Source organism: Polypterus senegalus, chromosome 4 (assembly GCF_016835505.1).
Source record: "Polypterus senegalus isolate Bchr_013 chromosome 4, ASM1683550v1, whole genome shotgun sequence".
NCBI lineage: Eukaryota > Metazoa > Chordata > Cladistia > Polypteriformes > Polypteridae > Polypterus > Polypterus senegalus.
Window position 1 is genome coordinate 241793853 of NC_053157.1, and position 72089 is coordinate 241865941.

Below are 72089 nucleotides of genomic sequence, written 5' to 3' on the forward strand. Positions count from 1 at the left end.
GCTCCGCCCCCAAAGCTTCCATTATATATTACCGGGTCGTGGATCAGGTGTGGCGATTAGCAACTCCGCAATAATTACAGATGCGGACGACTCTCACCTGTGCGCTTAAGCGAGGACTGCCCGCATCACAAAGCTCCTGGAAACCGCCCGCCACTCTACCATAACCCCCTTTAAGCCGCTGAGTGCGGCAATTATCTGTTAAAACTGGCCTTTTCAATTTTGAGCTGTGGACCCGCTATACCACATCCCTCCAACCCACCACGGGAATCACAGACTCAAAGGCTGCAGTCCGTGCCGCACCCTCAAGCAGCATGTGTGCCGCCCGCCTTACCCCAGACAGGAGAGGAAGGAAGCGCTCCCATTGGGCTGCTGGGCAGAGGGCGGTGATGTGAAAAAGTCCTCCGCGCGCGTGAAGAGGGGGAGCGGTGAGAGGAGCAGCCCGGCCCCGCATTCCTCTGGCTTTATAGTAACGAACTCTGTGCTCGGGCGACGGCGCGCATGCCCACTAAGAGGGCTCTGAGTGCCCCCTTTGGCACGCGTGCCATAGGTTCGCCACCACTGATCTATACTGATTCTAGATATGCTTTTGAAATCTGCCATGATCATGTGGCATTATGGAAACTCAGGGGATTCAAGACCAGTACTGGCAAGCCCATTCAGCATCAAAAACTAAAAGAATCCCTCTTAGAGGCCATAACGAAACCATCAAAGCTAGCGATCGTTAAATGTCAAGCTCTCACAGTAAAACAGGATCCTGTCAGCAAAGGAAACGAATTAGCTGATCATTTTGCTAAACGGGCTGCGTATAATAACACACCAATCTTTTTATTCCAACAGAGAAATGACCAGGACACTGATAATCAAATTATTTCTTTACAGAATGCAGCCACGGACACAGAGAAGAGAAAATGGTCCAAAGAAGGGTCCCTCTCTGATGCAGTCTGGACCCATAAGCAAACTAACAAACCTTTCCTTCCAAAGCTTCTTTCCCAGGTATGGAAAAATCGCCATGGCCTAGACCATGCTGGAAAAGATGCCATGGTTCAAGATGTTGAAAAATATTGGGAAGCTGTAGGTTTCTCTACATATGCAGAGCAGTTCTGCAGGTGCTGTGCATTATGTCAAAAGTTTAATGTAGGAAAGGGCACCCAGGTAAGTCCCACCGTTACACCTAACATAATGGGTCCATTTGAACACCTTCAAATGGACTTCATTGAATTAACACCATCAAAGGGTACCGATACTGTTTAGTAATTGTTGATGTGTTCTCCGATGGGTGGAAGCTTTCCCTTCCAAACATGCAGATGCCAAACCTGTGGCAAAAGCTTTGATAAAGGAAATCATTCCTAGATGGGAATACCACAGAAATTACAAACTGATAATGGCACCCACTAAATTCCGTTATAAATGAATTAACCACCTGGCTCCAGATAAATGTGCATCATTATTGCAAATACCACCCCCAGAGTGGAGGTATTGTGGAACGATGCAATGGTACCTTGCAATCTAAATTGGCTAAAATCTGTGAGCAAACAAATTTAACTTGGCCTGATGCTCTGCCTCTGGCCTTGATGGGATTAAGGGAAGAACACATGGCAGTTAGGGCTGTCGCCATTCGAAATTCTGACGGATGGCCATGCCAGTCGGCATGGTCATAGGTAATGTTACACTGCATACTGTGGACAATGATCTTCTTTCCAGTCTTACAGGTCTCCGAGCTTCTCTGAAGGAAGTCCACGAGCAGGTGAATCAGGCCTGGAGAACTAGTCCTCCATCAAAGGACTCCCCGATTCCATTAGGAACCTGGATTCTGGCTAGAGATACTCGAAGGAAACATTGGCATCACCCTCGTGGAGAGGACTCAAGTTCTGCTGTAGACACCACATGCTGTTAAAGTTGAGGGACTGCCTGCTTGGATTCACATCTCACATTGCAAAAGATGGCACCCTTGATTGTGGTCCTACTATGTCTTTCCATCCCCTTGTCGACTGCTCTGGTCACCTTGACTTTTCCTTTCGGAATCACCACATCAGTTCAGGTGGATTTCTGTTCTATTATTGACTGTGGGACTGATCGACAAATCCAGTGGAACTGGTCTGACAAATATGTGTGTGTAACTGTTACAAACTCTGGATTCGAAGTAACTGTGACATGTGGGACTGGGTTTTGGCTAATACTGGAACTGATGACTGGGGTTTATCAACCCTATAAGGCCCAGAAGTATGGTCTGAAATATCGTTTTCTATTATAAAAGGACATGCCCCTCATGAATGTGCCGAATACCATTGTAACCTTTGATCATTACTCTGAAGAACCCTTCTTTACATGATTCAGGAACCTATATTTTAGGGGCATGTTATCTGGAATAGATCCTCTAGGGAGATTTCAAATTAAGGTTGAGAACCCTGTTACTAACACCTCCCATTTCCCCACACACACACTCTCTCTCCTACCCCTGGTCCAAACCCGCCGCCCCCTGTCAAGGTCATGAATATTTCCACCTCTTCTTCCACTTTTTCTATTGAAATTGGGTATGGGGATCAGAACCGTTGGCTGCAATGGGTATTATATTCGCTAGACAAGTGAATCAATCTGATTGCTATGCATGTGCTACAGCTAGGCCACATTTGGCCACTGTCCCTTTTCCTCTTTCTAACATATCTGATCCTACTGGCCTTCCTTGCCTACTTGCCCTTTTTATCTCTTCCTCTATTCCAATCGACTCTAATTACATTACACTTTCCTTCTTTTTCCCCTACTCTTCCCATGACTCCCCCGATATTCCAGCCTGATGAAGGTATTTATACCTTTTTTTTAGAAACCTCACTTCCTCTCGTGGCACAAATGTTGGTAATATCCCATCCTCTTTTTGTTTCCAAACTTTTCCGATTAATTCTTCCAAATTATCAATTTTTCTGATTACTCAGAATACTGATATTTGGTGGATGTGCCATAGGTCTAAATTGCTTGACATCCTTCCACCTGACTGGACTGGCACTTCTGCTTTAATACAATTTGTTATGCCTTTCCGACTTTTCCCTTTAACTGCCTTCCATGTGTCGACCATGTTTGGCCGACATCGTCAACCCCATTCTGTGGACCCTTCCCAGTTTTCCCTACATGGCCCTGGGGTGTATTTTGATTCCATTGAAGTCCCTCGTGGAGTCCCTGATAAGTTCAAGGCAAGGGACCAAGTTGCTGCGAATTTGAGTCTATTTTTCCTCAGGTTACTATAAACAAAAATGTAGATTGGATTAATTATCTCTATTACAATCAACAAAGATTCTTAAATTTTACTAAAGAAGCTGTTGAAGGTATCCATGAGCAACTTGATAAAACATCCCTCATGACCTGGCAAAATCGATTGGCTTTAGATATGCTCTTGGCTGAGAAAGGAGGCGTTTGTGCTATGTTTGGTGATGCATGCTGTACCTATATCCCTAATAATACAGCTCCTGATGGATCAATCACCCGTGCTTTAGCTGATTTGACATGAACTAGCTACTAATTCTGGCATTTCTAATCCTTGGGACAAATGGTTTATGTCCACTTTTGGGTCCTGGGGCCAATGGCTTAAATCAGTTTTCATCTCTCTTACGGTTGCTTTAATTGTTCTCCTGCTTGTAGCTTGCTGTATTGTTCCCTTGATAAGATACATTGTATCCAAGTATTTTACTGCCTCGATGGCAAAGGCTTACTTTTTACACAAAGAAAAAATGCTTCAGATCAGCACAGCCACCCCACACTCCTCCACCCACTCCACTCCATCCTCCTCTCCTACCCTTTCCTACTCAACTCTCCCTGATCAAATATTTTTGTTTGCTAAAAAAGGGGGGAATGTGGAAGACGAATGTTCTCTTCGTTCCCTTGTACTAATTCATGTCTGAGAAGTAAGCTTTACAAAACCATGTAATAGCATGCTTTGTTTTAGCAAACAGAAAAATGTTTGTGCAAAGGACTCAAGGTCTGAGCATTCCACACATGAGTCTGCCTTATCACGTTTTCCCTTAGCTTACATCTGAACGCCATAACAAAAGGAGCCAAGAAATCAAGTTGCATAAGGGACATTGAAGGGGCTCAAGGATTGTGTATAATAAAGTGTTGACTGTTACATTTTATAATGATATTAAATCACGCATTCTAGGGGTATAAAACTGGACCCCACCCAACAGACGGGGTTCAGAAGAGCCCTGAAGCTGTCATGTATATTTGATTGTCTGCTTTTCTGAAACTCTTCTCACCGTGACTCTGAAAATAAAGCTGCTTTATAACCGCACCTGCTGTCGGGTCTGAGTTTTCGTCTACAATAAACAAAAAAGCACAACCTCGAGTGAGTTTATAGCATGTGTAAGAGAACTTTATTTTGTGAATGAAGTACAATTGTAAAAGAGAACGTGAGTATGAGAATATGTGAAGATATTTGAAAGAATGAAGCAATTGCCAAATACTGTATATTGAAATGACTGAAGCGAGTGAAGGCTGCTTGTTTGTAAACAGTTGCTTTCGCCAGTGTGCTGAATGTTGTTTAACGAATTTCTGCTTTAGCCAAGTAATTTTGCTTGGGCATGAAGTGGGATTTAGAATCTAGCAAAGAAACATAAAAGAAGATGAATTATTTTTATTCGGAGTCTGGGGTAACAGAGGCTTGTTTATGTCATTTGTAAGTCTGTCTTTCTATGTTCGTCAGCTGACTAATTAAGAATGTTAAATAAAAACTCTAGAAAATGGGAGACATCCCATATAATAATATAATAACATAAGAACTATAATTGTTATAGTAATAGTGGATCATATCCAAATTTAATTGTATTAGATATACATGTGAATATCTGCAAGTAAAGTCAAAAGTGATCATGACTGGTGATTGACAATACACACTGTGCTTAGTTTAGTGAAGCCTGCAAACAGATGTAGAGTTTAAATAAAGACATGACTTATTGACCTAGGTGAATCTTAGAATAGTCTGTAGCATGGTCAGTCAAAGAGTTAAGAATTTAAAAATCTGAATAAAGTATTATAAGCAGAGATAAAGAATATGAAACTTCATATCTATAGATGTTCTTTTTCTCTAGATTCAGCAAATCCGGGGACCAACGGATGAAAAAGCACAAACTATTTTTCTATACAAAGCTACATGAAATAGCTTATCAATCATAAATTAATGAATAGCAGCTATTGGAATTATGATCTTGCATGCTGATTAGTGCCAGCGTAAGGGTATAATATCCTGTGTAATAAAAATGTTTAAATGAAAATACAAAGGTTAAATGTTCCTGTCATTAACCTAGAATGATTTCTTTCTCTAGTCGTCATATAAAAAATACAGCATAGAGGGTTTACATATATTGATGTATGTCAAATGATTATTATTATCACTTCAGTAATTACAAAATGTATTAGAATTGAAATCTATGTATGCATTGGTATTTGTTAAGTGATTCATTTTATGAAGATTTGTTATTACATCAATGTATTACGGCTAATGCTCAGTAATAATGCACATAGCTAAATGGACGATTCAGTTATACATTAGAACCATCCATCCATCCACTTTCTAACCCGCTGAATCCAAACACAGGGTCACGGGGGTCTGCTGGAGCCAATCCCAGCCAACACAGGGCACAAGGCAGGAACCAATCCCGGGCAGGGTGCCAACCCACCGCAGGACACACACAAACACACCCTAGGGCCAATTTAGAATCGCCAATCCAACTAACCTGCATGTCTTTGGGAGGAAACCCACGCAGACACGGGGAGAACATGCAAACTCCACGCAGGGAGGACCCAGGAAGCGAACCCGGGTCCCCTAACTGCGAGGCAGCAGCACTACCACTGCGCCACCGTGCCACCCCACATTAGAACCATTAGTCTATATAAACTGTTGTAATATCTTAAAGAAATTTAAAAGATTTGCCTCTTAATAAGGTGAGCTACAGGTTGTTATATGGTATAGATGTTATAAGATTTTATTGTTTTAGACAAAAAACAAAAAAATGAAAACACTCAAATTCAAATATGTAACATCTTGTTATACTTTAAGACACTTGGATAACTGAGGCAATGTGTTAATTTTGTTTAATGTATTATCCTACTGCAGAAACATTTTCACTAGCCTGGTTAAAACGTAATTTCTAACTGTTATTTTATGAGACTAGGATGGTCATTAATAATGCTGTATTGTATTATACATATGATTGGGACGAAATTGTTTTATGTTATGTATTTGCTCTACCCTGCACCCTTCTTTAATTAGCATAGCAAGTATTTTAGTTTGGCCACTCAATTTAGTGGTTAAAGCCTCTCCATTCAGTGGTAAAGTTTTATCAATGCAAAAAAGGTGGTGTACTACAAATGAAGATTTAAAGAGACTGTACTACACTAATGACTTTTAATCTGCTGCACATACCTGAGAATAGCTGGTGAAGAAATGACTTGCTTTTCCAGAGTGGAAGGAGTGCAGAACCAAAGAAAGATTGTAAGTCCAGCTACTCAAATTTGAAGCCATGATAAGGGCATACATTGGCAGGGACAGGCTGTGAGCATGCCACTGAGGTGATGTGACAGTTGTTGAAGGCTCCCATGAATCACTACTGAATACAGTGCAAGCCTAGAGGCAGTGGAGTGGTGGCTCTGAGGCTAGGGATCTGCAATGGCAATCGGAAGGTTACCGGTTTGAATCCCACAATTGCCAATAGGGACTCTGCTCTGTTGGGCCCTTGAGCAAGGCCCTTAACCTGCAGTTACTGAGTGCTTTAAATAGAGATAAAAGCGCTAAATAAATGCAAAGAATTATTATTATGATTATTATTATTATTATTAGTGTGCCTCTGCTAAAAAGGGACAGTCACCATGTGTACATCTCATGAACTCCCTAATGGCAAAAGGACTGTTTACTTTTCTGTTCCAGTAATAACAAAAAAATGTATTATCCTGAAGCAGTCACACTTTGTTCAGAAGAATCTGCAAAGCCACCAAGTAAAAGACTTTATTAACATACCACTGGGTTGGACAAGGCATGTATATAGAAAGCCTAGAAATATACTTGAGACTGTGATGTTTAAATTGTAAATTGAAAGGGAACAGAACATCCGATAGTGAAGTATATAAATAATGTACAATTATGCAATAATGGTAAATGGTAAATGGCCTGTATTTAATATAGCGCCTAACTAGAGTTCAAGAACCCCCCTAGGCGCTTTACAACACAACAGTCATTCACCCATTCACACACACATTCATACGCTGGTGATGATAAGCTACTATGTAGCCACAGCTGCCCTGGGGCACACTGACAGAAGTGAGGCTGCCGAACACTGGCGCCACCAATAATACCAGTTAAAAACAATCAATAATCATAGCAATAGATTTAGAATAGCATCTGAGTTTTGTTACAACTCATAAAGGGATCAGACACCAAACGGTGGGGCACATATAGCAACATACTGAAGCTAGAAATGTTAGGAGTGCCAAAGAATAGTGAAATCCATCAAGATGCTATATAGAATTATAATATAATCTGATGCCATGACACCCACTGCATGAATTCAGTAATATGTAGATACAACACTGACTATGTAGGACATAACAGGGAAAAAATCTCCACTAACACCACTGATGAGATACAATGATCATTACTTGGTAACACCATGTTAAATGTAACTGTTTGTCCAAATGTACTGTGACTTGTCATTGTTAATATTTACGCTGGTATTAGATGAATGGTACAGAAGCTATAGTGACACTACACTTCACATTTCCAGAAATGTTACTGAAATGTCTACACTGTGAAGGGGGATTGAGTACCTTTTGCTTTGTAGATAAGACCCTCAGGATTGTTTTGTCACAGATCCAGTGACAAAGGGTGGTTTATTATAATACATTTAATTAATGTCACTGTCTCTATGCACACTTTTATCGATTCATTCATACAGGCAGACCAAGTACACTACACAGGGACTAGGCTGCATTTAGAAAATATTAGCATAGCAGTTTGGAGAATGAGACAAACTGCAGTGTGAGCATTGTACTATTCCTGAGATGAAAACTGAATCCTTTACTGTCCTTGTTTGGGGACCAGAGAGGGCCCTGCAGGTGGAGAAGACAGTATAAATACATGGAACAAGCAGCCAAACCCTTTGAAGCTGCCGGGCAGAAGATTATGTCATCCGTCCGGAAAACCCTTTCAGCGTGGTGACGAAAGATGGCAGACTGCGTAGATCAAGACTCCCACACCTTGAGAGAGTCTGTCATAAGCTTCCCATCTGTAACCGCGTAAAACCGTCAGTAAAGTAAGCTAAAGTATATCTGTTTCTCTCATGTGATTTTTGTACCGCCGTAATCACGATGGGAGGGATATCGCCTTTTCTGTCACATTTCTATATTTTTTGGTTACTTAACATGCCGCAATTTCAAAAGAACACATTTCTGGAGAGCTAATGCCTTCTAAGGAAACAAATACATTACCTAAAAACAGAATGTAAAGGTAAACCCGTATACTGTATAGTACTGTACTGTACGTGCTGTCAGAGCTGTTGGCACCTTTGCAAAGATCAACAGAGTTCATGTCATTCTGGATGTGCTGATTTGGCTTCAGTAAATCTCTAATGAGTACAGAAAGTGTCTCCATGAGTAAGAAGCAGAAGGTCTGATCATTGATGGACCAGCAGACAGTGAGTGGGACATCATGTGGTGTTGGGAGCAGACGGTCCTTTCTTTTTATTTTCAGCACCAATCTTCTGTTAATCAGAATACCATTTTAGTTGTAGTGAATTTAGACAGGAATATAAACTAAATACATATAAATGTAAATATATGTTTAAAGTGAAATTTTAAATACGCTTTAATACACTTTTAGTATTGGTAAAAGTAAATCTTTGTTTTTTTTAAAGTGAGCGAAGAGTTTGACACACTTGAGCTCCACCTGTTGGAGTTCGTGGACAGACAGCATCACTGAGGCATTTAAACTTGGGATTCCATCTCAACGCCTCCTCTGATAAACGTGTCACTGGCTTTATTTGTCTTTGGCCTTTTTTTTATTTCTGAGTATTTGACTGTGCATAATAGAGTTGCGTATATTTAATTTAACTATTGATGTAAATAATAAAGGACACTTTGTTGATTAAGTTCTGTATATTTGAAATTCTCTGTGTATCTATTTTAGCCATTTCATGCCATTTGCATTTTTTTATTTAATTTTTATAACTGCATTGTACAGTTTTATTACTTTTTTGAACATTACAAGCAAACATGTCTATCCCCATTCCATATTATTTATAAATAATATATAGAAGTGGGTATGCTTCAGTATATTCCCTTATCAGTCTGTTTGTTAGAATGCACAAAGAAGATTAATTTTTCTTTCAGTTCAACTGACCCATCATTATTGTTACTATTTCTTGAAATGGTTGTACAATTTATACTGAATAATTATTAATAAAATGTTGTTTTTGGTAGTGACAATACTGAGTGTTTTAATTTGTGCTGACCAATCACCTTGTGTATTAACATAACTAGAATTGTTAGATTTGAGCAGAGCCTCCTCGTGTATCAACACCGTCTACAAATGGCACTCACTTTACTGGACTCGCCGGTAATCCTACAGCTTGGAAACTGAGCATCCTGATCAAGACTTTGCTGTTCACTTACAAACAGAGTCTACAACAATAAGGGTCTTACTTATCTTTATTTAGAAGTCACATTTTCAATAAAACTTGCATTGTCTTTAACTGAAAATGCAGCTTGAATTTATAGGAACAAAATTAAAGGAAAAGGATTGAATACTCCTGATAAATGGAGAGTCAAAACTTGTGAAGCTCAGTATTCAAAAACCATAACTCACAGCTAGAACCTTGTTATACGAAGGTCTTGACATGAAGTGTGTGTCTGTGTTAACTCATATGGTGATGTGTGAAGAACGAAAGGATGGAAATGAAAATGATCAACCGACAGATGGAGGGCTGAACTCAAAGACACCCTGAAAATCAAAGAGAAAAAATGATGTGGCAGGCAGGTGAGTCCATTTTGCCAAAATTTCATTGCAGCAACTCCAAATCGTACTTCGTAGTTTGTATGTCCCCTGCCCCACGCCTGACAATGTCCTAATGAGACAACGGATGGTTCTCCTCCTGAAGAAGGGCATCACTGAGGTCCTGGACAGTATGAGGTGCAACCTGGTGGCGTCAGATGGACCGAAACATAATGTCCCACACAGAGGTGGTCTATTGGATTGAGGTCAAGCGAGTGAGCGTGGGGGGGGTACAGTCAATGGTATCGATTCCTTCATCCTCTCGCCACATGAGGCCGGGCATTGTCGTGCACCAGGAGGAACCAGCATAGGGTCTGACAATAGATCCAAGGATTTCATCCCGATACTTGATGGCAGTCAAGGTGTCGTTGTCTAGCCTGTAGAGGTCTGTGTGTTCCTCCATGGATATTCCTCCCCAGATATACCATCACTGACCCCCCACCAAACCAGTCATGCTGAACGAAGTCACAGGCAGCATAACGTTCTCCACAGCTTCACAAGATTCTTTCACGTCTGTCACATGTGCTCAGGGTGAACCTGCTCCCATCATTGAAAAGCACAGGGAACCAGGGACCTGTCAATTCTGGTACTCTATGGCAAATGCCAATCAAGCTCCACGGTGCCCACTAGAGGACATTGGGCCCACAGGCCACCCTCATGAATTCTGTTTCTGATTGTTTGGTCAAAGAAATTCACCCAAGTGGCCTGCATGATGGAGGTCATTTTGTGGGCTCTACCATTTCTCATCCTGGTCCTCCTTGCCCAAAGGAGCAGATACCGGTAGATTCTGCTGATGGGTTAAGAACTTTCTACGAGGAACCCTGTCCAACTCTCCTAGAGTAACTGCCTGTCTGTCTCCTGGAACCTCCTCCATGATCTTGAGACTGTGCTGGAAGACACGGCAAACTTACTGGCATTGACACGTGGTATCGATGTGCCATCCTGTAGGAGCTGGACTACCTATGCCAGCTCTGGTCCAGGTATGACCACATGCTACCAGTAATGAAGCTGACCGTAGCCAAAAGCAAAATGAGTAACAAAACAGATGAGGAGGGAAAAATGTCAGTGGCCTCCCTACACCTGTTAAACCTTTCATTCTTGTTTTGGGGGGACATCTTACTGTTGCCCTTCTAGTGAACCAAAGCAGCTGAAACTGATGAACAAGCCCCTCTGCTACTTAACTGAGCAGATCAACAGCCCACAAGTGTCACTGACTTGATACTGTACTCTCATTAAAAAGGGTTACTTTAATTTTTTTGAGCAGTATATATACAGTGCATCCAGAAAATATTCAAATCACATCACTTTTTCCACATTTTGTTATGTTACAGCCTTATTCCAAAATGGATTCAATTCATTTTGTTCCTCAGAATTCTACACACATCACCCCATAATGACAATGTGAAAAAAAGTTTACTTGAGGTTTTTGCAAATTTATTAAAAATAAAAAACTGAGAAATCACATGTACATAAATATTCACAGCCTTTGCTCAATACTTTGTCGATGCACCTTTGGCAGCAATTACAGCCTCACGTCTTTTTGAATATGATGCCACAAGCTTGGCACACCTATCCTTGGCCAGTTTCGCCCATTCCTCTTTGCAGCACCTCTCAAGCTCCATCATGTTGGATGGGAAGCGTCGGTGCAGAGCCATTTGAAGATCTCTCCAGAGATGTTCAATCAGATTCAAGTCTGGGCTCTGGCTGGGCCACTCAAGGACATTCACAGAGTTGTCCTGAAGCCACTCCTTTGATATCTTGGCTGTGTGCTTAGGGTCATTGTCCTGCTGAAAGAAGGACCATCGCCCCAGTCTGAGGTCAAGAGCGCTCTGGAGCAGGTTTTCATCCAGGATGTCTCTGTACATTGCTAAAGTCATCTTTCCCTTTATCCTGACTAGTCTCCCAGTTCCTGCCGCTGAAAAACATCCCACAGCATGATGCTGCCACCACCATACTTTACTGTAGGGATGTTATTGGCCTGGTGATGAGAGGTGCCTGGTTTCCTCCAAACGTGACGCCTGACATTCACACCAAAAAGTTCAATCTTTGTCTCATCAGACCGGAGAATTTTGTTTCTCATGGTCTGATAGTCCTTCAGGTGCCTTTTGGCAAACTCCAGGTGGGCTGCCATGTGCCTTTTACTAAGTAGTGGCTTCTGTCTGGCCACTCTACCATACAGGCCTGATTGGTGGATTGCTGCAGAGGACCACAGAGGACCTCTGGAGCTCTGACAGAGTGACCATCGGGTTCTTGGTCACCTCCTGACTAAGGCCCTTCTCCCCCGATTGCTCAGTTTAGATGGCCGGCAATCTCTAGGAAGAGTGCTGGTGGTTTCGAACTTGTTCCACTTACGGATGATGGAGGCCATTGTACTCATTGGGACCTTCAAAGCAGCAGAAATTTTTCTGTAACCTTTCCCAGATTTGTGCCTCAAGACAATCCTGTCTCGTGGTCTGCAGACAATTCCTTTGACTTCATGCTTGGTTTGTGCTCTGACATGAACTGTCAACTGTGGGACCTTCTATAGACAGGTGTGTGCCTTTCAAATCATGTCCAATCAACTGAATTTACCACAAGTGGACTCCAATTAAGCTGCAGAAACATCTCAAGGATGATTAGGGGAAACAGGATGCACCTGAGCTCAATTGTGAGCTTCATGGCAAAGGCTGTGAATACTTATGTACATGTGCTTTCTCAATTTTTATTTTAATAAATTTGCAAAAATCTCAAGTAAACTTTTTCACGTTGTCATTATGGGGTGTTGTGTGTAGAATTCTGATGAAAAAAATGAATTTAATCCATTTTTGAATAAGGCTGTAACATAACAAAATGTGGAAAAAGTGATGCTCTGTGAATACTTTAAGGATGCACTGTATATACTGTATATATAAATATAGAGAGACTTGAGAGACTCAGTGCAGTGTGTGCTAACATGACAGTAAAGTGGAGTCGTTTACAGCTGTACAGGTTGTTATGTCAGAGCCATACTGGAGTATACAGACTCGGTGGGCTCTTGATATGCTGTTTGCTTGGGTGGTCATATAGGACGATGCCCAGCTGAACTATCTGCCATCTCTATCATGTTACCAGTCATGATGCTGATGCCCAGCTGTGCCTGTTGTATTGTTAGACTCCTGGCCTCCTCCTCCAGTCTCAGACACTAAATACAGGCTGATGTGTTCAGCACACCACTAGGAACTGATTGAGTCAAATGGAGGCTCAATGAGATATAAACTACAAACAAACATCTCTCTAGTTTCAATCTCTAAATGTAGCTTGTGCATAAGTAATATGTGTTATAGTAAACATATATTTGATGATCTTAAAGAGGAATTAAAAATCCTAAAGGTAATAAATTTCCAATTAAGTCAAATAATTGAATACCCTGATTAACAGGTGCACAGTCATAAAAACTGCAAAATTATTACTCTTTTAAAGGCATAATATTTGCTCTTCACAGATCGTTTAAAATAGTAAACTTCATTATAAAAATAATAATTGAAATGTGACTATTAGCACTATGATAACTGCGTGTCTTACATTTAATATTGATAATATGTAGAGACAGCCAATTGATTCTTTAAAGTCACATTTTTATTGCCAGCTTTCTTAACGTTGTCTATTCCCTGATACTTGAACGTGAGAGTGCCAAGTATGTGATTTGTAATAATCTGCAATCATCCATCCATCCATCCATTATCCAACCCGCTATATCCTAACTACAGGGTCACAGGGGTCTGCTGGAGCCAATCCCAGCCAACACAGGGTGCAAGGCAGGAAGCAAACCCCAGGCAGGGTGCCATCCCACCGCAGGACACACACACACACACACACCAGGGACAATTTAGAATCGCCAATGCACCTCACCTTCATTTCTTTTGACTGTGGGTGGAAACTAATGCAGACACGGGGAGAACACGCAAACTCCATGCAGGTAGGACCCAGGAAGTGAACCCGAGTCACTTAACTGCGAGTTAGCAGCACTGCCCACTGCACCACCGTGCCGCCCATCTGTAATCATAATACAGCTAATAAAACAAACTTGATTATGAGATCCGCAGGCAAGAATCTCACTAGAGCTGCTGGTACGTTGAGAACAGACATGAAGAGCGCAGAATATTTGACAGACATCAGCAAACAAAGAACTGAGGCTGATCTGTGGGCAGAAGGGGGGACAATGGAATATTAGGAATAATGTACTTTAATAATAATAATAATAATACATTTTATTTATATAGCACCTTTCCCATGCTCAAGGCACTTACAGAATATAAGAAAAAATGGCAAGGTATACAGTATATAGCATTGTACAAACCAAATAAATAAATAAAAAAGATTAGGACAGTGAATTCAGAGAAAGAAGCCTAACCGACAACATATCTGATGGTCTCGCACACACACAAACACAGGTTACATGAGCATCTTGACAGAGAGATAAACTGAGAGATGGGTAATAAAGTCAAATAGAGCTAAAAGCCTTCCAGAACAGATGAGTTTTGAGTTGTTTTTTATAAGAATTCATGGAGTCAGCTGACCTGATTAATTTCGGTAGGTCATTCCAGAGTCTGGGCACTCGCTATACAGCTGAAGGTCCTGCTGTCACCCATGGAGTGTAGATTAGTGGGGGGCACAACAAGATTACCAGAATCAGAGGACCTTAGTGATGGAGAAGGTCACTGATGTAGTTTGGCGCGAGGTCGTTTAGGGCTTTGTAGGTTATTAGTAGGATTTTATATTCGACTAGCCAACCTGCGGCGTAGCATACGCCGCATAATCAGGCCGCTTTTTAAATGATTTTTAAGCACAGAGGAAAAATAAACATTTGAAAATCCGTAATTTAATAAACCACCAAGAAAAGTAACATTGCAACAATGCACGCCACGAACCAACATACAATTGTCCGTGACTGAAAACCGAGGAGCGCGTCAGCGCTTCTCCTTCCAAAGCGGGATGGGTTGAACGGCGCCGTTCAGTACGCACTGCCCGCTTATGTGCCCGCCCCAACTCCCTACCTGAGTCGCTTTCGTCTGTGTACAGTCCACACGCACCTGTGAGTCACGTTGACTGTTAATTTTCCAACCACCGCCTCAGTCGGGTTCCACGTTGACTTTTCATTGTTCTTTGCGGTTCCGGCTACTTTTTAATATATAATCCACCAAGTCACACGAACATGGGGGGGTGGGGGTTTACAAAGGGTTGGGACGTAATCAGTGCGAGAGTATGACCCGCACGTACTGGGAATTTCTCGTTCGTGGGGAACAATTGCAAGCCACGGTCTCCATCACGAATGGGGTTCAATGGCTTACCTACGCCTCCCCGCACGGGTAGACACACGTTGATCCATTCAGTGTAGCGCGCGTGCAGTACCGGACATACAAGTGCATCACAGACCTGTTAATGCTCAATCTCACATGGCTGAAAGCCACTTGTCCCTCTAAGAATTTGGACGCCGACCGCTGTTGGGTCGTGTAACTATTTGGCAGGTGGGAGTCTCGTTCGTTTTTGGAAATAACCAGCCAAATCGCTCCACCAACTAAGAACTGCCATGCACCACCACCCACAGAATCGAGAAAGAGCAATCAATCTGTCAATCCTCTTTGTGTCCGGGCCGGGTGAGGTTTCCTGTGTTGAGTCAAATGAAGCGAAAGGCTTCACACCTGGTGGTGCCCTTCCGTCAATTCCTTTAAGTTTCAGCTTTGTAACCATACTCCCCCCTGAACCCAAAGACTTTGGTTACCCGGTTGGCTGCCCTGTTGCAGGGCCTGCATTGGTGAAGCAGGTGAGACGGTAATGAAACAGAGGCAAAGGGCTTATTGGTTTTTAAAGACTGCTTCCTTCATTGGGTTTTAACCAATGCATGGAACGAACCAACAAACAATCGTCCATGTGGTGCTCAGGGTGGAACAGGAGGAGAGGAGAAGGACGTCCACTCCGCTCCCTCCGTCATGCTAGTCTGCTGATTTCTCGTTCAGTATGCACTGCCTGCTCATGTGGCCACCTCCAACTCGTCACTCGAGTCATTTTCGTCTTTGTACAGTCCAGATGCACCTGTGACTCACGTAGACTTTTCATTGCTCTGTGCGGTTTTCTATATACTGCCTTTCTATATACAGTATAATCCACCAAGACACCCGACCACGGTAGTAGCGAGGTGGGAGGGGGGTGTGTACAAAGTGCAGGAGCATCTAAGAAGACGCATGTTTGTCGCGGATGCGAATTGCTGTATGTAGCGTGTAAAACAGTTTGCTATGGTCACGCTGTCAAGGTCATAAACGAAAACTCGTTTTTTAAAGACTGCTTACTTCATTGTGTTCTAACCTCAGTTGTAAAGGAATGTTTTAAGGATCCCATGGGATACCCCTTGCAAACCGTTTTACACGCTGCATATGGTGATTCACCTCCGCGAGAAATATGCCTCTATGAACAGTCAGCGTGGGTCGGAGCTGCATGTGACCTCTACGACAGACAAATATAAATGATGCCATTTTTTCTGTGTCGTCGCGTCTGAGTTGGTGGGCGTGGCTCTGCTAGTTGTCTTCATATCCAATAGTCTTGGAGTTGGTGGGCGTGGCTCCTTCCTGCGTGCGCCATAGGTGTCTCACTTGTCTGTGGCTTAGTGAATCCACGCCTCTTCCGGCGTGTTTTCCATGGTTGTTTTGCCTTAGTGAATTATATATATAGATAGATTCTGTAAGACACAGGGAGCCAGTGAAGATGGAGCAGGATGGGTGTGACGTGCTCGCTGCTGCTGGTTCGAGTCAGGACTCTTGCAGCCGAGTTTTGAATAAGCTGGAGCTGTGATATAAGATCTGAAGGGGCACCTGCCAGCAGCGAGTTACAATAATCGATGTGGGATGTGATAAAAGCAATGAAAAGCTTCTCAGAGTTAGAAAAGGAGAGTAAGGAGCGAACACGTGATATGTTATGGAGGTGAAAGTAAGAAAGTTTCTTAATGTGATTTATGTGGGCGGAATAAGAAAGGGAGGAATCAAAAATGACACCAAGATTATTTGCAGTAGAGGCAGGCCTGATGAGATCACCGCCAAGATGGACTGGGAAGGAGCTCATTTTATGAAGTTGCATTTTAGTCCCAATTTGCAGGAGTTCAGTTTTGTTGCAATTTAATTTGAAATAAATAAACGCTGATAAATAGTAATGACAGTAATTAAACACATTTCAGGGTTGTGTATTATAGAGGTAAAGATTTAAAATTGTAATACGTTTATAGTCCGTGTTTAAGGTGACCTGTTAAATGTAGGTGACTATTTCATTTGGACTGTAAACAACAGTCAGACATTTGTTTTAATCTGACTGACTCAATTAAGTACAAGACTACACTTAAGTCCACGTCAATCGATTAAAATTAGGCGGACACAAATTTGTATTGTTATTTTCATTTACATTTTCTTCAGACGTTGTTTAGTAACGATAAATATCTCATATCCAAACTTTTTATATCATTATTTTTTCAGAACAGCTATTCATAAATGACGGTGGTAAAAATACACTGCAGTCTTAATAATGCACTCGACAGTGTTAAAGTGTAAGATACTGGCACTAGTAGACTATCGTCACAGAGGGATTTTACGAATATACAGTCCTACTCTAACAAACACTTTATCTTGACCGTCCACCTTTAGAAATTATCTTAACTCACCCACCTTTAGAAATTACTCCCACCTTTCTTTTTACTTATCCATAAGGCAGTAGGCTAGAGTTGAGCACGAATGAGAAATAACACCGATTGGCGATTTGTTGGATAAAAAGGTGATTAACCGCGACGTTTAAATTTTCGATTGGCTGGTCAGTGCCTCACGTTCGGAAATTTAATATATGATTGGCTGAAGTCGAAAATGATATTCACGCCCATTTTACTCCGTCTGCAGCAATAACTACTTGACATCGGCGCTGACTACGCCAATATCAATGACGTCATGACGCTAGCGTGCCTCAAAATCAGGTGACTGGGATTTTCAAACCAAGGCAGCCTCAGAACAGCGTTTCGAAACCTCGCCTAGTCAGCATCGAGCAGCCCATCACTACTTTGCTCTTATGAGATCCTAGCGGTCCGACTTCTTCACGGCCATACGATCAAGCAAAGGTGTGGAAGGTGAGACAAAGTCGAACGTGGCGATCGCTTACGGATGGGAATGCCAGCAGGGAGGAAGATCGCGACATGCTGAGAGGTTTTAACGTTGAGGAGGTGCCTGAGGCCGCGTGGTTCGTTTTTAAATGTTGGGGATTGAGCGCTACGTGGAGGAGGAGGCACCGCAAATCGCACCTGCATGAGTTTACTGTGGAAGACAGGGGTCACGCACTTTTTAGCCGGTGCTACATTTATTTATTTTCCGGTCGGTGTCCCGTGAAATGTAATGCTACATCTGATGTGGAGGTACGTTAAGTCGGGATTGCTTTCTTCACGCCCGTGCACTTTTCCACGGTGCTTCGCCTTTTGGTTTGGCGCATGCTCTGAAATGTGCTTACCGTCGGGCACGCGCTTGTTCTGCCGCTCGCTCCCGTCGTTCGTTTCTGATTTTTCTCGAGCTCTGCGTGTTCTTTGTGTTTTTTCCTTTTCCCTCTAAAGCCGTCATCGGCAAACTTTGTTAAAGTGGCGTCGCACGATGTAACTTTATGGGGCGCGTTCAGGTTTCAATGCCAGCAGTTTGTCTCATACTAAGTCCTATCGGGGCCGTACGCTGGGACAAGAGGGGGCAATGACCCCTTAAACAAACGTCCTGCCCCCTTAAATCAAACTTTTAGAAGTTGAGGAAGAAAATAGATTGCCCACAAACTGAATATGGACAAGATTTACTACAGTGGCTGAAAAATCCACTGGAAAAGGCACAAATGAGATGTTAGGTTTCACCTCTTGTTCGCTCTTTCCCTCCGTGCTTTGTTTGTCCGCAGCTCACACAGAACTCCGTAGAGATCCCCCACGCTAAACATCCAATCACTGTTAGTATGCAAATGACCCGGTGTCAGGTTTCAGTAGGCAGGGCTGCGCAAAATGAGTTGCGCAACAGCGGGAGGCTTTGAGGAGGCAGCAAATCTCTGTCGTCAACATCATAGCGACTCGTGATATAATTAACAACAACTAAAAAAATCATCTATATTTGTACAGTTAGTGGGGGACTAGTCCATTGTTCTCACGGTTTCAGTCTGGTAGAGAATTGTTTCTTTCTCGATCCCACAAACACCACTGCTGCTCCATAGAGCAAACTGGACGACCTGTGTCTGTCTGTCAGACCCAACACAAAGCCCCCCGCTCCAGCTTTCAACTCTGCACTCGACAGTTTTCTCATTTCATATACTGATGTAATCCCAGCAATTTAGTAAAGATTATTCACTTTCCACCCAGCTTCCAGCAGCTCACAAAGCAACCCGCTCAGCTACCCAGTGACTTAAATGGCAATACGCCATCCCAGCCAATACTGGGTAGTTACCCCAAACGTATTTGGTGGTACAACATTAACATCATTTAATCCTGCCTGGTACCGCACACGACCATGGCTGGAGTACTCTGTTGTGCGGGACGCATGCTTCTGTTTCCCCTGTCGGAAATATGGCAGCACTGTTAATGAGAGGGATGTAGTTTTTACCTTAACTGGTTTTAACAGCTGGAAAGCAGCACTTGATCGAGACAAGGGGCAACAGAGGCATGTGTCCAGCCACAACCATGTGCATGCTTCAACCATCTGGACTGAGCATGAAAGCAGAGAGGCCACAGGGGGGACTGTGGATTTAATGTTGGCTGGTAAAACACAACTTGAAAAAAACCATTACTATGTCAAGAGTATCGGTAGTGCTATAAGGTTTCTCTGTGTAAATGAGTTGGGGCTCCGTGGGACTGCAGAAACCTTGAGACATGATGCAGCGGGTAATGATGATGACATTGCTTCAGGTATTTTTCTAAAACTGATGGAATATACCTTAGAGAAGGATAAGAAGCTAGCAAGCATTGCAAAGGGTATCCCAAAAAATGCAAAATACACATCTAAGGATATCCAAAATGAAATTATCCAAATACTGGCTGACATGATGCTTGGAGAAGTCAGGAAAAAATATGAAAGTGCTGATTCTGCAGGGTTTTACCTCAAAAGTGATGGGACCAGGGATAGGTGCAATGTGGAAAATGTGTCTGTGATAATACGGTTTGTCAGAAATTCCATGCCAGAGGAGCATCTTATTGGGTTGCTTGACTTGCATCAACTTGATGAAGAGTACATCACCTCTGAGATGCTGTTACACCTTTGTGATGCTGGCTACAGTGCTGACAGGATACTGAGCCAGTGTTATGATGGAGTTAGAGGTGGTGTACAAGCTCTACTCCAAAAGAGGCTCGACAGATATGTCCCATATATCCACTGCTACAACCACCAACTGCACTTAGTATTTGTGCATGCCATGCAGAGTGAGCCGTGTGCAAAAAGATTTTTTAGCCTATCGAGTTCACTCTACAACTTTGTTCACCACCACTATGTGCTCAATAAACATGATGCACCTTGTCTAAAAAGGCTGCTTGAGATCAGATGGACAAGCCACTATGAGGTGAGGTGACAAGGTGCACTGTGGACAATCAAGAACACATCCTTAGTATCCTATCTGAGATGACAGAGGATGACGATGCTGGAGTTGACCTGTGCACCGAGGCATCAGGCCTGCTATGCCAAATTAAGAGGCATCACTTCTTTGAGATTGGAAAGTTCCCAGTGCGGGTGCTTGGTGTCTTGAAACCAGCAAATGATTTTCTACTGTCTCAGTCAGTTGATCTGTGCAGTACAGTAGTTATATGCATGGGGTTTATGTCACAATGATTTATGACCCTTAGGCCCCGCCCCTTTGGACTTTGGATCGGAAGTCCCGCCCTATGACGGATGACAGGAAGTTCCGTATGACGCAATACCGGAAGTCCCTCCCAGCTGATGCAACACCTGAAGTCCCGCCCCTGCTGACGTCACATCTCTCCCCCCTGTGACCTAGCCCCCTCCCTCTGGCACCTGATTGGTTCAGGAAACTGTCAAAGGCCTTTTGATGGATGTCTGTCCCCTCGTTGAACCCGCCCCCACGGCACCTGATTGGTTCAGGAAAATGTCAAGGGGAATTTGATGGATGTCTGACCCCTGTTTGATCCCACAGGTACTTAATTAAACAAACTGTCAAGAGAAGCCCCCCTCCTTGAACGGGCATGCCCGGGGCATGTCCTGACAAATCCAGGCCATTTACAGACCTGTTGGTGTCCCCACTTCTCTCGAAGGCACACAAGCGTTTCAAGGGGCAGAGCTGCCTGCCTCTACGGTTTGGGTAAGAACTCCTGTATCTATCTATTATTTAAAATAATCTACGACTTTAAAGATCTAAACCTTAGTTCAGCACTTGTAAACCATTTTTTTATTTTATTTTATCTAAGTCAAGCCCCCAGACATTCTCTGCACTGACAAGCTGTCCCTTCACTCTCTCTACACAGTTGATGCGTGAGAGCTGAGAGACACTTCCAATCCCCCACAAGTCCCTGCCAGTTCTGAAAGGCCTGTATGAAAAACGAAGCATTTTGTTCTATCTACGTTTTAAAGATGAACACGCAATTAAAACATCTCATCTTTTCTTCAAACTAAGTCAAGCTGCTTTTTTCCATCTCACAGACAAATTCTGCAGTAAAAAGCAGCCTTAGCGGTGATTCAAGTTCCCCACCTCACAGAAATCAAGCAGCCCGGCTTTTTAGCAGCCCCCGCTTTCTTAAACAAAATGACAGGCTCTGTGTAGACAGAGAGAGTCGGACAGCCCCCCTGCCATGCAGACTGTATGAGGCCAGAGCTCTGCTGACAAACACCCCCACCCCCTGCTGTGTTCTGCGAGCGCATGCTTGTCAACCCTCACCCTAACCAGGAACGGGAGCGCGCATCAAGCTCGCACGTTCGCACAGCTAATCAGTCCGGGAGAACAAGTTACGTGTGTAACTTTTAAAGTTAAAGGATTTAAAAATCACCCGCTCAGTTAAATAATAGGCCACAGGGACCTTTTAAAGAACGTTTGAGATGCTAGCCTCGGATGTATATTTTGTATATCTTTAAGAAAAAGCCCCGTTCCATCCATTACATGCCATTTAAAACAATCAGCTGCCCCTAAGGAAACAGATCGCGAAAGCACGGCGAATAGTTTTCTAAAAGTTAGAATTGTATTCAGATAATCCCAGAGTGAACGGAGCACAAATATTTACCAGAAGCGGAATTCGAAACCACGCTGGCTTTTGTCCCTTGAGTCTTAAAACCATAGCCTTAAACAGATCGGACCTCCGGGGATAAAGAAATACGCTTCACAGCCCAGAGACGGCAGGTGTTTGTGTGACCGGTTAGGGGGAAAGGATGGGGCGATTCAGAGCACCTAGGCAACAAAAATTACCTTACCTTGTGGAATTCAGCTTGTAAAACAAAGGATGTTTTTAGGAGACAATCCAAAGACGCGGTGCAACGAGCGTGGCGTGTGTCCGGTTCAAATGATTGGCAAACATAAAGCACTTCCAAAATAATGCTTTATAAAGAGAGATGCTTTAAAATGGTTCTAAAACCTTTTTCATCCCCATTTAAATATATTCCGGTTCAAATGATTGGTAAACATTAACATAAAGCACTTCCAAAAATACAGCTCTATAAAGAGAGATGCTTTAAAAGTGATCTAAAAACTTTTCCTTAATTACATTGTCCTCCTGGCTGAGTAACGAATCACGTCCTGTACATGTCGAGATGCCAGCCCAGGTCTGCCGTCCCTTACAAAATGAGTAACCTAAAAACGTTATATAGTGTAAGTATAATATAATGAAGTTATTTTTAAAGTAACACCACATCGCTCAAGAGAGTCTGATTCCACGTGTGTTTTTGGATTTGCTGTGGTCAGTGATTTTTTAATTTTTTGCTTAGCTCATTTCTATCACCTAGGAGCCTGTTGACAAAGAAAAACACTGTAAATGCACTTGTGTATTTAAACGGAGCTTTATAAGGAAGCACACGAGGCTCTACTGGAGTGTGCTGGTTTAACTAGAGGCCTTTACAACACCCTTTGGCAAGCCACGAAAACGTCGGTCATTTTTCAACTGTTTCCAAAGCACATAGCCCCCCCAGCGTCTATATGAACTTCTTAGAAAAATGATTTCTTTTATCTTTGTACAGGATGAAATGAAATATAACTGTTCTTCATGCAGACTATTCATGATTCTTATAAGCGTTAAATGAACTTATTTTTAAAAATGGAAGTTTGAATCCTTTTTTTTATATATATATATTTTTTTTAGTGGGTTATATCCCCGTTGAGTCTCCGATTTATTATACCGATTCAGGTAAGACCCTTTTTTTAAAAATGCTTTAGGCTTGCAAGGTGCTTCAGAGCATTCGTGCGTGTGTGCTTGAGTTTGGGCATGCGCATTGTGCGTGTGTCACGAGCTAGGGCACGCGCTTGTGTCCAAAGTCCGGGCGACTTGTAAACGTCTCCAGTGTATTGTTCATGTGTAAATGAATAGGATTAAGAACTAGGGTGTCTGTTTTGATAAAGTTTTTATCTTGGTGTAGGGGTTGAGGTTTCAGGTAGTTACAAAATAACCTATTTAGTTCGAGATTCTGTTTAGCTAACGTAAAATAGAATTATTTATATGGTCAAACATCTAGCGGAATAGAGTCTGCAGGGTGATAACGCATGAGCTGTGGTTGCATGTGTGGATGGATTGATTTAAAGAGAGAGCACGCGTGTTTTTTAATGAGCCGAGGAAAACCTTGGAAGCTTAGGACTTCTTGTTTTTGTTTTTTAGAAGCTAGTCCTTTACACAGTGAAGACGTTTCTCAAGGGGATTCCTCAGGGTTGACCAATCGCAGTAGTTTTTGTCTCGGCGTTTGAAAATTCAAACAGGGGCCTCTCCTCTGAGAATATTCAGGAGTGGCTTTAAAGCGCAGGCCGGTGGTGCATTAACTCTGACATAATAAAAGGATTCTGAACGACCTGCAGAAGGGACCCGCTGGTGAAATGCCTACTGTTTCGAAACGGCCTCTCTCTGTACGGAGCCGCCTGTTTTTGAAGGCTGAGATAACGAAACATTTTTTCTTTATAAACTCTCATTTGAACAACCGGTTAGAGACAGACTCCAGGAGCTTACTGTAACGGTGTTTTCATTCATTTCATTAAGTGTAATTATTTTAATACAGAATAGTAGCCCAAATTCTGGGTGATTTTAGACGTGTGAGTAATATAATGAAGTTATTTTTAAAAGTAACCCCACACCGCACGAGAGAGACTGATTCCACGTGTGTTTTAGGATTTGCTGCAGGTCAGTGATTTTTTTAAATTTTTGTTTAGCTCGTTTCTATCACCTAGGAGCCTTTTGACAAAGGAAAACTCTGTAAGTACACTTGTGCATTTAAACGGAGATTTATAAGAAAGCAGGTTGCACACCTTATCCCAGTTTTGTACGTGCATTTAAAAGCACTCACTGTTACACTAGCACAAAATGTTGATATTTTCTGTCTACTCAAAACTAAAATTATTTCTATTAACACAGGGGATAATTAGAAATCATTTTACTATTTTTAATAGTATTATGATTTTTGTTTCTGGTGGGGTGGGTTGGTTCCCTGCCTTGAGCCCTGTGTTGGAGGGATTGGCTCCAGCAGACCCCAGCGACCCAGTGTTCGGTTTCAGCGGGGCGCTCTGTTGCACATCCGAAGTTCATTGAACTAATATGTCAGAGCTAATTATACTTTCTGCTTAAACTAATGATCAAATATTTACAGCATTAGTAAACAAAATACATTTTCAGTAGCCAAGTAAAATGACCAGTTGCTTTAACATGAAAATAAAGCATTATAAGAAAAATCCCTTTTTCCAACAGTTTTTCTTGACCGGTCTTTGGAATTATCAGTGCCTTTCTGATCACATCCACCCCAAACATAGCATAGAACTTAATTCCGTTTCCATTTTTTTAAAATGTTTCAGTTTCTTTAAAATTTTAACAGAAAAACAGTTATTTCAATAATTACACTTTTCAGAAGTTTTAAAATTTGGTTTCAAGGGGCCTTTTTACCGGGTTTGAATTTTAGGATTGGAAGCCCCTAACATTTGAACCCAGGAAAAAACGGTTAAAGGCCGCCAGACTTCAGCGGGCTTGACGCCCAGGCCATCAGGAATGTAAAAACATCACATTTTCCCAAAGAAATTTTTTAAAAAAAATAAAAAACCCTTTTTTCCAAATTTTTAAAAACTTTTTTCCACCCTAATTCTTTTTCGCTTTCGGTAAGTTAATTTGTTTTTTTTTATTTAATTTTAATTCGTTTTTAATTTTCCAAAGTTTGAACGTTTTGTTAAAACCCTTTCAGCATTTAGCCTAATTATCTTTTTTCCCTCCGTTCTTTTTTAAATTGTTTATTCTTTTTTTTAATTTTTTATCGAGTTAAAATTTTTCTTGGACATTTCATTTCACCGTTTAAAATCTTTCCCCGGCTCTAAACACGTTTCCTTTAATTCCGGCCTTCCTTCAATTATCCTAAATAAATTCTTATTACGTTTAAAATTAAAGCTCGTAAAGTTTTAAAAAAGGGGGGGAGGAAAATTTTGGAATAGCTTTTTTTTGGGTCATCCAAAAACCGACAAAATGTAGGGTTTTACGTTTTAGGTTTCGCACAAGGACCGTATTGAACATGCTTACGCTCCCGGAACGTTAGTGTTGAAAGTTAAGTTTATGTTGGGTGGAAATCCTTTAAACGGTTAACCGTTTTGGTGGGACAACGGGCAAGTTAACTTTTCCTTTGTAAAACCCCTGACCCCGGGCCTGCCCACAAAAAAAACAAATGATTCCTAAGAAGGGGAAAAAAACACCTTGACGAAACAAAGGACACCAGACAATACGACCATCTTTGAGCATATAACGTTACGATTGCGGCTTCCGTTTGAATTGAACTTTTGACTGCGATGGGGAAAATATGGCGCGTTGAGAACTTCCTGGCATTAATGGGTTCCCTTTCCTGATTCAGGAAGAACATTAAATATTGGAGTTTAGAATATGAACTAGACTGAGTAATGGTACATTTGTGCCAAAATAAATAAATAATGAGTAAATAACCACATGAAAAAGTGGTGTGATTACAATTTGAAAAACTGCCGTGATACATTTGAAATAAATAATAAGCTTTTTTTGACATGTGCAGTCTGGAATAGTCTGAATGTGTCTTAAAGAGTTCATTTTTAAATAAAACTTAAAAAGGCAAATTAAAAATATTAAATCTGAATAAAACACAGAAGTATCATTTAATGATATCAATTAGGGTTAAGTATTATCAAGCACCGGGATCTATTTATAAGGTTTATTTAATTTAGTTATAAACAAAATGATTGTGGCATTTTGCTTTGAAATGAACAATAGTTTGATAGAGATTTAAGAATCAGAACGCAAGGGCTGACAGTAGTGCCTGAGATCTCTGTTTTATTTTAACCTTTTGACAAGAACCCTGGTCAGGGTAATATACCACCTATATTGAAAATGAACGGTGCCGACATGCTAACTAAATAGATATAATCTAAGATATTTTAGAATATGACCTAAATAAATACTAAAGGGTCTGCACTTCAACTTCCAACTGCCTCGGGTGCTATGGATCTTGTAATGGAGACTGCAAAAGATTCTCTAATCTTTACTCTGTAATGGTCCATATGATGGAGATCTAGCACCTGTGTCCGCAGTGTTAACCGGTCATAGGACATGATGTTCAAAATTCACCTAGGTTTTTCAAATGAGATAGGACGAGTGCGGCGGTGTTCTGTATTCTCTTTTCTGTATTCACTATTCACAGTGACCATATCCCGAGACCTTAGGTGTTTTATGTCAAGTACCTTTCACTGACCGAATAAGAGACATCCATCAAAAGGCTCTTGACAGTTTCCTAACCAATCAGGCCGGTGGGTGGGAGTCTCTTTTCAAAGAGTATTCAAAAACGCAGCGTTTTGAACGGTTAACAATCTGCATCTCTCCAGCTATGTTCCTGATCAGCCACGACGGTCTATGGACCAGAAGACCCCCTACGATGGCCTGTTTTGACCTGAGGCTACCGTGCCTGACTCCGAGTACTCTGCGCCTAACAGCTAGCCTGCAGACCAGCCTTCTCGGCCGGACCATCTTATGCCTTCAACTGCCCAGATCTAGGGGCCTGAGCCTCAGGTATCTGCCTCTGGGTGATCTATATTGGTCGGATAGTTTCCTGGAGAACCGCCGAGTACCTGACATTTTGTACCTGCTCATGATGTTCCGGGATTCCTAGCAGGGTCTAGGAGATAGCCATTCAAGCAGTGCAACAAGAGGCTGTGGACGACCCGGTAGAGGCTCAGGCCGTTTCGAACATAACACCCAAGGATGGGATTATGCGGGGGATAGCCCTTGAACAAACAGATGGACCCTGGGTGAAACATTTCGATAGGCTCAGAAGCTGGGCAAGTGTTGGGTGTAGGCTCTGCCGGATAGAATAACGGATCGGTACCTAAAAAGTACCCCAAGCCTTTCATCACGGACGCCGACTCTTACTCAAAAATATCGTGAAAAAGCCGAGGCTTCTCTAGCGCCATTTTCTGGACCTGATAGGTTTGCTGGACCTTTAAGGGTTTTACGGGTATCCGACCTGGACACTCTGATGAAGCGTCTGAACTGAACGTCTCGGTGAGGTCACATGTTTTGTCGGCCTAAGGTCTCGGGGATATGGTCATTGTGAATAGTGAATAAAGAAAAGAGAATACAGAACACACGCCACACTCGTCCTATCTCTTTTGAAAAACCTAGGTGAATTTTGAACATCATGTCCTATGACCGGTTAACACTGCGGACACAGGTGCTAGATCTCCATCATATGGACCATTACAGAGTAAAGATTAGAGAATCTTTTTCAGTCTCCATTACAAGATCCATAGCACCCGCAGGAAGTTGGACAATAAAGTGCAGACCCTTTAGTATTTATTTAGGTCATATTCTAAAATATCTTAGATTATATCTATTTAGTTAGCATGTCGGCACCGTTCATTTTCAATATAGGTGGTATATTACCCTGACCAGGGGTTTTTTGTCAAAAGGTTAAAATAAAACAGAGATCTGAGATACTCTTCGTCAGCCCTTGCATTCTGATTCTTAAAGCTCTGTCAAACTATTGCTAATTTCAAAGCAAAATGCCACCAATCATTTTGTTTATAACTAAATTAAATAAACCTTATAAATAGATCCTGGTGCTTGATAATACTTAACCCTAATTGATATCATTAAATGATATTTCTGTGTTTTATTCAGATTTAATATTTTTAATTTGCCTTTTTAAGCTTTATTTAAAATGAACTCTTTAGACACATTCAGACTATTCCAGACTGCACATGTCAAAAAGCTTGTTATTTATTTCAAATGTATCACGGCAGTTTTTCAAATTGTAATCACATCCACTTTTTCATGTGGTTATTTACTTCATAAATAACTTTATTTATTTATTTTGCACAAAATGTCCTTACCATCATGACTACCAGTCTAGTTCATATTCTAAAATCCAATATTTAATGTTCTTCCTGAATCAGGAGGAACACAAGCCTCACTTTTACTGCCAGATAAGATTCTAACAGTAAGCGGCTCATGTTAATCAGCCTCATACTAGCCGATGTTAAATAATGTTTTTCCCCAACTCTTTGCAATCCCGTGGAACTGCCTACATAGATGACAGTTTAGCTGATAATATATCGCAGAACACGTAGGTTCTGTTGTAGTGTGTGGTGAGCTTGTTGATCCGGTCTTAAGATGTTTTTTAATCTCCTCTGTCACTTAGTATTTGTACATTTTAGTTTTTACTGTCTTATCTTTGTGATAGGGGCGAGTCAATGTTTCATTTTGGAATAATAATGTCTAGCTTAACTCTGCCCCTGACTATGATCCCTGCACAAACCCTGGTCCTTTGACTCGTTTGCAGACACTTGTTGACTCTTGGAATCCCAGTTTAAACTTACGTCCCCTTCACCCTGAATGCTACTAAAACCAAGGGTGCTTTTTCACAAACAGAGGGGAAAAGCAGTTTTCAATGACAGCTGTCCTATGTCACCTGGACTACCTAAAAGAAAGAATAAAACCTCACAGTTTTAGTCAAATTTTAATCCTTGTGCTAACACATATAATAGATATGATGTAACTATTCACTAAAACATTTTCCATCCTGATTGGCCTAACGTGTCCAAAGCCTAATCCTCATCAGCCCTGTAGTGTATTTGCTCCTATAACCTCCTATACCCGTTCTTATTTTCAGGGGTTCATAACTGATGTAAAACGGAAGGCTCTTACCAAGCGTTCACAGAATTTCTAAAACGTTGTATTATACAAAGCCCCCCTGAGTACCAAAGTGTTTATAACCTGTTGATGAAAATGCTGTTTTAAATTAAAGCCTGAACAAGATAACTGTTTTCTAATCATCATATAAAATGCTTAGTAAATAAAGAGACTAAATACAATTTATAATAAAATGGAACACCGATGGACGGCTGAATAAACAAGGGAATCTAACTTAGCTTGAAATGCCGCAGAGTGCTTTACAAAACAAAACCCTACACAGTGGTTCTCAAACTCGGGGCGGACCCCGCTAGGGGACTCGAAGATGTGAAAAAAAGAAAACAAGAATCGAAAATATGAAAAATACATCTATTGAGCCCAAAACAAATTAACTTAAACTACCTTCTGATACAGAAAAATGAATATAGAGATAGATAAATGTCGATAAAACTTAAGTAGGTATAATAAAAGTGTCATGAGGATAAAATCTGATTTTTTTTTTCATGATTAGCAGGCCAAAGATTTGGCCGTTTGAGAAAAATAATCGTACATTTGTGTTGTAAGCAGAATCTGAATGACCTGGGCTGGCAAGAAAAGATATATGATAGAAGATATGTGATGTCTCCAGTTCCTTTAGGGACTTTATACTAGCTATTATCATTTAAAATGAGTACAGAAATTAAGTTCTATGCTATGTTTGGGGTGGATGTGATCAGAAAGGCACTGATAATTCCAAAGACCGGTCAAGAAAACTGTTGGAAAAAGGGATTTTTCTTATAATGCTTTATTTTCATGTTAAAGCAACTGGTCATTTTACTTGGCTACTGAAAATGTATTTTGTTCACTAATGCTGTAAATATTTGATCATTAGTTTAAGCAGAAAGAATAATTAGCTCTGACATATTAGTTCAATGAACTTCGGATGTGCAACAGAGCGCCCCGCTGAAACCGAACACTGGGTCGCTGGGGTCTGCTGGAGCCAATCCCTCCAACACAGGGCTCAAGGCAGGGAACCAACCCACCGCAGAAACAAAAATCATAATACTATTAAAAATAGTAAAATGATTTCTAATTATCCCCTGTGTTAATAGAACTAATTTTAGTTTTGAGTAGATAGAACATATCAACATTTTGTGCTAGTGTAACAGTGAGTGCTTTTAAATGCACGTACAAAACTGGGATAAGGTGTGCAACCTGCTTTCTTATAAATCTCCGTTTAAATGCACAAGTGTACTTACAGAGTTTTCCTTTGTCAAAAGGCTCCTAGGTGATAGAAACGAGCTAAGCAAAAAATTTAAAAATCACTGACCTGCAGCAAATCCTAAAACACACGTGGAATCTGTCTCTCTTGTGCGGTGTGGGGTTACTTTTAAAAATAACTTCATTATATTACTCACACGTCTAAAATCACCCAGAATTTGGGCTACTATTCTGTACTAAAATAATTACACTTAATGAAATGAATGAAAACACCGTTACAGTAAGCTCCTGGAGTCTGTCTCTAACCGGTTGTTCAAATGAGAGTTTATAAAGCAAAAATGTTTCGTTATCTCAGCCTTCAAAAAACAGGCGGCTCCGTACAGAGAGAGGCCGTTTTGAAACAGTAGGCATTTCACCAGCGGGTCCCTTCTGCAGGTCGTTCAGAATCCTTTTATTAGGTCAGAGTTAATGCACCACCGGCCTGCGCTTTAAAGCCACTCCTGAATATTCTCAGAGGAGAGGCCCCTGTTTGAATTTTCAAACGCCGAGACAAAAACTGCTGCGATTGGTCAACCCTGAGGAAGCCCCTTGAGAAACGTCTTCACTGTGTAAAGGACTAGCTTCTAAAAAACAAAAACAAGAAGTCCTAAGCTTTCAAGGTTTGCCTCGGTTCATTAAAAAACACGCGTGCTCTCTCTTTAAATCAATCCATCCACACATGCAACCACAGCTCATGCGTTATCACCCTGCAGACTCTATTCCGCTAGATGTTTGACCATATAAATAATTCTATTTTACGTTAGCTAAACAGAATCTCGAACTAAATAGGTTATTTTGTAACTACCTGAAACCTCAACCCCTACACCAAGATAAAACTTTATTAAAACAGACACCCTAGTTCTTAATCCTATTCATTTACACATGAACAATACACTGGAGACGTTTACAAGTCGCCCGGACTTTGGACACAAGCGCGTGCCCTAGCTCGTGCACACACGCACAATGCGCATGCCCAAACTCGCGCACACACGCACGAATGCTCTGAAGCACCTTGCAAGCCTAAAGCATTTTTAAAAAAAGGGTCTTACCTGAATCCGTATAATAAATCGGAGACTCAACGGGGATATAACCCTCTAAAAAAAATATATATATATATATATATATATATAAAGGATTCAAACTTCCATTTTTAAAAATAAGTTCATTTAACGCTTATAAGAATCATGAATAGTCTGCATGAAGAACAGTTATATTTCATCCTGTACAAAGATAAAAGAAATCATTTTTCTAAGAAGTTCATATAGACGCGGGGGGGGCTATGTGCTTTGGAAACAGTTGAAAAATGACCGACGTTTTCGTGGCTTGCCAAAGGGTGTTGTAAAGGCCTCTAGTTAAACCAGCACACTCCAGTAGAGCCTCGTGTGCTTCCTTATAAAGCTCCGTTTAAATACACAAGTGCATTTACAGTGTTTTTCTTTGTCAACAGGCTCCTAGGTGATAGAAATGAGCTAAGCAAAAAATTAAAAAATCACTGACCACAGCAAATCCAAAAACACACGTGGATTCAGACTCTCTTGAGCGATGTGGTGTTACTTAAAAATAACTTCATTATATTATACTTACACTATATAACGTTTTTAGGTTACTCATTTTGTAAGGGACGGCAGACATGGGCTGGCATCTCGACATGTACAGGACGTGATTCGTTACTCAGCCAGGAGGACAATGTAATTAAGGAAATTAGGGTTTTGTTCTCTTTTAGTAACTGTCTTTTATCTGATTTTAGACAGACCCCAGAAAATAAACCCTAAAGTTAAACTCTGTATTTATGTGAACATTTTTGGTATCAGCCACCAATCAGCCCAGGCTAGATATTTTAGACGTCTCAAACATGATTTAAAAGGGAACTGCGGCATACGTCTGTGTGATTTTTACAAGGCTTATATATCAAAATATATTTAAATGGGGATGAAAAAGGTTTTAGAACCATTTTAAAGCATCTCTCTTTATAAAGTGGTATTTTGGAAGTGCTTTATGTTTGCCAATCATTTGAACCGGACACAAGCCATGCTCGTTGCACCGCGTCTTTGGATTGTCTCCTAAAAACATCCTTTGTTTTACAAGCTGCATTCCACAAGGTAAGGTAATTTTTGCTGCTAGGTGCTCTGAATAGCGCCCCATCCTTTCCCCCTAACCGGTCACACAAACACCTGCCGTCTCTGGGCTGTGAAGCGCATTTCTGTATCCCCGGAGGTCCGATCTGTTTAAGGCTATGGTTTTAAGACTCAAGGGACAAAAGCCAGCGTGGTTTCGAATCCCGCTTCTGGTAAATATTTGTGCTCCGTCCACTCTGGGATTATCTGAATACAATTCTAACTTTTAGAAAACTATTCGCCGTGCTTTCGCGATGTTTCCTTAGGGGCAGTTGATTATTTTAAATGGCATGTAATGGATGGAACGGGGCTTTTTCTTAAAGATATACAAAATATACATCCGAGGCTAGCGTCTCAAACGTTCTTTAAAAGGTCCCTGTGGCCTATTATTTAACTGTGCGAGTGATTTTTAAATCCTTTAACTTTAAAAGTTACACACGTAACTTGTTCTCCCGGACTGAGCAGCTGCGCGAACGTGCGAGCTTGATGCGCGCTCCCGTTCCTGGTTAGGGTGGGGGTTGACAAGCATGCGCTCGCAGAACACAGCAGGGGTGGGGTGTTTGTCAGCAGAGCTCTGGCCTCATACAGTCTGCATGGCAGGGGGCTGTCCGACTCTCTCTGTCTACACAGAGCCTGTCATTTTGTTTGAGAAAGCAGGGGCTGCTAAAAAGCCGGGCTGCTTGATTTCTGTGAGGTGGGGAACTTGAATCACCGCTAAGGCTGCTTTTTACTGCAGAATCTGTCTGTGAGATGGAAAAAAGCAGCTTGACTTAGTTTGAAGAAAAGATGAGATGTTTTAATTGCGTGTTCATCTTTAAAACGTAGATAGAACAAAATGCTTCGTTTTTCATACAGGCCTTTCAGAACTGGCAGGGACTTGTGGGGGACTGGGAAGTGTCTCTCAGCTCTCACGCATCAACTGTGTAGAGAGAGTGAAGGGACAGCTTGTCGGTGCAGAGAATGTCTGGGGGCTTGACTTAGATAAAATAAAATAAAAAAATGGTTTACAAGTGCTGAACTAAGGTTTAGATCTTTAAAGTCGTAGATTATTTTAAATAATAGATAGATACAGGAGTTCTTGCCCAAACCGTAGAGGCAGGCAGCTCTGCCCCTTGAAACGCTTGTGTGTCTTCGAGAGAAGTGGGGACACCAACAGGTCTGTAAATGGCCTGGATTTGTCAGGACATGCCCCGGGCATGCCCGTTCAAGGAGGAGGGCTTCTCTTGACAGTTTGTTTAATTAAGCACCTGTGGGATCAAACAGGGGTCAGACATCCATCAAATTCCCCTTGACATTTTCCTGAACCAATCGGGTGCCAGAGGGAGGGGGCTAGGTCACGTGGGGGGAGATATGACGTCAGCAGGGGGCGGGACTTCCGGTGTTACATCAGCTGGGAGGGACTTCCGGTATTGCATCATGCGGGACTTCCGGTCCAAGGTCCAAAGGGGCGGGGCTTAAGGGTCATAAATCATTGTGACATAAACCCCATGCATATAACTACTCAGTACTTCTGAGGTTGTTAGTGCAGCCCTGGACTCCTTAAAAAAACATCCATGAGGATGACTGTTGGGGAGTGTCATCTCCTTCTGAGGATGAGTTACATCCAACAAAGAGAAGGAGAACAATGAGCAAACACCTGGGTCAAAGTGCTGTGCTCTCAACTTTGGGCCATACAGACTTTGGTGACCCTACCATTTCCCCCCATCAGTCTCTGAAAAGATCCCTGCTCAACATCCTTGACAGGGCCATTTCAGAAATGGAAACTAGATTTTCACACAAGAAGATTGACCTGATGAGAGTCATATCTAGTCTTGCACCCAAATCTAGCGCATTTCTAGATCCCACCCTGTTTCACCCTCTGGCTGTGATGGCTGGCACTGTAGCAGATGTTGTAAGTCTGAAAAATGAAGTTCTTGTGGCAAAACAGATGCTGCTCAAAAACGTTCAAAAGAAACAGACCTGTCCACTGTGTGTGAACTCCTGCAGGAGTACAAGGAAGCCTTTCCTGAGTTGCATAAATTGTATGTAACAGTCCTGGTCATTGGTGTGTCTTCACCATCGTGTGAGAGTTCCTGCTCCACTTTGTCACGTGTCCTAACCCCCTATCATCGCACCACGTTACATAAAAGAAAGAGGAATTTGGTGATCTTGGCCCATGAGAAGTCCATAACAAATAACTTGGATATGGAGGAATTTGGAAGAGTTTTTGCAAAGGGAAACAGGAGACTGTTGTTGTAGAGTGGATTGTGGAGAAAGGAGAGTGGAGCTGTTCAGTTACAAACATAGAGTTCAGTTGCTTACAAAACAAACAAGCTGAAAACAAGATAAAAAAAGAAGAAAAAAGTTCAAATGTTCTGTTTTGAATCTGTTGTGTTCTACAAATTAGTTTGAGAATTGTAGGAAAAGACATGGTGAATTGTTTTTTTTTTTGTTTTTTTTTTTAAATTACTATGACAACCCTTTTTAGGTTTGTAAATATTGGCTATATTAAGAGGTCTTATTTTACTCTTACTTTATTTTGCAAATTTATTTGAGAATTAGGCCATCCAATTAAGATAAAATTTATATTGTTGGTTGTAAAGATCTGGATGGATATTTTATTCATTATTTATTTTTTATTCTATTTTTCAGTTTTATTTTTCAAGACTTTTTATATTTTTTTTTTTATACCTTGGCCTACCCTTTTTAAGTTTTGCTAATATTGGCAATAGGGAGTTGTGTTATTGTTGGGTTTGAATATATTTGACATAGGCCATCCAATTAAGGTAAATGTCATGTTTTTAGTTGTTATAATCTGATGAGGAATATTTTATTTTATTTTTTGTTTTATTTTTCAGTTTTAATCCTGAAGGATTGCCACCTTATCGTGGTCAGGGGGTTTGCGTGCCTCAGTGACCCTAAGAGCTACACCAGCAGAAGTTTAGCCTTCAGGTGGGACACCCAAGTTGGACAGGTCTTAGGGTAGAGGCCTGACAAATTGCAATCCAATGACATGACAAAAACAGTTATCCAGAGCACCCCCATCCCTTTCCCGCCTCCATCGCCACCATGTGCCCCCTTCACATTTCTGTCTGCCCCCTTAAATATGCCTGTCTAGAACTGGCCCAGAGTCCTATTAGAAATAATTTTAAATAATTTTGTTTTTTTAAGATGCTCGTGCGGTTTCACTGTAACAGGGAGATTTTCATTTGTTAAATGGGAAATAAAAATACAAACATTACACAAGCTAGTGCTGCTGGAGGGATACAGTAAAATCTACAGCTGGCATGGCATTATGAGTACTTCTAGTGATATTTGAAACGGTATTGTTTTATTTAATGTCTTTTATCGTTTACAACTACTTTCAGTATTTCTGTACACTTTTTTTTAATTTTTTTTTAATTTTTTTTTTTGCTTACTAGAGATGGCCGTGTTAAATGAAGAACAGGGGGGTATTTTCCTTACGTCGCTTATATCATCCGAGATCAGATGCCTCATCTTGAATGAGTTCATGCCGGTGAAACACATCCGGGATGAGTCGGTTTTTCAAACGCAGCGGTGCAGTAGATTAGTTTAGCTGAATCTAATCATCCGAGATGAATGCGCGCTGAGTGAAAAGCTCACATATATTGAGTCTAGAAAACATGATCAGCAAGTCTCTGATAGGCTGCAACAAAATGACGAAAGAACGGGCGCATTTTTTCACACAAGTGGACCAGGACCTTTTACTCGAAGGATATCAAGAATTTCAAGATTTAATATGCACAAGGGGTAACACTGCTAAATCAGCCCAAACCAGAAAAGACGGCTGTCAAAAAGTGGCCGACAAATTAAACGCTAAGTAGCGCGCATTGTACTTACTGAATGCAGCGTTTCATTTCCTATGTGTCAGATTAATTATTATTTAATATGTCATAATTCCAGATCAAACGTGAGCACAAGGAGAACATAGGAACAGGTTAAAGTGAAGTACAAGAAAAACTGGTAAATATTGCTATATAACTAAAGAATTGTTGACATAAAGAATCATATATAAATAAAAAAATAATAATAATTTTAAAGCTAATAAGAAGGCAGACAAGCAAAAAACAGGTGGAGGTCCACGCTGTCCAGACCTAACCCCTGCAGAAGAGTTGGCTTTCCAAGAAAATGCCCATCGCCCTGTTTCTGAGTACATTCCAGGGGAAAGTTTCTCCTCAGATGCAGTGGTCACTTCATTTTATGTAAAGGATGGTCATTGCATAGATTTGTCCTCAATGTGTGCCATAGGTATGTTCCATATAGCCCTCTTTTTTGGTTGGGTCAGTTTCAGGGAATGTCATATCCCAAGAACTTGTGTCTGACCAACGAGATATTGATGGAGGTGATGAAGATATTTGACGAAGACACTGTGTCTGATTATTGATCAGGATGAGAGGTACATTTTCCGAATAATGTTTGATCAAACTCCTCTCATCAGTCCCACACTGTAAAAAAATAATTTGTCCTTTCCAACTTAAAATTTTCTAGTGACCTGTTGCACTCAAAAATTTTAGTTCACCAAATTAAAGCTGTGTAAATTGATTATTTTTATTTGTGTTGACATTCTTACCATGTTGGCTCAAATAAAATATGTTGTGTCAGTTAAATGTTTGGTACTCATCAGATCAGCTTGTATTTTATGTTGTATTAGCTACTGTCATTTAATTTAGCTAACTACAAAGTCAGTATACAAATTTAAACACAACTGTACATTTTATGTTCTTCAAATTAATACCACATACAGCATTTAATGAATAATGCAAGACAAAAATTAAGTTCTTTAAATGTTTTATTAACAAATCACTTTATGCTATTATCAGCATTTATAACTGTGTAGCTGCAATATTTTGTGCATGTAACCTGGAAAGAATGCCCTATAAAAGAGCAGTAGAATGGTGACACTACACGTGAACAATATTTAAACTATAAATTATGTCAAAAACAGTTGAACAGAATTTACCAAACATATAACAGCAATAAAAATATTGGCAGTTATCTTGTAACTCAAGGTCATTCATTAGCAAATACGCAATAATGGGAATTCAAAATCTCGGAATCAAGAAAATTTAGAGAGTTGTTTAGAAAACAAATACATCAAATAAGTAATTAGACCATTTAACAGTCAACTCCATTTAACTTAACATTTGAAAACAGTGATCAAAGACTTTTTTTTCCTTCAAAAACAGATGCCCAAAACTGTCAAAATTGTCTGGAGGTGTCATGTATTCATTCGTATTACATTTGCAATAGTTTGGTTTTTAGAGATTGCACTCTAGCAGTGCAGTCATTTCCAAGGTGCAGCAACACTTTCTGGACCACCTCAAATGTGTATTTAAGGTCCTTGCGATAGTCCATGTTAAGAACATACAGTAGGCCAAACAGAATTGTAAAGTTGCCCAAGTTCTCCATAACCACCTCCTCTTCAAGGACAAGGAGAACATTTACTACATTGGAGAGCAATCTTGAAGGGACAGCATTCTCGTCCACCTCTAAAATCCCCATTGTGATGTTCCTTGCATGAGTCTCTAATCGTTCTGTATTCTACAAAAGACATAAAATAATATTAGACACTTAATAAAAATGACCCCTTGTCATGGACATCACATAAACTGTAACAAAATATCAAGTTATGTGTATATCATGCAAATTACGCCCCCATAAAAAGGCCAAACTGTTATACCATAAAATGAGGAAAGCAAATTACCAGGATAGTTTTGAAATTGAAGCCCGCTCTCTTAGATAGAAGGGAAGACCCCGAAGAACAGGGTCTCTCCTGTGTGCTGGGAAGTCTGTGGTCTGTGAAAGAACAGCAAAAGAAAAGAAAACCAACACAAGATAAGGTCAATGAATGGAGAAGAAAGAGACTGCTTAGCTTATGACACACAGATCAAATCTCAATGAAGCCAAAAAGAAAAATCTGTATTACTCTGTACTTGAAAATTTTGCATTACTTTAAGTATATTATCTACCTGTATATCCAGTTTCTCTAGTAGATTCTCCATTTCTTGTTCTCCTGATTGTCGTACTTTACCTCTGCACATCTTAAGCAAGTCCATAGTATAACTGTCCAATGATGTTAGAAGTGTTAACCTCAGATCAACACGGGTAATGCGTCGAAATTCTGCACATACGTATTTGTAAGAGACACAGTGAGAGAGGACTGAGTTAATGAACTGTAGAAACAGATCAAGTGTGTTTAAGATGTTAACGTGACATCTGAAGTTTAATAAACTATTTACCTGTTCTTCAACGAAAAGTCCTGCCCATCGCTGTTTAATTGTGGATACCATTGGCTGATCCTGTACAATTTCCTTTCTTCTGAAGGAAAATGTCAACTCCATCTTGGAGTTTAAGACACTCAGGTTAATGTCTCTCTTTTTCACCACTCCCTCCATTGATGCCCTTTCATTCTCAAGGGTTTCTTCATCTAAACCAACAGGATGGTCAGGGAGGCAGTTTAGTTCAGATCGCCGGGGCCTCTTTAGGGAATTTCTTGACAGATACTGCCTTGAATGACTATTTACTGTCATTTCGGTGCATCCAGCATAGCGGAGTTTCTGACGATAATTTGCAATTTTAAACTTTAAAATTAATTTTCCATCCTTCCCATCCAGTATCGGATGCTGGAGCTTTAAGACAGGGATGTTTTTCTACTAAGGCAGAAGCTACCTTCTCTAGTTCAGAGTCCTTGGGATATTCTTTGTATGAATATATTGTTTCTGCCAACTTATCAAAAAGATGCATTTTAATGTCTCTTGAGATATTTAGGGTTGTGAAATGTCTTTTAAAATTTTCATTGGCTTTCTGAAGCCTTAGCTCTACATCGAAGGAGAATGAAGGTATTGGAAACTTGCTTGGCCACTGATCCGACCTAGATGGAGAGGCAGAAGGTTGTTCTGAACCTGACAAGGCTGTTGAGGAAGACGATTTGGTTGATGACACGCTTGCAGTGTCCAGAGTAATGTCGGACAAGTCGGTATCCTCTAATACTGTGTTTAAAACAATTTCCCAATGAAGTTTTAAAGTAGCTTTGTCTGGTGGCAGCTCTGTGATGTCATGGAAGTTACAAAGCTGATTGTTGAAGTCAGGGTCTTCATACTGAATGACAAAGCCCTTCTCTATTTGTAGTTTCTCACAGTGAATGGTGTAAAGTTCATCCATGGTGGATAGGGTAGGAACAGACAGTTTCCTGATGTTGTCAGGAGATATAATAACCTGAAGCAACATAGCAAGCTGTGGGAGGGCAGCAGAAAGTGTTTAATATTCCAAAAAGATAAAATATTAACAAAGTAAAAATCTCTTAGCTGATAACATGAGCTTTTCACCAACTCTGTATGCAGCGAGTGGATAGAAATCATTGAGATCCTGTGGATTCACAATGGCTACGTCACTGTATGAACTTTTAATAATCTCATATGCTCTGAAGTGTTCAAAGTACCACGAGGTAAGTCTCTCCACTATGAAGGAGACCTCTGTACCCAGAATCACAATACTATGAATTTGACCAAACTCTGGAAACCCATTACAGTCGCCAACAGACCAAATCATTCCTCTTCTATATAAAGTCTCATGCAATGTTACATTGCATTAGAAGTCTGAAATCTTGGCCACTTTAAAAGCTTGTTGTCTTTGAAGTATTTTCCATCAAAACATGAACAATACTGACCTTGTATGCTCTCTCTGATTGGAAACATTTTCTCAAATATTTCAGGTCAATCCAAAAAAGTTAGCAGAGCCTTTAAATGAGGAATGTAAATAAAAGTGCATTTCTTTACCAAATACGTATTCAACAGGTTCAATTACACTGAAATTGTTCTTAAAATATACACTGTCAATGATATGCTGACAGGCACTTTTTGAAACATGCAACTGTGCTTACGTGTAAAAAACAAAGCTGCAAGCTTGTGTTCAAGCATCTCCTCCTCTACAGATTCTAAGCTTGAAGTCTGAGTTTCACTTTGCATTTCATCTGCTCCACTTAGCAGACTTTGTGATAACGATGCAGCAAATTCATCATCTATACTATTTCTACCATAAACAGATGTTTTAAAGTCATGGAACATGCAGTATTTGTGCTTCTTGGTCTTGTGAGCTCTGAATGTAGAGTGGTTGTCACTGCTACAATCACAATTTAAAAATGGACATTGAACCCTCTTCATGATTTTGAAGATGTCTTCCCAAATGACGAAAAAATGCTGCCTGGGAGCAAACATCCTTAAATTCACATATTTCACAGGAGAGTGTGGCATTTTCACTACACTTGTTTGATTTACGATCCATAGATGTGTTTTTAAAGCTCCTGTCGTCTTAAATGTACAAACATATTCTGGATGTAAACGGGGAAAACCATCTCTACTGGCTTGCCAATGATTAAGCCTGTAGTGTTTAAACAGGATGTCTTGCTGTTACGTGGAAAATTTACAATAGCGGCACTGCATTGACTTTTGTTGAGAATTAAACATCTGAAATTAAAAACAAAACCAACAAAGTGTTATGTATTTACAATATTATTAAATAGTATATGTAAAGCTTCAAAACTAAAAACGTAGTAGTACTTGCATTAATCTGATGACCGACAAAGAATGTTGTAAACTAAAGTGACCGTTCACTCAAGGCAGACATACCCGCTGTTAAAACTTGAACATGCATCCAACTGGAGAACTGCATAGATGTGTTACAATTTTCTGAGAACGCCACACACATTAAAAAATGTAATAGTCGTATTAAATTAATCTATTTACAGTTTTGCTTTTTTTTTTTTCTTTAACTTCGTGCAAAGCATTTTGAGCTACACGTTTTGTTTTAAAATAATGTTATTTCCGTGTGTTTTTGCGCTTTGGTGCTCGTGGGTTTATGTGTTTCGGTGTGTTATTCAGAATGTTGTGTTGAGCAATGTGACCTGTGCTTCGGTGTAATTGTTCTGTTACTACGATGGCATTCATGACGATTGCAATCCTGAGGATACGTCGAGGACAGAAGCAATATCGGGCACGTATGAACGTAAAGCAGCTTTCTTGTATTTTATGAAAGCGCGCTGTCTGCCAGAGGATAGTTATCTGTATAAGTAGCCAGCATAGGGTCACCACTTTTCCTCAAAATATGCATGTGATATGCAGGATACATAAAATGCTTGTTTCACGCGGAGACTCGGGGGTGGGGGAAGCAGCATTTCACATTTAAAAATGCACGGCACTCCTCCACGATGATATAATGGGCCTTGCAACATAACTCATTTTACTGGCGTGTAATGCATTCACTGCCGTATGCCAAAATAATGCAGGAAACCACTGCTGTGTTAACACACTCTTACGGTAAGCCGACTAAGTCCCGTAACGTACAGGTTAAAGAACTGTACAACCAATTCTGAAAAAAGCATGAGTTTAGACAAAGGATTTCAAATAACTTAATACGGCTTACTAGCAAATGTGGCTGAAAGCAGACAGTAGCTAATCGTGGAAGTGATAAATTATGGAATGCAGAGGTGTGTTAGAAAAGGATTTTAATTTAAAATATGTTCAGAGAAAAAAAAATGAATGTTACCTTGTAAGCAAGATTCAGTTTAGTTTTCTTTAAAAATTAATGTTCAAAGTATATTTTAAAAAGTTCAGGACAAAACGACTTAGAAAATGACTGATTGGCTGACTGAACAAAAGGAGTTTTCATTAGTAAAAAACAAATCTCACATAACGAAATGTACAACTTCACTTATACCCGATAATGTATGACAAATTCTTGCAAAGAAATTCACTCCACAAGAAGCGCATGCCCAGAAAATGAAAAGTACCAGTATTTTGCTCAGCAAACATTTTATTTTTTGTCAGACCTGAAAAGCTGACCAAGTATAGAAAAATTATTTCACTTAATAAAATATGTTTATGTTGAATGGCAAAAATGACATACTCATCCAGTCAACGCCTTTTTCTGTTTTAGGACAACATTTTTTTCTTAATAACCTCAAAATTTCCTCTCTTGGATTTTTTACAGTGCATGTTCCCCAATCACATTTGGAAATCCTGGGTAATGAGAATGTTAGGCTGATTGTGAGATTCTTTATGGAATTGTGGTTGTTTTTGTCTGTGTACCTGCAATGGCATGAAATGCCTCTTTTATTATTTGCACACGCAGGTGTCCAGAAAATGCTATGAAAACCCGAAGGAAATATTTCAGAGCCCAACAGACTGTACGAATTGCCTGGCAAACTGCACTTTTAGATAGATTTTCTACATTACCTACGGTATATAGAAAAAGTGCCACTTGCAAAAACCTCAAAGCAATGCATACTGTCTGTGTGGTTGTGAGAGCCTGACTTCGCCTAGTTTGACTTCGAATATAAGGTGCTAATAAATATTTGAGGTTCAATATTCCCCCTCGGCTAAAGCGGTATCTTTTGAAAATAATTTCCTCCAAGAGCAATAAAGGATCTTGCAAATTGCGCAAAACCCTCTCTATATGAAATTCTCTTCATATAATTTGCGCACCAATATCAATTGGTCGCTCATTCATGAACGGCGAAGCTATGACTGGATGAATTTCACGCACCGTCACTGATTACGTGTGTAAGCTAATCCTTGTTTACACAGAACAGACCTGCTCCGAACAGGTTTGAGGATTAGGATGTGTTGCTATGACAACACTTCCAGCCAGAGTTTTGAAAAACCAACAGACTCGTCGGGCCAAATCGTCAACAATTACATCCGGCTAAACGAGTAATCTACGTACGAAAAATAGTGGATAGTGGTGAGCCCATTAGGGCTGTTTGCATCCAACCAGATGAAGTCATAAAAATGTGAAAACTGCATAGCTCAGCAGAGCCGCGACTCGACTATTATGGGCTGGAGCTAAAGTGTCTGTCCTCATTGTTTAACACTAGAATTACCAGAGCCTACGAAAAAACTCGTAGGTCCGTCCCACCTTAAATCGCTTCTTAAAACCGTTCTCCCCTCTCCTCCATCGTCTTTTGTAATCTAAATGTGCTGATAAAAGAAAAGCTGCAAGTAGCCTTCTCCCAGTTCATGCCTTGATTGATTATCTGGTAGTGAAGTGGAGTTTTAGAGTGGAAATAATAGATCATTATTTCACGTGTGTTCCGTTTCTACAGTAATCTGTGTACACACATTGTTAAAACAGAAACGTTTTTTATATTGTAGTAGTAAATGACAAAATGTAGGCATAAACTATATAATGTATGAAGCCTGAAGTCCAAATAGCAAAGAAACACTTTCACAAAAGGTACAAATATAACTGTACAAGTGCGCTTTTATTCAAAAATATAACTGCAGAAAAAACGCCGCCTTAGCATGCCACATTGACACATACTTACTACAGCTAGCACGGTAGCGTAATGGTATCAGCCGCTGACTAGTAATCAAAAGTTTTTGAGAACTGCTGTTGTTCTTACTATTTTAGAATAAAAACATACATTTGATGTCGGTGTGTAATTAATGATACTTGTAAGGGTTAGTTTTTTTTTTTTATTATTCACTTTTCATTCCCTCAGTCGTGTTTTAGGATCCTTCCCTACCCCATACCGTACACTGCTGTTTTCACATAAAGACACACTGTAGCTCTGCAGCGTACTTGTGACTGCATTCTCGTACCAATGCTTGTGAACTGAAGTGCCTGCATGCAGTTTTCATGGCATTACACGTCTATTTTTTTTGAGCATGTCCGTGTTGCTCAAACACAGGAACATATGTTGGTGTACAAGTATAACAAAACAAGTGCACTTTTATTCTAGACTGTAAGTGAAGAAAAAATAAAGCAAGTTACAGTAGGCGGTTGATACGACAGCTTGCGTGGTGCAATGCTAAGAACTGCTGATTTCCGATCCGTGCTATATAAAATCATCACATTCAAATATTAACAATTCCCACACACCCTTCCTACATTCACGACATGTGTACTTGTTGCAGTGTACACAGCTCTCTGTGCTATGGTTCCTATTACACTGAATGAGCACCTGACACTGTACTTTCTTCCTATATATTAATAACATTCGAGTATAGCGCGTCTCCAAATAAATCACATTTGAGTTATACCGTGTCTTTATGTGAAAACAGCAGTGTCCGATGGGGGGGTGGGGTGGATCGTAAACACGACTGAGAGAATGGAACTGAATTTAAAAAAAAAAAAAAAAGCTAACCTTTACAATTATCATGCATTTACATTGCCTCTTACAGACTGACTGAAATAAAATGTATGTTTTTATTCTAAAATAGTTCAGTACATGCAATATTATTTGAAAACGAATGGCGTCAGATGAGGCGCATATTCAAACCCGATCTGACGCTGTTCGTTTTCAAATAAAAATGCATTAGTGCGATGATGTTTTTACATATATTGTCTCTTTCATTCATCTTGCGGTTTGTAATCAGTGACCACGTGTTTTTTTTCCCCGATCTTGCCAGCTCGCACATGTTTCTGTTTCTTTTGTACTCCAGGACATGCAGAGGACAGAATAGTACAGAGCAGTAAGTTCAGCGCTATATGCAATCAGACAGACAGATAGGCAGAGAAGGCACTAGATATATAAATAAACAGGGAAGACACTATGTAATAGATATATAAAAAAACAGCTAAGGGGATAGATATATAGATAGGTAGAAAGGAAGCTCCTATATAATAATAAAATTACTGTTATTACTATATAGATAGACAGGGAGTTCAGGCAGGCTGAATGGCAAAGGTTAAAAATAAATACATTTTCCCCCCAACGGGGATTTGAACTCGGATCTCTTGAGGTACAGCAAGTCTGCGGCGCTTTAAGTGACGAAATCTTACCAGCACCCCACGGAAGCTGATGGAAAACTCTTGAACCTTTTATGAAAGTGTTTATTTGATCTTTGGCCTTCAGGCTTCACACATTTTATAGTTTATGCCTACATTTTGTAACATTTATTAGTAAAATATGAAAAAGTTTCTGTTTTAACATTGTGTTTACACAGATTACTGTAGAAACGGAACACACATGAAATGTGTGTGCTCCAAATAACAATCTATTATTGCCACTCTAAAACTCCAGCACTTCACTCCCAGATAATCAAGGCATGAGCTCGGAGAAGTTTGTGCACGTTCTGAGTCGGTGGGGGGATGGAATAGCTGGCTGCTTGCAGTTTGTTTTTATTGGCACATTTACAGGACAAAGGAGGCTGGCGGAGAGGTGAGAACAGTTTTAAGAAGCGACTTAAGGTGGGACGGATCTACCACTTTTTTCGTAGACTCTAGTAATTCTAGTGTTTAACTGACAGTGCCGCCTCCGAGACCTTGGTGAGCAGATTCTGATGCCCATGTTTGTGAATCCCTGTTGAGCCCACTCATATCTTGCCCCTCAGACCCTCGTGCCACTAGGTGGTCTTTAGGTACGATTCCTGCTGAAGTCTCTTTTTAAAGGGCATATCCATCTTGAGGTTTCCCACCTTCTCAAATGCTCCTTTTTCTTTTCCAGCTGCTTATCTCTTCCTGTTTTGCCGACTTGGCTGATATCTCCATGATTTCCACACACAATTCCCATAGTTGCAGTTCATTAGTTTCTGGTTCAACTTGCAGATTATCCACACCTGATGTGTCAATAGACCCTTCTGTGTCAGCAGTGCTGTCAGGATCAGTAAACTCTAAGTTTTACCAATTTTGTTCTGCCAGCCCAATCTAATACTTCATCTGTATGCCACCATCACTGCCCACATTCCTCACAGTTTGCCCCTTTTTTAGACAAACACAATGACTCCGTCTTAACCTGTGAGTTTGCTCAACTTCAACATCTTCTACTGGGACTGAAGAGTTTAGAGTCTCCTTCTCATCTCCAGTGTCTTCATTATCGGATGTAGTGTTAGATAAATCTCTCTCTTCATCCCTCTCGCTGCTGGTGGTATGTCGATTGTCACCTTTACTGTTGACTTTACGTAGTCTAGAATGGTGGGCCCGTCCAAGAGCACCTCCACGTCTGACACATTTCACAACTCCATCCTGTCCAATGACATCTGCAGGTCCTTTCCATTCTGCACAGTCCACTCTTTTGTCGTCCACTTTGTCTCAGATTTATCATTTTCAGAATTAACCTGTCTCTGGAGTGCTCTCCGTATTTGGTCTGAAAACTCGGCTTCAGTAAATGCTCTTCTTGGAGTGTGCAGCGCTGGAATATGTGCTCCACTGACACACTACTAGTGGTACCTTCTAGGGCGGGTGGGCTGTCCACGAGAACACAAGGTCAGTGGATTACAGCCAAACACCGGCTGATGTGAGCTGTACTCAAACAGTGGCAGTTTTTGATATGGGTGACATGGGCCATTGACCAGTGTGGCATCATGGTGGGGACGGCATCTTGGGCATCTGCCAGAAAAAAAAAAATATATATATTTTATGTGCGCGCTCATGCTGCCCCGACATCATGCCAGCAAAATTTTTAGGATTTCATGGGCATTGATCGGTTTTCTATTGCCCATTTGCAGGGAGTAAGAGCGCCCTCCATTGGCGAGGTGCGCTTGCTGCTTGCCGCACAGGGAGGAGAGGGGTGGGGTGGTGGGGGATTCTCTGGCTGGCTGGTGCGGCATCTAATAACCAGCTCGCAAGATAAAAACAAACACAGAAGCACCAGACATTATTATATAGACTTATAATTTGCACCAATGTGTTTTCTCAATTCTATCACACTCATATATTTGGGAAGTGAGCACGAGGGCCCTCGGTGTGCCTGCTGCTGCTGTGTTGAAGTCTCACACACAACCTGTCGAAAGGGGAGGGGGGGAGCGGGGTGCTTCCAAATAAAGCACATTTTATTCATAATATTGTCAATCCAAGCCCATTATGTCACAATTAATTTTTCCTGGGTTGTGCGAAATCGCAAAAATCGTTAGATGGGCGCTCCTTGTGCGAGCACCATAGAGCAGAGTACAACAAACAGGAAGAATAAATCCGCCTGTGTGAAGCTGACGCCAGCTCAATGAGTGTGCTCTCTCTATTCTTTATCACAGGTTAGCAAATTCACCATAATTGGAGTGCACATTACAGGCTTTAAAATAGTAAAATATCGTCAATGAGATTTTGAACATGTTGATAAAATGATTTGAGTTAGTAAGAGTGTTTTTGTATGGATATATATGTTTGTGTGCAAACTTAATAATGCAATTGACTCGCGTAGTAGAGAGTGGTAGGCGGGGAAAGTTAACCAGAAATAATAAACGGACTGCAGCTCTGAGAGAAAAGGTTTATGTAGTTGTTAGTGACCTGGTGAACTGATGACTGGAGATGGTACTAAAGTGAAAACTCTTTACACTATAACGAAATATTCTGGTGCTGTATAAATGTAAAATTTGATTTTGTCTCTTTTTGACATTACATTTCCAATAGTTTGTTTTATTGCACTGATTTTGTTCAGTCTTTATTAGAACGCTGAGGGTAGGGGTGCTGGGGGAGCACTGGCATTTGGTTGGGGCGTCAGAGGGAGTGTTTGCCCAGGGCACCAAACAGGCTAGGACTGCCCCTGCCCATAAATATTGTGCATGGTATTCTTTACCATTAGTGCCCTGTGGCACTAATCTGGCACTAACCAGTCACATCCAGTATTCTTTATCACTTTCTGTATAATTTCTGTGAGTGTCTGATTGTGTATCTCGGGTAGTCCATTACCCCAGGGACTGTATGCAGTGGTGGTCTTTGTTTCAATGTTAATATTCTCTGCCATCTCTCTGATTCCCCACCATTATCATTAAGTAGTTTCTGTGGAGCTCCATGTACTCTTATCTGAGAACGAATGAATGAATTGTGTCATAATTTCTGATGGTCTCTTTGTCTTTACAACACTTCCTGCACTGAAACATGTGAAGGTGTCAATGATGTGAAGATCTTGTCCTCCTGTTTGACATTTATGTCACTCTGTAGCCAACAAAGCCCTAAATATGACCCTTTAATAGACCTGCCATTGCTGTGTCCAAACATGATGGTGCCGTGTAGATAAATTGTTGCATATCTGCACGGTGGGACTGAAACGTATGGCAATCCCCTTTAATGAAGGTCTGCAGGGCACTTTGATCACATCTGAATTGTTTGATTTGTAATTTTAAACTGTGAGACAGAGTAGGAAATCAAGAGAAAAGTGTCTTTGAACCAAACCTCATGGAGGGCACTGTGACCCTGAAGTGTGCTCATTATTTTTATTGACTTTATGAAATTAATTCTATACTTTTATTTTTCACAGGACTTTCCCATTTCACTTGTTCATACACTGAGGTGTCTAATGGCCTCCAGCTCAGGGCTGTCCATGTGAGAAGTGAATCTCCGAAGAGAAGGACAGACAATTAAAGAAAGTGAAGAGTTTCCCACAGAGCATGGCCTCTGCCAAAGAAGATGGCGTGGATGAAAGAACGGTGGACATTAAAGAAGAGGACTGTGAGCGGCTCACACCAGAGGATGTGTGTGTGAAGCTGGAGGATCACGAAGAAAGAATTTCAGTTTTTAAAGTGGAGGAGGAGTGCAAGGGGGTGACTGCTGCCATTAAAGCTGAGGATTTGAATGATTTCATTGTTGGTCTTGATATTCAAAAGCATGAAACTGAGGATATTTTCAAGCAAGGTGCCTGTGAAGAATCTCCATCCAGTTTACATCCCTCGTCCACTAATACAGGACGACTGTCTACACACGAGAATTTTGCAGAGCTGAAATTCGAGTTATTAGAATCTGAAGAGAAAATCACCGAGGGAAATGGGAGAGAAGGAGAAGAGTCACCTGGGAGTGTTGGAATAAGTGAGTAATGTGATTAAATATAAAAGAAAGAGAGTGTTTATAATTTCTAATGGTGGGCACTTTGATGATTCTAGGGGATTGAAATAAGAGTGGAAAACACGGTTCATTGAACTTGGATAAAGACCACCTGCTCAGGTGAATGATAACAAACAGTAGGTTACCTAAAAAATTATAAATTAGAAAATTTGGGTGAATAAGGAAAGATCTAAAGTGTTGAGCACATGACTTAAACATCATGAGGCTTTGACTGAAGCTGTGACGTATGTTAGGCCAGCAGTGCATGACGTTCAATGAGAATATCCAAAGTCATACTATGTCACACTATGCGACTCTTCAATTCCACCCGGGGGAGTAAATGCTAACATTAATTTTATTTTAATTTTTTTCATTTTTTTTCATTTTTATTACTATTTAATTTAATATTGTTTCTTTGTATCAGTATACTGCTGCTGGATTATGTGAATTTCCCCTTGGGATTAATAAAGTGTCTGTCTGTCTGTCTATCTATCGTTAAAGACATTTATATTTCTTAAATTGTGTGTCAATTAAGGTAGAAATGACCACAAAAAGAAAGAAATAAAAATCAAATCCTCATCCCTGTACACTAAATCAGAGTGAATTTGCTCAAGTCAGTGCCCACCTAATATGTGCCTCATCTTTCTAATGGTAATCTCGTGCACTTTGACGTTAAGGGTGACAAGAGCTACCTGTACGAGCCATGAGGACATTCTTTCAGCATCTTGTGTTCCGCTGTTAGCCTGAACTTGCTGGGGCAGCATGGCCTGGACAAGTTGGCAGTGGTTTGAAATCTTCATTTGGGGATGATCTTGGGCCCTTCGGTCTCCCACAGTCACATCGGGTCAATTTGGAGTCGCCACTCCACTTCACCTGCATGTTTTTGGGCATGAGGGGAAGAACCAGAATAACCAGAAATGCCATTCAGAGACCCTGTGTAGAACAACTATGGGCAGGATTTGACCCCAGGACACCTGAACAATAAAGCAGTTGTGCTAAACACTGTGCCCCCTAACACAAGCGGATATATTTGTATGTTTAGATTTTAGGTCAGATTATGTTCTAGAGGATGTAAATATCATCACATATATTACAATTAAGAAGAGAAAACCCAAATTCAAACACATTATTGGGTAGGAAGGCTCTGATCAGAGTTTTAAGAGCTGTTATTGATGACCCATTATATTAGGAACTGCTAATATTAATAATATCTTTTTTTTTCTATTCAGAATAATATACTTATTTTTAGCTATGGATAATCTTCACATTCCATAATAAAGTGCTACAGCATACACTAAGAATATTTACCCATAATTCACACATATCCATCCATCCTCTAATCATACTCCAAATTTCTAATCAAGTAAAATGTTCAATTAGATATTTGTAGCCGTAGACTCTAGCAAGAAGAAAACGAGACAGTCTTGGTGACCTCTTTAGGTTCTTATCTAAGATTATAAGCATCTCTGCATGATCTGAGGACAGTCTGGTCCTCCTGTCATCCACGACGTGTGCTGCTGTACTGAACAGGCCCTCGCTGTCTCCACTCATAAAAGGAGGGCACAAGTAGGACAACGAATTTAATTGGTCGTCCAGAAAGCCAGTGGCCCAGCATCTCTTGTAGTATAAGGTTCATAGAGGTAAGGATTCACCTCTTATGCTGCCGACCAAATATCATTTTTATCTTTATTGACAATTTCTTCATGCATTCTGCAGTTCTGTTGGCAGGGGAGTTTCTTTGGCTCTCTCGGCTGTCGGCTGTCACTATGAGTGCGTCTGTGTGGTCGAGACACCGGCATTAAGCAGTTTATGTGTTTGAGATTTGCAATCATCTGTGAAATACGTGTCCTTCTACCATTGTTTAATTTGGGGGGAAAAATTATTATGATAATAATATCTGTTACAGAATTTGTAGCAGTATAATGACTATTCACACTCAAAGCTTATTATGCGTCATTATTATTATTTTATTTAGGTCTAAAAACTAGGCTCGTACCATTCTACCCAACAATCCAATAAGAGGGGTGATTCAGTAAAACTCTGCATCCCTTTCCTCCCATCTACCTACACATTCACTGAAAGGCTAATAAAAGGGATTTTAGTCAAAATATCTAATGCCTCAATTAATTCATTATACAAATAAATCAGTCATCAAACACTCACTAGCTGTTGGAATCGTGGATCTAAATGATCTTGAAAGTGACATCTTCCAAGACTGAAAGTGGCTGGTTGTCCAGGCTTACGAATTCCACTGTTTTGATGTCACAGTAAGTCTTTGGTGTTCTTACTGTCAGTATTATAAGGTTGAGTTTTCTAAGTGCTGCCATTATTGGAGGCCAAGTGAGAGTATGTGACTGAGCTAGACTAAGCTTGCTGGTCACCTCAGCCTTTGAACAGCTTGTTATTCACACCAGTGTGTTGACTTCTCAGATGCTGAATAAGGTTTGTATTGTTGAAAGTGTTAGCAGAGAATCCTCCATGAGTGACTTCTTTCTGAAATATATATTACAAACCACAAATTTGTTATCTCATGTTGTAAGAAAATAAAACTGTTAGACCAGCGAGGAGTGTTTGTGTATTTTGGTAATGTTGGAGATTTGTCTTGCATGCTTTTTATCATTCAAAATCAGATATTAAGATCATCTAATTTGCTCATTATTGTTCAAGTCATTTGCAGTGAAAATTGACTGGTTTTATTTTGTGATCAATTGATCAGATCAGGTCTGTCTTTCACATGTAAGAGAAAGGTGGAGAAGTTGAACAGACAGCAGTAGAACATGTGAAGACCTCACACAGACAGGCCAGACCATAAATGGCACTTCAGTGTGAGGAAGAAACTCCAACCAGTGTGCCACCACTTTACTTGTACTGTTTCATTTATTTTTAAAGGCAGGTAGTGGGTTAGAAATTTGGATATCAAACCCTGAAATTGCAGGTTCAAATTCATCTACTGACACCATGTGATCATGAGCAAGTCATGTGACCTGCCTGTACTCCAGTTGGAAGATCAAGAGAAATGTACCCAATTGTGTCTCAAATGTTGTATGTCACCTTGGATAAACATATCTGGATAAAATATAGTTAAAATGTTTGTGTTATTTCAGATGTACAGAAGAATGGCAGCTTCTCTCCACCTTCATTTGGTCAGCCCTCTCTTCAGTACAATGAGAAAGGTATGAAGAAATCAGCAAGAGGATCAGAGAACCAGACAGCAGTCTTTTTGCAGTGCAGTTCTCTCCCTGCTACTGGAGCAACACAGACAGAAGCCATCAAAACTGATGAACAGCAGGTGGAGAAAGAAATTGAAATTCATACTGGAAAAAATTGTTGTTTGGAATGTGGCAAACAATTTAAACACAAACGTGGTCTTAATAGGCATATGAATATTCACACAGGAGAAAAACCTCATTACTGTTCAGAATGTGGTAAGTCATTCTTAAGGAAAAGCTATCTTCAGAAACACAGAAGGATCCACACAGGAGAAAAACCTCATTGCTGTTCAGAATGTGGGAAGTCATTCTCAATGAGAAGCAGTCTTCAGAGTCACAGAAGAATCCACACAGGAGAAAAACCTCATTGCTGTTCAGTATGTGGTAAGTCATTCTTAAGGAGAAGCAGTCTTCAGAGTCACAGAATAATCCACACAGGACAAAAAACTTATTTTTGTCCAGACTGTGATAAATCGTTCTCAATGAAGCGCAGTCTTGAGTCTCACAGAATCATCCACACAGGAGAAAAACCTCATTGGTGTTCAGAATGTGGTAAATCGTTCTCACGTATGGACAATCTTCAGAGGCACAGAAAAATCCACATAGGAGAAAAAACTCATTATTGTCCAGAATGAGCCTAACAATTTTCTGACAAATGCTGTTTTCAACGGCACACAGAAATTGATACTGGAGAAGCCATATTGCTGTTCTCAATGTGGAAAAATGTTTTAAACATTAGCTAATCTCAAGTAAACACACAAACTCCGACTCAAGCGAAAATACAGTATGTATGCTCTGAATGTGGCAAATGTTTTACAAGCCAGAAAGGTCTTTATCCAAATGCCCAAATCCATACTGATGAAAAATCTCATTGCTGTTCTGAATGTGAGAAACGATTCTCTTATTTAAGGACACTTCAGTGCCACATCAGAACTCATATAGGATATAAACCTTATTGCTGTCCTGAATGTGATAAGCATATCTCCCAACAAAGCACCATAAAGAGTCACATCAGATGTCACACTGGAGAGAAACCTCACCTTTGCTTGGAATGTTGCAAACAATTCTTACGTCTCAATACTCTGTATGAGCATACGACAAGTCATACTGGAGAGAAGCCTTACTTACAATTGTAGTGAATGTGGAATGTTATTCTCATATAATAATTATCTTCACAATCATAAAATAATTAATTCTGGTTAGAAACAAAGCTGTTCTCACTGTGGCAAGCTTTTCTCAGATAGCACGACTCCTAAAGATCACATGAGAATTCACTCTGGAGACAAATATTATTGCTGTCCATAGTGTGGCAAATGATTCTCACATCCAAACACATGTAGGTGCCACAGAAGGATCTACACTGGAGAGAAGCAATACACGTGTTCTGAATGTGGTAAAGTGTGCTCTTCCAGAAAAAGTTTTCAGAGACACACACAAAGTCGGATTGAAGTAAAGCCTGTCCCAGAAATGATAAATGATCTTTCCATTGGATCCTCGGGCAAAAAAGATAATGAAAAATCTTCTGAATATGGTAAAGGACTCCAGTTGAAAGTAGCTAATAAATACATGAGAGTAGTGGAGAAAACGCACAGTAGCAAACGGATCCTAGATGTAAGGTAACCTCAGAGCCACTTATGAATGCACACTAGAATACAACACATTTCACAAACGGCGAGAATCTTCTTCAACAACTTCTAGGTGCAAGAAAAAATCTCATTGTTGCCCTAAATGCGGTTAACTCTTTTCAGACAGCAGTGGCCTTCATATTCATAAACGATTGGCCTACTTGCGGTAAGCCCCTTAGCTGTTGTGAATGTTGAAGTTGTCCTCCTATATCAGCCGCCTTCAGCAACACTTAAGATTTCTGGAAGGACTCAGAAATGGTACTGCCAGGACGTCAGCCATACAGGGACTGATCATCTCTGCACCAGTGCTGTGACATAAGATGGTGAACAATACAAACACCAGACAACAGAATGAGGTAGCAACAGTACTGTGCGGTGATGATAACTTAAACTGCAGAGCACAACTAAAAATTAATAATAAAAAAAAAATGGAAAACTCAAATCAAGTCCACAGTGCAGTGCCAACTACCAGGATGTGCCACTGACAACGAGGGGAATATTTTTGTTTCGGAGCTTTGGAGATGGGGCCTTATCTGAGTAGCAATGAACTTGTACCATCTGAGAAAGAAAGAAAAAATCTTGTTACCTGTAATGATTATAAGTAGTTTCTTCACAATACCAAGGACTGTATTTTGAATTAATTATGCTGCAGAGAGTTATATGATTTATTATTTGTATGTGATTTGTTCTTCATTTAGGTAGAAATAGAATCAGACTTGTGCACAGAATAAGGGACTAACTTGCATTCTTTGACGAGAAAATGCTGACCTCTTCATACTAACAGAACACCCTGTGATATTATAAAGCAGTAGTGACCTGTTTCTGAATTCTTTCTTAAAACTATTTGAGCATATTTCTGAAAACTGTGAGTTCCCCGATAACCTCTTTATCTGAAAGAAGCAATGTACACATTCAATTCAGGAAGTCGTAAGCTATTATAATTTATGTATAACCTCAAAATGAACTGCAATATATATATATATTATTATTACACAAACTAGATATATTGAGGGAAACCCCACGTTTGCCTGCAGGCTATCTGATCTGACCAGTCAGTGCCACTGAGCTAGTGGGAGCTGCAGAATCTATGACTCACCAAGAATAAAGAAATTGTTTTTTTTTTACTTAAAATTGGTGTTTGTCTTCCATTATGTCTGACTCTTGGTATCCTGTACGGGGACAGAGACGGCCAAGCGACTCCCTGAGTGGGATCGTCCAGAGGACCAGCAAAAGGACTGATTCCGGCCAGATCGGGAGGATCAGCTCCAGAAGAAGTTTGGACTGGCCTGCCTCATGCAAAATTTAATGTAGGAAAAGGCTTGCAGGTAAGTCCGACTGTAACACCAAATGCCGGAGGACCCTTTCAACATCTGCAGATACATTTTTTAACTAACCCTGTCTCATGGGTATAAATATTGCTTAGTAATCATCTACGTTTAGTCACGCTGGGTGGAGGCTTTCCCATTCTGGCACGCAGATGCCAAGTCTGTGTCCAAAGTGCTAGTTAAAGAGAAAAAAAATCATCCCACATTTGGGGTTTGCCACAGTAAAACTGCCTCACGTTGTTCACTCCATCTTAGTTCAGGCCAAAACCTCACACCTCACTACTGCCAGGGCAATACACTATTAAAATGTACTCTGTACCCTGTCAAATGTCACTATTGAAAGATGCTCCACTTTGAATCGGGCTACCTTACTTCTCACTGAGGGAGAGGGGGAACCACACGACTGCCATGATGAGAAAACAAAGGTCCTGAAACCCAGGCCGGACCTCCAGGAAACTCCACTAGAAACAGAAGTACTTTATGTGGATGGCTGTTTCTTGTGATTAGACAACGGGACATTCTCCACCAGTTATTCAGTGGTCAAAGGAGACAACTTACTTGAAGTAAATCGAATCACTTCTAGATTAAGCACACAAGCTGTTGAGCTAATAGCTCTCACCCGAGCCTCCCAGTTGTCCAAAGGGAAGGTCATAACCATTTACACAGATTACAGATATGCCTTTGGAGTCTGTCATGATCATGGGGCATTATGGAAATTAAGGGGATTCAAAACCAGTACTGGAAAGCCCACACAACATCAGAAATTAGTGGAATCCCTTCTCAAAGCTATAACAAAACCATCAAAACTGGCAATAGTTAAATGCTAAGCCCATATTGGGAAACAAGACCCAGTCAGCCAAGGAAATGAACTGGCTGATCACTTTGCTAACCAGGCCGCCTATAATAACACACCAGTCACTTTATTCTAACAGAAGGATGACAAAGACACTGATAATCAAATTATTTCTTTACAGAGCGCCGCCACTGACCAAGAAAGGATAAGGTGGTCCCGAGAAGGATCCCTCTCTGATGGAGTCTAGACCCATAAGCAAACTAACAAACCATTCCTCTCAAAGGCTTCTTTTCCAGGAATGGCAAAAATTGCACACGGCCTGGATCACACAGGAAAAGACGCTATGACTCAGGATGTCAAGCCACATTGGGAAACCACAGGGTTCTAAGCATATGCTGAACAATTCTACATACTGTGTGCCCTATGTCAAAGGTACAATATAGGCAAAGGAACTCGGGTAAGTCCTGCTGTTACCCCGAAACCAGTGGGTCCATTTGAGCATCTTCAAATGGACTTCATTGAACGAACATCGTCCAAAGGATATCAATACTGCCGTTTGATTGTCGATGTGTTCTTTCGGTGGATTGAGGCTTTTTCTTCTAATGCAAAGGCAGTGGCTAAAGCTTTAATAAAAGAAATTATTCCAAGATGGGGAATACTAAAGAAACTGCAGACCGATAATGATACCCATTTTGTGAAGTTCTGTAATAAATGAACTGACTACTTGGTTCAGGATAAATGTACATCATTACCGGAAATACCATCCTCAAAGTGGAGGTATTGTAGAAGGGTGCAGTGGTATCCTAAAATCAAAATTGGCAAATATCTGTGAGCAGACAAACATAACCTGGCCAGATGCTCTACCCCTGGCCTTGATGGGGTTGAGAGGAAGGACACATCGGCAGTTGGGACTGTCGCAATTTGAAATTTTAACTGGATGCCCCATGATCGTTGGCATGGTTATCAGCAATGTCACTCTGCATACTGTGGACAATCATCTTCTCTTCAGTCTCCCTGAAGGAAGTCCACAAATAGGTTTATCAGGCTTGGCGGACCAATCCCCCACCGACAGAGTTCCAGATGCCCCTTGGAACTGGATACTGGTCAGGGACACCCGATGGAAACATTGACATCAACCTCGCTGGAGGGGACCATTCCAGGTGCTGCTATCTGCACCCCACATGCTGTGAAGGTTGAAGGACTATTTTCTTGAATGCACGTCTATCACTGTAAAAAGTCGACTGAATCATTAAGATGTTATTTTTTTGGACTTTCTGTTTTGGGACTCTGTCAAGGGATCATTCCCTTTTTCTTAGAGGATAATCTGCGATATAAGTGGTTCAAGGTTACTGTTACACAATTAAGAACAGATTCTTGTTATGTATGTGCACTGCTAAACCTTTTTTTATTGTGATATTTTTATGGATCCACATAACCTTCCTGGTTGTCCTTTCAAGTGTATCTTAATATCAGGAAGTAAATGCTAAAAATGCTCCTAACTGAAAAGTGAGGATTGTGTGTGTTGTGTTCAACAACAGTTGCTGTACCTTTATTCCTAATAACACTGCCCCTGACAGTTCCTTTACCCGTGCTTTAGTTAGCCTCACCTCCCTATCTATCGAATTAGCAGAAAACTCAGGAACACCTGACTCTTTCAATGATCTCTTCCAAAGATTGGTTCGGTTCTTGGGCTGGTTGGATTAAAACTATTCTCGTAACTGTCCTTATTTCTCTGACATTTTTCATGCTCTTGAGGTGCTGTCTTATCCCGTGCATCCAAGCCCTTCTACAAAGGTTTATTAACGCCTCCATTACTAAGGCTTATATCCTCAGCGCTGACCCTGACTCCCAATACACACCTTTTCTTCCATCCCCTGACCCTTTTTCAACTATGATGATGCAGAAGTCTGATTATTTAATGTGCACATTTTACGTGCAAAGGGGGGAATTGAGAAAGAAGAAAAACATTATCAACTGTAATGACTATCAGTAGTTACCTCATACAGAAAGGACTGCATTTTGTATTAATTATGCTGCAGAGAGCTATGATTTTTACTTCTATATGAATTTGTTCTTCATTTAGGTAGAAAAAGAATTAAGCTTGTGCACAGTTTAAGGGACTAACTTGAATTCTTTTTTGAGAATATGCTGATCTCTTGATACAAACAGAACACCCTATGATATTATAAACCAGTTCTTATAGTTTCTGAATTCTTGCTTAAAACTAAAAGAAGCATGTCCCTTATTGATTAATACATAAGGATTTATTAATCTAACCAAACAAAATATAATGAAGATATTAAAGCTACAAGAATGTAATCTCTTTATAACTAATGTAATGGACTATAAGAAACTGCTTAAATTGGTCTTGTGTGTATACTTAGAAGGGCGTATATCTTTAGGATTGTGAGTGCCCAGGTGGCTCTTTATTTTGGTAAAAAAAACTCTGTATGCTCCTGAATTTAATAAATCAGGATGTAACTGTAACTTACAGCAATCTATGTATGACCTCCAAATGAACTGCCACGTCTTTTTATCTTTGGCTAATGAATAAACTACTGTAGGTAATATATTGCACTGAGCTGGTCGGAGGGGAGGCAAATTGGGCTGCAGTCTCTTTAATACACCAAGAATAAAGAAATTGTTTTTTATTTTAATTTGGTGTTGTTTTTCACATTTTTTCGACTTCAGTGTTCACAATAGCAACACAACAGCAATAAAAGCCACTCTCACTATGGATGATGAAATACACTGTCTCGACCATATTGATGTTTGGAGAGCCCTGCGCAGGGTCAACCCATGGACAGTTGCAGGTCCCAACAACATACCAGGGACTCAGAGACTGTGCTGACCAGCTTACAGTTGTTCTGACAGACATCTACAACATCTCCCTAAGACAAGCCATTGTTCCTCAGCGCTTCAAAGCCACTACCATTATTCCTCTGCCAAAGAAATCATCAACATCATCACTGAATGACTATCACCCTTTAGCACTCAAACCCATCATGATGAAGTGCTTCGAAGGATTAATCAAAAATTCCATCACATCCAGACTGCCTGCTACATTTGATCAACTTCAGTTTGCATACTGCCCAAATCGCTCCACTGATGATGCCATAGCAACTGCACCCCATCTGACACTGGCTTATCTGGAAAATAAGAATAGTCATGTGAGGATGCTTTTTATTGTCTTCAGCTCTGCCTCCAATACTGTCATCCCACAACACCTGGTAAAGAAACTGGAGCCACTAGGCATCAGCACCCCTCTATGTAACTGGTTATTAGACTTCCTCACAGACACTCCCCAGACAGTACGTCTTGGAAAAACACCTCTGAGACTACCATCATGAACACTGGGGTTCCACAGGGCTCTGTTCTAAGCCCCCTACTGTTCAACTTGTTGACTCACACCTGCTGTGCCAATTATAACTTGAATCACATCATAAAATTTTCAGACGACACAACAGTAATGGGCCTCATCAGTAATGACGATGACTCCGCATACAGAGAGGAAGTCAATCAACTCATTGCCTGGTGTGGAAAAAACAACCTGGCACTGAATGTCAACAAAACAAAAGAGATCATCGTTGACTTCGTGAGAAAGCACATGCCACACCGGACACTTACAATCCATGGAAACAGCGTGGAGTCAGTGAGAAGCACCAAATTTCTGGGAGCGCACATTACAAATGACCTAAAATGGACCACAAATACCACTTCTCTTGTCAAGACGGTACAACAGCAACATCATTTTCTCTGAAGGCTGGAAAGAGCAAACCTTCCCTATCCTGCCCTCATAACTTTCTACAGAGGCACTATAGAAAGTAAATTGACCAACAGCATCTCAGTTTGGTATGGTAGCTGCATTGTCGCTGAATAGAAGATACTTCAAAGAGTGGTGAGGACAGCAGAGAAAATCATTGGGTCCTCACTCTCATCTGTTCAAGAATTACCATATTCACGTCACTAGAGTAGATCCATTAAGATCATAAAGATCCCCACACCCGGCACATGGGCTGTTTGAACTTCTGCCCTCTGGAAAACGTTACTGCAGAACGACCAGATTTAACAGGAGCTTCTTCCTCCAGGCCATCAGAATACTAAACTGTGTTAAATAACCTTGACCTTTTATTCTCTTACTTACTGTGCACTTTATTACCACAAATAGGTCTTAAGTTTACATTATATTGTATTGTAATATCGTACAATATTAAATTTTCTATATCTATACTAATAAAAGGCAAAGCCCTCACTGACTGACTGACTGACTGACTGACTGACTGACTGACTCATCACTAATTCTCCAACTTCCCGTGTAGGTAGAAGGCTGAAATTTGGCAGGCTCATTCCTTACAGCTTCCTTACAAAAGTTGGGCAGGTTTCATTTTGAAATTCTACGCGTAATGGTCATAACTGGAAGGTATTTTTCTCCATATAATGTAATGGAGTTGAGCTCGATGGCCGTGGGGGGGCGAAGTTTCGTGTGACATCATCACGCCTCCCACATAATTATGTCAACTGACTCAACACAATACGTACTAAACAAGGAAGAGCTCCAAAATGCACTGAAGAAAACATGCATTATATAATTGAGATGGCAGCGAAACAATAAGAAGCGAGCGAGTGACATATACAACCATATTCATGAGTGCAGCTACTTCGGAAACAAAGCACAGTGTAAACCTAAAGTTTAAATTAAGTTCATAGACAGGCTGCCGCTGGCATTTGTCATGCCCACGGGTAATGCGGAATACAAGTTTAATGAGAGGACGCAGGATATAAACAAGAGTTTTGATCACTTTGTAACTAAGTTAAAATTGCAGGTGAAGGGCAGTACTTATGCAAATTCCGAGAGACTGTCTTTGTGGGGGGATTGACAGTTAAGGCGGGTGGGAAAGTCACAACATTATTTCCCCTCCCATTCACTTCAGTTCGCTTTGCCCTGAGCTCCTGCCCAGCTAACGCAGTCTTCAGGAACCAACTTTGTGACGCTGCCACCAAATACTCCACAAGTTAATACACACTGAATCCTCCAGGCACTACTTACAAAAGGTTACATTGACAATTTTTAAAATGTTTCCTTTTCTTAGCACAAGCACAGCTGAGAAGCTTTGATGCATGTGCTCCATAACGCGTTAAAAAATAATGTAATTAATCATACTTTGCATTCCAACCAAAAGGGAACTTCTGGCAATGCATGATTTCCTGGTACACCCATTACATTGATGTACACATCAGAGCTACAAAAATGTAACATTCGGAAGAAAGCGTTTTGCTACGACTGATTGGAGGAAAATTTCATTTCAAAAGACTACCCGACGGAAGCTTTGATAAAAGCGTGGTTTTCTGCACACACATATATATATATATATATATATATATATATATATATATATATATATATGTGGATGTACTGTATAGGTATATATACTGTATATATGTGTGTATATGTATATATATGTTAATGTGTGTGTGTATATATATGTGTATATATATACAGTATATGTATATATATATATGACAGCAACACTCATAACAATGACAATGTCAATTACATTAACTATCATGTTACGTTATTTTTAAAATTTTTCCTTTTCTTTTTCATAATTTCTTTAACACACTACTTCACCGCTGCGAAGCGCGAGTATTCTGCTAGTTGTATATATTATGTATAAATATTGTATCCATATAGTGCAATATCACAATCACTGTGAAACGATGTGCAATATTTTTTTTTCATATTATATTTCACCCACTGACTGGCTTACATTTATATATATCTTTTCTTTTAATTGTTTGTACTGTGCTGCCTTGTGCAGTCTTACGCTGTCTTACCTACTTTCTGTATAAGAAGTGAAATGTTTGTAATGTCTGTCTGTTGTCTTGCGTGCACTTGTCTTGTATGCCTGCACATTGAGCCTGCAGAAACGCAATTTTGTTCAATTTCTGTTGTATGGTATGAATGACAATAAAGTTCACTTACTTACTTACTTACTAATAAACTCATTAATTTATTTATTTCTTATTATTTTTAAGTTTTAGTCCTTTGGCCATGCGCTCTTTCTCAGGGGTGGGGGTTGATTTGTTTTCAATCCTATTTTTTGTAAGAATTGATCTATTTGTTTGGAATGATTACAATAAAATCAATAAAATTTAAAAAAGTGGAAATTTCAATATTAAAGTTGACGTTTTGATGTTTTTTCCCCACTGTGTCCCTATTTTTTTTTTCTTTTCTGTATCCCTGGTAAGTTTTCATATGTCACTCAGACAGTGGGCTACGACTCCCTTTTTCATGCCGACTTTGATATCTGACAACTTCTGTTGTATTTTGGGCACTGTGCGACTTTGTGAAGTTGAGCTTTCCAGTTTCTCCAATATGCTATGTCACTTGATCAACTTCCTTTTGTTGATTATACTGCTATTTAAACCAACAAATAGTACGTTTTTATTTGCCTCCACTTGGTATTCGCTGAAATTCTTCTATTTCCCTTGTTCTTTTGCCATTGCCTTTTCACAGAATGCTGAGCTTAAGGGCTATTTATATTGATTTGCATATTCAAAGAGGCGGAATTCTGGGAGGAGTTGGGGCTTTACATAAAGCACGTGCATGTGTGTTACTTTTCATGCTGACCAGGATTTATGGAGCAGAAGAACATGGAAGTTGGTGTTCACACAGATTTAAGCATCTGGGTTTTTCTGTCCGTACACCATGTTTTAGTGTGAATTCTATGAAACCGTTATGAATGAGGCCCCTGGTCTGCTGCTTTTTTCGATCTCCATACTTCCATGTGGTCAGATTATTTCGGGGCATAACGTGAGCTATGCTGACGAAACACAACTGTATTTATTAATAGCACCTGAGGACCCCAACTCTCTTGTCTTACTATCTCAGTGTCTTAGTGGTGTTTCTAAATGGATGAGTAGTAATTTTCTCAAACTAATTAAGGAGAAAAGTGATTGGCAAAAATAGATATAGTGAGGTTATTAGAAAGAAACTTGGTCCATTAGGCTTAAAAGTCAAGACAGAGGAAAAGAATTTAGGGGTAATTATTGACTCATATTAAAATAAAATAAAATCACATATTAATCAGATTACTAGGACAGCATTTTTTCACTTAAGAAATATAGCAAATGTTATATCCCTAACTGTACTTACACTCATCTCAGGACCACCCAAGAAAGACATCAATCAGAATGGAGCTGCTAGAATCTCAACTAGGAAAAGAAAATCTGAGTTCACCTCTCCAGTTTTGATGTCACTACACTGGTTACCTGTGTCATTTGAAATTGACTTTAAAATACTGCTTATGGTTTACAAAGCCTTAAATAATCTCACCCCATCTTATATTTCAGAATGTCTGTCACCATAAACTCCATATCATAACCTTAGATCTTCAAATGAGTGTCTGCAGACTTCTGCTGTTATGCACCTAAAATATGGAATAGCTTACCGATAGACTAATATGGTGGAGCACTTTAAAAAACTGCTAAAAACCCTTAAATCCTTGTTTGTCTGGCTGATTCTCTCTCTGCCTGCCTCTCCTCAGACTGACGATGGCTGAAGCCCAGCTGTTTGTTTCACAGGACGAGTTCACCTGCTCGGTGTGTCTGGAGACCCTGACTGATCCTGTCACCATCCCCTGTGGTCACAGTTTCTGTCTGAAGTGCCTCATGGACTGCTGGGATCAGAGACAACTGTTCAGCTGTCCACAGTGCAGAGAGAACTTCACCACACGGCTTACATTGCAAAGAAACACTCTGCTAAATGAAGAGTTTTTTTAACTAGCGATTTGGCCACTGACTTGGCATCTGCGTGCCAGTTTGGGAAAGACTCCACCCAGCATGAGAAAACGTAGATGATTACTAAGCAATATTTATACCTATGAGACAGGGTTAGTTAAAAAAAAAATCTATCTGCAGATGTTTAAAGGGCCCTCCAGTGGTTGGTGTTACAGCTGGACTTACCTGTAAGCCTTTTCCTACATTAAATCTTTGGCATAGTGTACAAAAAATATAGAAAATTCTAAAGGGTTCACAAATTTTCAAGCACAGCTGAACCTGGCCATAAAGAGAAAATTCCCATTCAAGAAGATATTATGAAGTGGCCTTATCTTAAAGATGTTCATTTAACCTAAATAAATGCAGAAGTAGGCTTGTTAATAGGCACAGACTCTCGTATAGTCATGGAGCCAAAGCAAATCATACAAAGGGAAGGCGACGGACCTTTCACAGTGAGAACAGTTCTAGGATGGATTGTTAATGATCTAACAAAGGAGTCAGACAAAGAAAGACTGCAAAGATGTTCAGTCAACATTGTGACAATAATGGAGATAGAACAAATGTTACTCCAGCAATACAATACAGACTTTCCAGAATACAGTTGTGAGGAAAAAGAGGAAACGTCACAGGAGGACATTAAATTCATGTGGATAGCTTCAGATACCACAAGACTAGTGGATGGACACTATTGCATTAATCTGACTTTTAAAGATGAGACTCTTAAAGTGCCCAACAATCATTGTGTTGCAGAACAACGCGCTATTGGACTTAATAGGAAACGTACAAAGTATCCAACATTCCATGAGGATTACAAAATTTTCATGAAAGATATTTTAGACAAAGGATATTCCATCAAGGTACCCACTGAACAGCTGACCCTTGAAAAAGAGAGAGTGTGGTACATATCCCACCACGGAGTATATCATCCAAAGAAAAATAAGATCAGAGTGGTCTTTGACTGTACAGCCACTTACCGAGGCTTTTCTCTAAATGAACAATTGCTGAAAGGACCTGATTTAACTAATACCCTCATTGGAGTTCTTACAAGATTCAGAGAGGAGCCAATCACTCTCATGGCAGACATTAAATCAATGTTCTATCAAGTGAAAGTTCCAGATGAAGACACTGATCTTCTTCATTTCCTTTGGTGGCCTGAAGATAATCTAAACAATGAACTTGAGGAATACAAAATGACAGTACATCTTTCTGGTGCAACTTCATCACCCAGTTGTGCCTCTTATGTCTTGTGAAGAGCAGCAGAGGATGTCAGAGGCTCAGCTCCAGATGAAGCAGTTAACACTGCACTGCTCAACTTCTATGTCAATTACTGTTTAAAGTCAGTTGCTACAGAAGAACAAGCCATAAAATTGGCCAAAGATCTCCAAGCCCAATGCTTAAAGGGATGGTTTTTATCTTACAAAATCGATAACTAACAGCAGAGCAGTCTTGTTGTCCATTCCTGAAGAAGACAGGGTAATAGATCAAAAAGACTTGGACTTAAGTCACGATTTGTTACCAGTTGAAAGAGCCTTAGGTGTTCAATAGTGCACACAGACTAAAAGTTTCAAGTTTCAGGTAAAGCTGCAAGATAAGCCTGCTACAAGACGTGGTATTCTGTCAATGGTCAGTTCAATATACGACCCAATTGGATTTTTAGCAACAGTCATACGGCCTTCTAAGCTTATTTTAAGAGAACTGTGTAAAGAGAAATATGCTTGGGATCAAGAAGTGGAGGTTAAGTATGTCTGGCAATGGAAAAAATGGATGGACGATTTGCAGCTACTTGTGGATGACAACGTAGACAGGTTCATTAAACCTCCTGGGTTTGGTCACATAATGTCTGCACAAATGCATCATTTTGGAGATGCTTCAGAAAACGGGTATGGCACTGTTTCCTCTCTCCTTCTGACTAACAAAGAAAATGAGAGACATTGTTAATTTATAATGGGGAAATCAAGAATGGCATCACTACAACCTGTCACTATACCAAGATTAGATCTCACAGCAGCAGTGGGTGCAGTCAAAACGGACAAAATGTTAAAAGAAGAACTGCAGATTCCCCTGCAAGAATCAATCTTTTGGACTGACAGCACCATAGTACTAAGGTACATTGCCAATGAAAGTGTACGATATAAAATTTTTGTTGCCAACAGAATCGCAGTGATAAGAGAGCACACACAACCCTCGCAATGGAGGTGCGTCGCATCTGCTCAAAATCCTGCGGATCAGGCATCAAGAGGATCAACAAAAGTAAGACTTGGATACAAAGCCCAAACTTCCTACTACAGCCAGAGCATGAATGGCGTAAGAGACCGGATGAAGTGGACATGTCTACTAACGACGATCCGAATATCAAAAGGTGCATAGTAAATCTTACAAGTGTGGAAGAAAAAATGTAACCAGTTAAAAGACTTGTACTGTAGAGTACTACTCAGAATGGTACAAGTTAAAGAAAGCAATAGCTTGGTTCCTTAGATTCAAAGAAGTGCTACTGCGTCTGAAAGAAGAGAAAGGCAATTCAGTATACAGTCAGTCAATCTGGACGCAGCCCAGAGAAACAAAAAACAAAAATCACAAAACATATGAAGGAATATAAATCATCAATGAGACCAAAGCCACTGTCCATAGAGGATCTGATTAGAGCAGAATACGAACGTATTCGCCTTAGTCAACTACAAGCTTATTCAGAAGTAAAAGCCTTACATAAAAACCAGCGTATAAAGAAAGGTAGTAAAATCATCAAACTGGATCCAGTTCTACAAGAAGGAATACTAAGAGTTGGAGGGAGACTCAGCAAATCTGCTATGCCAAATAAATCCAAGCACCCTGCAATTGATCATAAAAGCTAACATATCACTACACTCCTAATCCGGCAACTTCACCAATAACATAGACACTGTAGACGTAATTACTTGTTAGCAGAGCTACGTCAGAAATATTGGATACCTCAAGCAAACGCAGCTATCAGAAAAATAATTTCAAAGTGCACTATATGCAGAAGATACAATGCGGAAGCAGGTGAGCAAGAAATGGCAGATTTGCCAGAAGATCGCCTAGCACCCAATCAACCACCTTCCACTAATGTTGGAGTCGATTATTTTGGTCCTTTCTAGTCAAAAGAGGATGAAGCTGGACTAAAAAGTACTTACCATTACTTCAAGAATGACAAAAATGGTTCACACCAAAAAGAAACTTAGAAATTGGTGATGCAGTACTAGTGATTGATCAATCTGCTCCCCGAAATTCTTGGGTAATGGACAAATCATTAATAATAATAATAATAATTCATTACATTTATAAAGACAATGCCAGATGCCAAAGGGGCAGTAAGAAGAGTTTGTGTGCAAACCAAAACCAGCACACTGGACACACCTGTGAACAAACTGTGCCTTATCCAGGAAGGATCAAACAACTGAAATGATTAACTTTTCACTTTGCATGCTTAAAGTTTTATGATGCTTGTGTTCTTATAGTAGAATTTAAGTTTGAAGTTTCTTATGTTTGGTTTAAATTTAGTAAAGTAAGGTTAAAGTAATTGATTTCTGCCCTAGCATAAACAATTAGGGGTCAGATGTGTAAGAGCCATTTTCCTAGTTCTATAAGATTCATGAATATTTTACTAGATGACAAAGCATAATCTATAGGATGTTCCTAAAACCCCCATAAGAAGAACTGTATTGATATATTCTTGCCATTTCTAATAGTTTTGACTAAACATTATTCTTAAGTTAGTGACAGCCTTGCCATGTGTAAGGTATAGAGGGCATATGGTTTTAAACTGTTGTGGACGCTGTCAAAAAACAACAAGAGACCAACACCAATTTAAAATAAAAAGCAATTTCTTTATTCTTGGTGAATTAAAGATACTGCAACCCACACCCCACCATCCCAGCCCATCCCCCCAAACCCCCCCACCCCCATAAAAAGCAATTTCTTTTATTCTTGGTGAGAAGAGATTACAGACTGTCAGCCTACCTGCAGCCTACCCAAAAAATCGCAGTTAGCTCAGTTTTATACTAGTTTGTTTACTAAAGAAAAAGAGGAAGTATGGCAGTTCAATTTGAGGTCAGGCAGAGTTTGCAAGTAGCTTAAGATAACACAATAAATCAGTAGTGCAGAAGTACACAGTAGTCAGCATGCCCAAAGTCCCAGATTCCCCATCCAAACGAGGCTATGCAATTCAGCTATGGCTAGTTTTACAGAGACAGCACTTTGCAAAACATGTACTTCCCTATTCTTCTGCACCATCAGGGTTACAACACTTCAACGGCTATGTGGCAGTTACAATTTAAGAATCTTTTCTCATTTTATAAAAGGATTAATGTTATACTGTCGGTTAATGCACAGCACATTCTTATTATAGCTTACATTTCAGTTAATGATGTTTTTTTTCTTTCTCACTGGTCAGAACAGACAGCCTGCCTGCCTGCCTAAAAGAAAAAAAAATCCTCTCTTTTTATTACCTACCTTATTCGTTAACCAAAGAGAGAAAAAAAAAACATGGCAGTTCATTTTGAGGTAATACACAGATTGCTGTAAGTTACGGTTACATCTTACCAAAATAAAAAAGTTATCAGGCACTCGTATTCCTAAGGAAAACGCCCTTATCAGCTCACACACAAGACCAGTTTAAAGCTGTTTCTTATAGTCCAGTACATTAGTCAGAAAAAAATTACATTCTTATAGCTTTAATATCTTCATTAGATTTTGTCTGGATAGATTAATAAATCCTTATTCATTAATCCATACGGGAAATGTTTCTTATAGTTTCAAGTTAGGATTCAGAAACTATCATATTGATTTATAATATCACAGGGTGTTCTGTTAGTATCAAGAGGTCAGCATTTTCTCATAAAAGAATGCAATTAACTCTCATAATTCTGTGCACAAGCTTAATTCTTTTTCTACCTAAATGAAGAACAAATCATACAGAAGTAAAAATCACATAACTCTCTGCAGCATGATTAATACAAAATACAGTCATTGGTATTGTGAGTTAAGTACTTATAATCATTACAGTTAATAATGTTTTTTTTCTTTCTCATTTCCCCCCTTTGCACATAAAATGTGCACATTAAATAATCAGACTTCTGCTTCATCATAGTTGGGAAACAGTTTGGGAAAGGGGTCGGGGGATAGAAGGAAAGGTGTGTACTGGGAGTCAGGGTCAACGCTGAGGAGATAGGCCTCAGTAATGAAGGCATTAATAAACCTTTGTAGAAGGGCTCAGAGGCACGGGATAAGACAGCAACCCAAGAGCATGAAAACTGCCAGAGAAACAAGGACAGTTATGAGAATAACTTTTAAACCAACCAGCCCAAGAACCGAACCAATCTTTGTAAGACTTCATCAAGAGGGTTATCTATTCCTGAGTTTCCTGCTAATTCGATAGATAGGGAGGTGAGGCCAGCTAAAGCATGGGTAATGGGACTGTCTGGGGCAGTGTTGTTTGGAATAAAAGCACAGCAACTGCTGCTGAACACAACACACAATCCTCACTTTTCATTTAGGAGCATTTCTAGAGTGTACTTCCTAACAGTAAGATACACTTGAAAGGACAACCTGGAAAGTTATATGCATCCTTATAAATATCACAATTAAAAAAGGTTATTGGCAAGGGATACAACTAGGAGATAGGTTTTAGCAGTGGCACATGCATAACAAGAATCTGTTCTTAATTGTGTAACAGCAACCTTCAACCACATAGATTATCCTCTAAGTAAAAGGTAATAATCCCTTGACAGATTCACAAGACAAAAAGTCCAAAAAATAGCAGCATCTTAATGATTCAGTCCACTTTTTACAGTGAGAAACGTGCATTCAAGAAAGGAGCCCTTCAACCTTCACGGCATGTGGGGTGCAGATAGCAGCACCTGGAATGGTCCCCTCTACCTGGGCTGGTGGCAGGGTTTTCACTGTGTGTCTCTAATGACAGCCCAAGTCCCAATTGGTATAGAAATTTACGTGTCAGGTAATGAGGTAGTTCACCGCATTTCCCTCACTTATTCATGTACTCTATCTGTAAGGCACTACACTGACCTGAAAGAACAGATGCAAGATCATTGTTGACCATGTGGAGAGTAATTTTACATAGCGGAAAGCACATTAGCATAGGGCGGCCAGTAAGAATCTCTAATGGTGAGAGTCTTATTCGGCGATGAGTCCTTCCCTGCAGGTCAGTCAATGCCAAAGGAAATGCATCATGCCAAGATAGGCCAATTTGTTCAAAGATGTTTGCCAATTTAAATTTTGAAGGTGGACTAAACATGCTCCACCATCCTTTCACTCTGTGGATGGTACTTGACGTAGAGGCGGACATCAATCTACAGCCACTGAGACAGCTCTTGTAACAGAGGATTTACTTGCAATTTCTGAGGCAAACCCCAAATGTGGGATGATTTTATTTTTTTTTTTTTAACTAGCGATTTGGCCACTGACTTGGCATCTGCGTGCCAGTTTGGGAAAGACTCCACCCAGCATGAGAAAACGTAGATGATTACTAAGCAATATTTATACCTATGAGACAGGGTTAGTTAAAAAAAAATCTATCTGTAGATGTTTAAAGGGCCCTCCAGCGTTTGGTGTTACAGCCGGACTTACCTGCAAGCCTTTTCCTACATTAAATCTTTGGCATAGTGTACACCTCTTACAGGACTGATCAGCAAAGTTAGAAAAACCTCGGGCATGACAGGATTGTTGTGCCTGTGCCATCATTGTGTCTCTGGAAGGGTGGGCCAAACCATGCGCAGCCTTTGCAATACCTGGAAAGGAAGCTTTTGGGAGAAAAGGATGTTTAGTTAATTGATGGATCCAAATTCCTTTTGGATCTTTTTTTGATCCCTCTTTCTGCCTCACCTTTATCTCCTTTTCCATTGCTACAGTTTGTAGAGATAAAACTGCATCTTCGGGTGACTCTTGTTTATCCTCCTGTTGTAGAAATAAAGAGGTTAGAGGTGACGTAGGATCCCAGGCAGCTTTCTTTGCCCACATGCCTGCTTGCACATTTCCCTCACTTACTGGATTCGTTTTCCCCGTGTGAGTTTGACACTTCACTACCACACGTGCGGCTGTCAAATGAAATGTTCTTGCCTGTACTAAGATGGAATGTACAGCATGTGGTACCTTAGCAGTTAGTGGACTCATGAGAACAACATCTGAGCGCTAATATGGCCTCTGTTGTTACAGCAGCTGCTTTCAAACAGGCCGGGATTTTAGCGGCCACTGGTTCCAGTTTTATTTATTTATTTATTTTAGAATAGTATGCGACCAGTCCTTGTCTATTACCTTGTTGTTGAGTTAGTACTGCAGTCATACACCCCCCTTTATCGTCCATCGAGTGAAAGGACAAGTCAGACATCAAAATTTACCTTATATCAGTTAAAGCCTTCTCAGCCTGCTCCCTCCATGAAATTTTATCAGTCAAAGCTAAATTAGAAGAGGTCGCTAAATCTTGGAGTGCCTGTGCTTTTTCAGCAATTCTTCTTTTTTTTTAACCCATTGCCGGCAATTTCCTAACATTCCAAGAACGGACAAAACTTGCCGCCTTACAGACTGTGCGCATTCATTCCCCTGCAGTCAAATCATGATCCAGGTATTTCACTTTTCTTTAATCAGTTGCAACTTTTTCCCGATTGTGCCCAATTTCCCCTAGGAACACAAACAAATCCTTTGTGTCTTCTTCACATTATTCCTGACCCTCAGAGCATAAAAGCAACTCAGTTACATATTACATCAGGACACCACCCCCCTTTGACCAATAACCTTTCTCTTTTTATCTTTTCTAAATTCTTGTCCATATACACACGGACACGAGAACACACACATGGACATGCACACACACACGGACACACATGCACACACACGGACACGACTCTGTATATCCCTGTGGCATCACAGTTCAGGTCCAAAGCTTACCTTTTAAAGTGA

General features: G+C 40.3%; 1 protein-coding gene across 2 annotated transcripts; it reads left to right on the forward strand.

Annotated features, from left to right (window-relative positions):
* The first annotated feature begins 17969 nt into the window (after positions 1-17969).
* On the forward strand, positions 17970-57187 carry LOC120528350 (zinc finger protein 397-like). Of its 2 annotated transcripts, XR_005633495.1 has the most exons (4): positions 17970-18134; positions 48873-49417; positions 52537-55591; positions 56566-57187. XR_005633495.1 is itself a non-coding variant. In XM_039752492.1 (3 exons), the coding sequence occupies exons 2-3, from the start codon at positions 49003-49005 to the stop codon at positions 53274-53276; spliced, it is 1155 nt and encodes a 384-aa protein (XP_039608426.1). In that variant the 5' UTR covers positions 17970-18134; positions 48873-49002; the 3' UTR covers positions 53277-57187. The 2 variants fall into 2 exon arrangements, 1 of the variants encoding a protein (XP_039608426.1); XM_039752492.1 differs by having other exon boundaries at positions 52537-57187.
* The last annotated feature ends 14902 nt before the right edge of the window (positions 57188-72089 follow it).

What these genes read in the sequence shown, in the direction of transcription:
- LOC120528350 (XM_039752492.1), top strand. Translation starts at nt 49,003, where the DNA reads ATGGCCTCTGCCAAAGAAGATGGCGTGGATGAAAGAACGGTGGACATT. An exon ending in ACCTGGGAGTGTTGGAATAA is followed by an intron (nt 49,418 to 52,536) that starts GTGAGTAATGTG and finishes GTGTTATTTCAG; the next exon opens with ATGTACAGAAGAATGGCAGC.